Source organism: Lissotriton helveticus, chromosome 10 (genome assembly GCF_964261635.1).
Source record: "Lissotriton helveticus chromosome 10, aLisHel1.1, whole genome shotgun sequence".
NCBI classification, from domain to species: Eukaryota; Metazoa; Chordata; class Amphibia; order Caudata; family Salamandridae; genus Lissotriton; species Lissotriton helveticus.
This window is the reverse complement of record NC_136071.1, coordinates 571,935,822-572,007,910: the sequence shown is the minus strand read 5'-3', so window position 1 is coordinate 572,007,910 and position 72,089 is coordinate 571,935,822.

Sequence of the window (72,089 nt, the reverse complement as noted above, 5' to 3'; positions counted from 1 at the left end):
CCGCGCCCACGGGGGTCACAGGTGTCGCTGCTGCGGGTGGGGTAGGGCGCGGGGTCGAGCCTGGCACCGACAGGGGTCGCCCAGTTTTCCCCGCAGGTCCGCGCCAGCTCCGATGGTGCCCGCCGCAGGCCGCACACCAGGGCCCAGCAGCCCGCCAAAAGCCTCGGTCTTGCGCAGTGAGGCCTCCCAGCCGGGTCACAGGCAGGCCGGCGTCAGCGCCCCCAGCGTCCTCGGAGTGGGGTCTCGTTGCCGATGTCCACCAAATTCAAGCAGCAGGTGGAGAATGGGTGCGGGTGGGTCCGCCAGCAGTTTCGGGCCAAAAGGATAACTATTAACGGAGAAAGGACCCGGGGTAGGGGAACTTAAGCTGGAGCTCTACCCGGGTGCGTCCGTCTCCATTGCGTGCTAAGCCACGCCCCTTCATGTTTGCACTAATGGTGTTGAAAAGAAGAAAAAAATAAAGTACCTCTAAGAAAATTGATCGCGGACTCCCTCTGTGCCGTGGAGACTCTGGTTCCTCTGTTTTGGGACCGTGTTGGGTTCTGTTGATAATATTGGTGCAGCGGCTGATCTGCACACCACGAGCACTCCACCATCCGTGCCGTTGACTCAGCCCCTCTCTTGAGTGACGGAGTACCTGGACCAACGCCTCTGCCACAGTAAAGAAGGAAGACAGTCACAACGTGGGACAAAGCGGAAGCTGTAAGCTACTGCGGTGAGAGCTGGGCGGTGAGTTTGGGGGACTGGGGGAGGCATTGCCAGACTGCCAACCATGCTGCCGGTGCGGCGGGGAAGGTGTGTCCCACAGCTGATGCCGTCCTTTCCGAAAAGCTGTCTCAGCCAGTAGCCACTCCGGGAGCTCTTTGCGGTTTGAAGACAAAACAGCTTCCTCTTACACAATATAAAAACATAGCAGTAGCTCAAAATAGTGACATTTTTGGTGGACCGGTATACTCCCAAACAAACAAATATACTAAGGGGAGGGAATTTGTTTAAGAGGCTGACATTTATTCCTGAAAGAAAGGAAATAAAGCATTAATAAAAACACACCGAGTCCAAACTAAAAATAGAAGAAACTAACCCCAGTAACTGAAGAACACGTAAATAGATATGGCTGAAAGAAGTTCTAACGGGGCACAGAGAGCCAATGAACTACTTGACAATAATATGGTGACTAAGGATCCACAGTTCTCTGGGAGCATGCATTCAGAAAGAAGGGGAAAAACGATCCAGAGTCTTATTAAAGAATTACAACAAGCCAAAATTGTAGAGATTAATAAATAGTGGGAGAAGACTACGCTAGAAAAATATATTGAATTCAAGAGGGTGAAAGGGGCCTGCGAATTTTAATCATGCCCACATTGAACGACCTGGATCTGGATCTGATTAAGCAGTGGCAAATGGACACAAACAAATGCTCATTGAAACTTATAAGAACATTAATTATACATGCAGAACGGAAACTTGAAGGAATATTGGAAAGAATTAAAGATCTGGCTGGAGAACTGGAGAAGTTCCCAAACAATGATGAGAAAAAAGAACTGTTGAAGATGATGGAAAAGAAGATCCTCAAACATGAGACCGATGTGGAGAAGAGGAAGGCCAGTAAATTCAATTGTGATCGTATTGACTATGCTAATGGTCGGATATGTACTTTCGCGAGGAAATATGATTCGCTGAGGAATAGAGCAGCAATGGACAGATGCATCAGTTATGATACTCAGGGCACATATGACAGCTCTGACTTAAGCTCTGCAGATGAAGACACCAACATCTCTAAATTGGATTTTTGTGGGGAAATGAGATTGGCCCAAATGGAGACGCGACAGCGAGGACGAGCCAGAGGAACGATGTGGGGGAGGGGAAGAGGGCAAAACCCACCCCAACCAGACAAAGCAAGAGAATGAGCAAGGCCCAAAAGAGGAGAAGACCAGAAAAAGCAAAAATAAAAAAGATCTGGTAATAAACATCTCCAGGATGATTTTAAATGCTGACCATATAAGCCTCCTGAACAAGGGACTGACCTTTTGTCCTAACTCCACCATGGACATTCCAAACTTTCGCATCGACTTACACAAATTCTGTCGCAAAGCCAAATTAAAGAAATATTTTGAGGAAAAACCAGCCAAAATAGGAGGCACAAATCTAGCACCTATGGAAATCTCCCCACTGAACCAAAATGATTTACCAACTTTAAGAGCCCTGTCAAATCTGGGGTCAACTACTTCAGACGCTGACTCATCCTCTACTGCAACACTCGAAAATGATATAGCGGTTTGTCAGAGAGAAGGCATTATTACACATGAAGGTGGAGAAAGTGGACTAAGATCCAAGTCGAAATTTTGCCCACAATTACCTCCAGGCAATAAAATTGACCTGTTCCAGGATATTGTCGTGGAAGAGATAAATCAATTATCCATGAAAGAAAGAAACAATAAAAGGTCATGGAACTTGACACTAAAAGAAAAAAAGGCGTTGAAAGATTTAGGGAAAATCAGGAAGTCGATATAAAAGCCGCCGACAAGGCAAGAATATTGTTATTCAAAATCGTGAACAATATATCTCTGAGTCATACAGGCAATTGAGTAAACAAGAAGACTATCAAAGACTGGACATGAATCCAATGGAGCAATGGACTAAAGAATACCATGCACAATTGTTAACCTGGAAAGAAAGGGGATTAATAGACTTTGAAGAGTACATGTTTCTTAAGGTGGAAAATCCAGTAACAGCAACCATATATTTTCTGCCTAAAGTGCACAAGTCACTTATTAATCCCCCGGGCAGGCCCATAGTGAGTTCTATGGGTTCTCTACTGGAGAAGACCTCACACTACATAGATGTGTTTTTAATGGAATTTGTGACGGCTTTTTTAAATAGAACACGAGACATCAATTGGAATACCCATCATACTATGGTTACAATAGATGTAACCTTGTTAAATAAATCAGTTCTCCATAAAGATGGCCTAACAGCGGTCAGAAGGTTCTTGAAGACAAGATCATTGAGTTTCTTAGACACTCTGAAATGATTATGGAAATGCTGAATCGCTGAGTAACGCACAATGTTTTTCTTTTCAATGGGGAGATATTTCTCCAAAGACAAGGCACAGCAATGGGGACATCATTCGCCCCAACCTATGTAAATATATTTATGGCGGTATGGGAGGAAGACATACTACAGAGCAGGCACAAGTCGAATATCAAGGCCTGGATGAGATATATCGATGATTTATTCATTATATGGGAAGGAGATTCGTCAGGTCTTGATGAATTCATTCAAAGTTTGGACCAAAATGATTATAATCTATCATTTACATCCATGTGCAGCAAAACACAAGTGACATATTTGGATGTGAAAGTATTTGTACAAAAACAGAAGCTCTGTACAAAGATTCATAGGAAACCAACCGCCACCAACAGCATCATCCACGTGAATAGTGGACATCCTCAACACCTGAAGTGGAGCATTTCACATGGAGAGATGCTCCGCGTAAAGAGGAATTTGTCTGAAGTCACCAATATCTAGCAACACCTTGATGAAACCAGCACTAGATTCCTGGTGAGGAATTATCCATTGGGTGTTATTGAAAGTGCCAAGGTTAAAGTAACAGGAAGAATGAGATCTGAACTACTGGAAAAACATGAGCGATCAGAAGAAGATGTGGCTCGCTTAATCCTAGACTTCAATGGGGAAAATAAGAGCCTAAGAAACATCATAAAAAAGCATTGGAGCATTTTAATGCTTGATGAATTATTGAAGAGGACACTACCAACAACTCCAAAGATCAGGTACCGAAAGACAGCCTCATTGGGCGATCTTTTGACACATAGTCACCTGGAAGCATAGGAAAAGGAAAAAGGAAAAATAACTTGGCTAACAACACCCGGCTTTTGGAAATGTTCCAAATGTAAGGCCTGTGAACATGGATATAACACACAATCGTATCAACTGCAAAATGGAAAGAGGGAGAGAATCACTGAACATATCACATGCGAATCTAAGTATGTGGTATACGTTTTAGAATGTCCATGTAAAAAACTCTATGTAGGGAGTACCGTTAATAAATTAAAACTACGCATATTACAGCATCTGAGGGCGATAAAAACCAAAGATCTTTCATACCCAATGGCAAAGCACTTCTCAGAAAAACATTCAGGAAACAATCAAGAACTAAAATATTTTAGCGTTAAAATGGTAAAACAAAATGAAAGAGGAGGGGACAGAACCCTGGACCTAAGAAGAGCAGAATCAAGGTTCATTTTAGCACTTGGAACAGAGAATCCATTTGGGCATAAACTGTATGCTGAGTTGCAAGTTCACCTGTAAGAACATGAGATCAATCTACAGTGCAACTTTTTGATCATGAAATAATGAAGGAAGAATATTATGTTAATGGACCCTTGGAGAATCAAGGGACAACGTATTATCCAGTAAAGAGATTTATTATAATAAGAATACAAATAAAGGATTGTGAGATGGTGCATTTGGGAGGCAGATGGAACCTGAGGGTTTCAGGAAGAAGCAATAAAAGAGACAGAAAAAGAAATGGGACACATATAGCACATGTGGTAGTACGGAACAGCTATGAATTCAGTGAGAGTAACTGAAGCACCTTTTTTAGACCCCAAAAGGATATGAAATCAGTGGACAAGATGGCGGCCGCTTAGGAGGCCGACAGCAGTACTAGCTGTCTGTGGTGAGGTGTTTGTTTGGTATGAGACCCATTTAAAGGTGAAATAACCACTCAACTTCTCTCTGGATCCCCCCGCTCCCGATGCGATACTCGGGCAAACAAATCTGAACAAATTGGCCCGGAGCTGAACTACAAATAATCAGGTGGTTTGTTGAGGAATACCTGGCGTGGCTGCAACGGCGGATTTTCCGAGGCTGTCTGTTGATGGCTTCCAAAGTGCTGACGAATCCCGCAGTAACTAAGGCCGCAGCAGCGGCGGGCGCTCGTAAGGCTTGAGGTGAGACCCTGATGGACCCGGGTGCACCGGAAAGTTCTCCTGGCCTCCCGCAACAGATCCTCTCGCCGGACCCACAGGCACTCAGGAGAGGAAGAGGCGGGGTAACCGCCAAGAACCGCCCAGCTGGTCCTTCAGTAGCGGTGCTTCTTTTGCGGACAAAGGAACCGCTTGTCGTGACAGAGCCCAGAGCAGTGATTATAAGCGCCGAGAGCAGTACCGGGAAAAGCGAGGTTCTAGGCCGCAACAAGGAGGTGAGTCCTGCAGATACCCGCGAAGATTCCCAGGGTGCCCTAGAGGGAGGGAGCGCAGAGGGCAGTTACCCGACTTGTGCGCTGATACATGATAGCGCGTTAGAACCCCCCCACGCCGGTCAGATGACATGCGTGAAAAAGGAGTAAAGGGAAATGAAATCGACATTGTTGTTCTCTCGGAGGAAAGTAATCCAGCTGTAGTAGGCAATGTTTCAGTAGCCCCCACTGAGCACTTGGATACCATAGAGGTAACAGAGAAAGGTAAAACTGGCAATAAGGGCAACATTGGCAGCAAAGGGAGAGGGATTAATAATAATCAAACAGGCGAATCAGTATTGGTTCAAGAAGAGGAGAATCAAAGAAGAAGGCAGCCCATGATCTCTGTCCCGGAAGCTAATAAAGTGATTGTATCAAATGACCTGTCATTGGACAAAAATAGGGGTGAAGTAGATAAAGAGCCCTGTGACTGTTTCTTTTCAGTTTCAGAGGGAGCGGAGTGGTCGGATGACGTCCTGAGCATGTCACCGGGAGCCAGTAGCTTAGAATCGGATCCCGAAGATAATAATTAAGATGGCCCCTCAACAGCCAAAAGACTTCAGTGCAAAGTGGTACGCAGACCAGGGGGAGGAAAGACTTGAAATGGGATTATACATCGGCCACTCCGCTTTCAGGTTCACTATTAAGCAAATCACCGATGGTAGTTGATGGGACCCCCCCACCCCCCACGCTGGATATAATACACCAAGCTATCCTTGCGCACAGGGAGGAAACACGTCAAGATAGCCGAAAAGCCCAGGCAGGGATGAGAAAAATGCAGGGTGTTGTCAGGAAGCTCTCTAAAGCTTGCTCAAATATGGGAGAGAGAGTGACGAATCTTGAAGAGAGAATCGTGGCAACTGAAACTAGAAGCATTTGAAAATAGACAAAGGAGGAATAACCTCAGGTTGCTCAGGGTCCAGGAGGGTCTGGAGGGGTCAGACACCAGGAGTTATATAATTGATCTCTTTATGCCGGCTTTTCCTGAACTGTCGGAGTGAAACTGGGCAGTAGAAATTCAAAGAGCGCAACGCACCCAGTTTAAACTACGAGCACCAGTAAAAGAGGGTGATAGACCACGGGCTATATTAGTATTTTTTGGGAATTTCCTCCTGCGGCAAACAATCTCAGATAAAGCAAGGCCAGACGCCAAAAGATCAAGCGGAGGGGTCTAATTTTTTGTACGGCCCGATTTCTGCCACTCAATGGTAGTAAGGCGCTGGAGGCTGAGGTAGCTTATAAAACCTTTCCAGGACAAAAGTATCCAGGCCTACCTTATAAATCCAGCACAACTTAAGGTTATCAACCAGGGGGATATGATTCTTCTCATTGGAGATAAAAGCAAAAGAGTACCTGTACTCTCTGGACAAATAAAGATGCTATTGCTTCTCCTACCTCGCCGCCAAGACCTGAAACGCTCTCCCTACAAGCCTACGACAGACCCAGGACCTGCCAACCTTCAGAAGACTTCTCAAGACCTGGCTCTTCGATCAGTAGCGGCCTTCCCCCCCTTCAGCGCCTTCAGACCCTCACGGGTATGTAGCGCGCTTTACAAATACATTGATTGATTGATTGATTGATTGATTGATTGATTTCTAACAGTGGGGAACAAGAGTTGGAATGTACTTACTGTTGGATTTAAAAGGTTTCAGGAGCAGAGGGTGAGGGGTGGGGGAAGTCAGGGATGGAGCTTTGGATGGGAAAAGGGTGGGTAGTGGTAGTTGGGTGGTTCAAGATTTTTGATGTGTTATGGTAGTTACAAGGGTTTATTATAACCTAGCATTTGTTGTGTTTGAAAGGACCCACAGGCCACTAGTGCCACGCACATCACATGCACAAACTAAGGTCTGAGCGTTACAATGAGGTCGAGGGGCGAGTTGAGCTAGAGGAGGGTGGGGTGGGTGAGGTTCACAGGGGGTTCTGGGTCGAGGGGGAAGGGGGAGTGGTGGGTTCCACTTCACAAGGAAGGTAGGAAAAACAAAAAAGGAAAATGCCTGGTGCTATAATGTTTCTGTATGGCTTAAAGCGTCTTGTGTAAAGCAGTGGTATTGGCTGAGACGAAGGGCATTGGAAAATTCAGTAGAGAATAATGGGGACGCTTAAGATCTGTTCAGTCAATATTGAGGGCTTGATTAATTGGAGCAAGAGACAGAGGCTGGGGCAATTTGTTAGATCAAATCAGATAGATATGATTTACCAACAGGAGACTCATTTACCCTGGGTGAAAAAACACCTGTTAAGTATTAAAGGTTTTGATTTGCTGGCTTGTTCCTCACAGACATCTATGGTAAGAGGGGTGGCAATACTGGCTAAATCCAGCTTGGGAGGAGCTAGACATAATTTGGCAGACACCTTAGGTAGGTGGGTACTCGTGGAACTGGAGGTGGGATTTACACTTTGCACAATCTATGGTTCCAACCAGGATGAACCCGAGGTTTTTGATCAATTGGAGGTGGAACTATCGAACTGGCCATGCCCCCTCTTAGTGTCTGGGGACTTCAATATTTCTGCAGACCTTACAGATTTCGGTAATAGTGCAAAGTATGCTGGCCATAAGCCTAAGGTATTTAGAGCACTGAGCTCATTAATTAAATCACAGGGTATGATGGATGTCTGGGGGGATAAAGAACCTAATAATCCAGGGTTCACGTATGTTTCATGTCCTTTTAAGAAATACACTAAGCTGGACTTATCTCTTATCTCTTCTACTGAGACGCAGAGAGTCGGCATTAAAAAACTACCAAAAGTGATCTCCGACCACAGTCCACTAATTTTACAATATGAAGTAGATACGCTAAATAGGCCCCGTACTAGATGGACTTTTGAGAGGAGATTGCTAATGGATCCCAATTTTGTAGAACATTTAAGGAACTGGGCCCAAAATATTTTTTATATAAATCTCTATAGTGCATCCCGAAACATTGTGTGGGACTCATTTAAAGTGATCAGCTTCTACGCCAGGCTGGAGAAAGAGGCTCGGGAGGAGAATGAGAGGTTAGTGGGCCACCTGGCAGTGGCAGAAGAGCTCCATATGAGGGATATAGTACAGGGAAGTGAGGCCGATGGAATTCAGCAGAAGATTTTAGTTATCAAAGCGGAATTATACAAGAGGATAGCTTAGAAAAATGCCGATGAGTACCAGATGCACAGTGGTAAGATGTATGAGACAGGAGAGCAGGCGGGTAAACTCCTAGCACTAAGGCTTAGGCAGGGATGCAGTAGGAATATAATAACAAATATACAAGAAGGAAACCAGGAGTATTCAGAGCCAGATGATATCCATAAGGTTTTTAAGAATTTTTACCAAAAATTATATATGGAGGAGAATAGGGCAGCCTTTACTAGTTTGACGTTTGAAGATCCAGGCCCTCCACTGGCCGAGCAGGATAGAGCTGTGTTGGATAATGATTTGGTATTAGGGGAAGTGGTGGAAGCACTGCAGAATTTATCAGCAGGGAACTCCGCGGGCCAGATAGTATCCCGCTTGAATTATACAAATGCTTACAGTATGTGATAGCTCCCCTGCTGTTGGATCTATTCAACGGTATAATCTGCTCTGGGGAAATCCCAGATTCCTGGAAAGAAACAAATATTATTGTATTTCATAAAAAAGGTAAGCCTAAGGAAAATGCTGGCTCGTATCGTCCAATATCCCTCATAAATACCGACACCAAGATCTATGTGAAGGTTTTGGCTAAAAGGCTGGGAGGGGTCATTGGTGGTCTGGTTTCCCTGTGGCAGCATGGGTTTAACCCAGGTCGAGGGACAACAGACCATATTAGGCGGGCCATCACGCTGTTTGATGTACAGGCTTTCACGGGGGGACAGATGGCCATTATCCTTCCGGACGCAGAAAAGGCCTTTGATCGCGTCACGTGGAAGTATTTGTGGGGGATATTGGAACAAAGGGGCTTTGGCCCTAAAATAATGAGTGCTATTAAGGCTATGTATGCTGATCCTAAGGCCAGAATCCATCTGATGGGAGGTAGCTCAGAAAAAGTTTATATTTCACAGGGGACACGACAGGGGTGCACCTGCTCACCAATCCTGTTTGCCCTGTATATTGATCCGCTGGTACGGAGGATACTAGGGTGTGAGGATATTAAGCTGGTAGTTTGTAAATTGTTTGAAACCAAGTTGTTGGCCTACGCCAATGACCTGGACATAATCACCATAGAACCAGATACGGCTCTTACAGCCCTTACAGTGATAGATACGGCATTTGGGCACTGCTCGGGGTACCTCCTCAATGAAAGTAAGACCCAGATAATATGTACCAACAATATTACAAGGCAGGATGGAAGTTATATGGATTCAACTGTCTATCTTGGGGTCAGGATAAGCCCTGTCATGGATCATTGAGGAGAATCATTGAGGAGAATTTTACCCGCTTGTTACCTAAATTGCGGCAGAGTTAAAAAGAATAGACGCCATACATTTGTCTATAATAGGGAGAGCCAACGTGCTCAAGATGCCTATGCTCCCTAAAATACTGTATCTCTTCCGCTCTATCCCGCTTATGTTGGGGGAGGGTGTGATAAAATCTTTAGAGGCAGTATTAGTGAATTTTATTTGATAGTATGGGAAAACTAGACGATCTATGAAATATTTGTCTCTGGCACAAGATAAGGTAGGGCTGGCAGTCCCTAATATTAGATGTTATCATTTGGCCTGTCTATTTAGTCAGATGGCGATATTATTAGACTCTGCCACAAATTTGTCTGACACCCTTTTTGGGAATTTAAATCCCCCATCCATCTTTGAATTGCTTTTAGGCAGAGAAGCCTTAGGGTTCCTGCTGCGCAAGACTGATAGACGTTATTATAATAAAATGCAATATAAGCAGTGCTTAATTTGTAAAATATGAAGTCCAGGTGCTCAAAGGTTTTTGGGAGGCCACACCCACTTTTCCCGGCTCCACCCACTTCCTCCACTGGCTCCTCCCACATCCTCAACTGGTACTGCTGAAAGTCAGATATAAAGCCTGATCTGAATGTCAGAAAAGGAGCCTTCCTCCAAGTAAGTTTTTGATAGTTGATTCCCTTGCCCTTTAAATTTTTGAAAAATAGTAAATCAAAAGGGCATTAGCTAAAATGACTAATGCATTGAATAGAGACGTAAAATATTCCAGTGCTCTATGTGCCAATTTGTGGAAACAACAATACTGGGTTAGGCCATTTTTAAGAGAGTCTAATTGTGTGTCATGAGTTCAAAGCTGCAACTTTTACATATCACGGAAGTCAGAGGATTTTGAAAAATCCAAACATCACACCTAAGAACAAGAACAACCCATCTATGGCCAAAAGGCATGTCCACAATGCAAGGATCACAATGGACGGACCACCAGACACAATTTATTTAACAAGTACTTTACAGAAAATATCGTGGTCTGTGATGTTTGTTGAGTTGGCTGAATAAAGCAGAGACACGCAAACAAAGACACACACAAGGACAACTATACATATGCATGCACATGCGCATATACAGATATATTGTTATTAAAAATGTTAACTGAAAGTATAGAGAAACACCAATGAGAACTGGACACTCTGCAGCCAGCCAGCACTTGACTGTAGCTCCTGCAACACTACACAACATTCAGAATGACATAAGCAGATGTAAAACAAAATAGATAACAAAAGATAATGCAAATTTTCTTTTAACTATTCTATGTAGTATGATAGATGTGATGGAAATATTTCGTAATGGAATAGGTCAGAAGTTCATAATGTAAAAAATTGAATCCTACTGATAATTTAAGTTTTACTTGTCTTTCATTTTAAAGTGTGTGCGCTATTATTTTATATGCAGTTTAAAGTGAACTGTGCCTGTACCTTACATTTTGGCACTGCGAACACCGATGCTGACCAGACATGACAGCCAGAATGGGTTGACCCAGGCGATAGCTGTAACTATTTTCAAACTGGGGCCATACTGCGTGATCACAGGGGTGCAGACTGAGGAAGGTCTGCTCTTAGGCTTAGACGGACGGTGTTCAGACACATGGCTTTGCCCAGGATCACGACCACTTACAGGCCCCAAAGACCACAAAGCATAGGGTTGCTCTGTGTCACCTTCTCTGGGAGTGTTATTGTCAGGCACCTCAGCACACAGCAGAACATGTCCCAACGTTACCTAGGATCACAGTTCTACCTGATGATGAGGACCCCCATGTAAACAGGGATATTTGAGGGCATCAAATGTGTCTTACAAATGAGAATTGGCTTGTCACTTATGATTTTCGAGCGTGTGCAGTGTGGTGCTGCTGCCCCAGCGCCAAATCCGGCGAGATACCAGCCACAGCTTGAGTATAATCAGCCCAATATGGTCACTGTTACAGTGGAGCTACAAGCTTTGAGGCCCCAGGTTCAGTTGCTTCAACTTTAGTTTGCTCAGTATCAGACGTGCTAAAAATAATTGGAGAAGAATTGGAGATGAGCTTGTGACACCAACACTTACTAGTACTCTGTGGCAGGCAGCGCCATCAGCAGAAGGGGCCAGCCCGCTGCAATGATTTTCTGCAGCCCCTATGCTCCTGGCAGCGGCGGTGGTGGGTGCATGACTCGCTCCTGCCCCGTCATTCACATGGCTGGCTGCTAGACTGTAGTGCAGCACCGCTCCGGTCACCGTGTGTCCACAGTCACGGCATTGTTCTCGCAAAATTAAGCCGCGCGGCTGGCCCTCTCAATGCGGAATGTGAGGCAGGCGGCAACTAACATCACTCTGTGCCATCCGCCCCGGCCCGCACTAATATGGCCTTGCGGCTCGTCTATTAAACTTGTTCAAGTCAAGTCCTGACGTCAGTGAATGCTGCGGCGTGCGAGAATATACCTTGGCGCCCCTGGTGAGTGCCTAGCTGTGTCAGCCAGCATCGTGCTGAGAGGGCGGCCCACCCCCCCATATTAATTGCAACTGTGTCCCTTGTCAAACTTAAGCTGTGGCGCAACAGGAAATTACAGCTCCAGCCTGGAGCCAGCATTGCTTCATTGTAGCTCCAGAGCACTGCCGTGCTTTCACTCAGCCCACTAGCTGATAGCAGTCATTACAATATATACGATTTACCATTTATGAACTAGAGCAGCTGCTGGCACTGCCTGCAGCACGTCTCTCGGAGCAGCAGGAGCCGTGCACAGGCGCCCCCGGTGGCCAGTGATGCAGTCTTGATGTTGATGCATGTGAGTTGGCAGTGGGAGTATAGACCCGGCCCTGGTAAATAAGTACAGGTGCTAAGCACCGGAAAGCACCGGCACAAATTAAGCACTGAATATAAGGTGTTAGATGGCGTCTGGGGAGTCTGGAAAGTAATACAGAAAACAATGGCAATCCCGAAAATTAATTATTACACACCCCTCTGGAACTCCAGTATCCTTCCACAATTTAGCAATGATAGGCTGGGGAGACTGTGGGAGCAGCAAGGAGTCAGAAGAATAGGGGATAACCTGGTGAGTTTTGATGATATTCAACGGAAATTTGAAGTCCCAGTCAATCAAGGCTTTAAGTTTCTTCAAATGTATCGAACTTTGACGGGTATCAAACCACGGATCCCTCCAGGTGGCAGAATCAATATGTTTGAGTATTTACTAGGAGGGGGAATTAAAATTAAAATGGTTTACAGGTCACTAATGTGAAAGATAGAAGATGACCTGGATAAGGTTGAGGCCTCCTGGATGACGAAATTAGGGGATTCAGATGTCGACTTAAATTAAGCACTGCAATTGGCTGTGAAATTGTTCTGCTCCACAAATTTGAGAGCCCAACACTACAAAACTTTGTTTAATTTATATTTTACACCAGCCAAGCTATTTGATAGGGGTAAAAGGGACGACGATAAATGCCCAAGGTGTTGCGAAGAGCCTGGTAATCTGGTGTATGTGTTTTTTCATTGTGAAAAGCTATGTGGAATTTGTACTGAGATGGAGAAGTTTGGGGAGGGGCTGTTAGGTGTTAAGATCAATCTATCCCCTACCCTAATGATAATAGGAACTGATTGTAACTTGGGTCTTAATAAGGAGGATGAAGCCTTTGTTTTTATATGTGTGGCGGTTCTCCGGATATTGCTAGCGGCAGGATGGAAGGATACTACAGCACCCTCCTTCCAGATGTGGCTAGCTAGACTCTTGGGGATTCATAACATCAAATCATCACTATATAACCGGAGAGGCAGGAGGATGAGGGAGTTGGGGCTGAAGATCTGGGCTCCCCTCAAGGGTTGGAGGGATTCTCGCCTATAAACTAGCCAAATGCTAATTATATTTTGGAGGGTAATTAACTCAAGAGGCCTGTTGCTTCTAGGAGGTCTGAAGGCTGGAGGTATTTTATCTTCTGCTCCCTGAACATGATATTTATGTTGTAATGCTGTGTATATACAGGAACTTCTCTGTAATTTTAATACTGAAAGTCAGATTTTAGCATATATTTTGTTTGATTCTATACTGTTTAAATATTTATATAATGACTTTTAAACTGAATCAATTATAAAATATATGGATTATTGATTGTACCAGGTATTTAAATAAAAATATTTAAATAAAAAAGGGATATGAAATCAGCAGCGATAGAACTAATACAATCTACTTACCAAGGTCACTGGAGAGAGATGCCTGGAAAATGACTTTTGCACAATATATTTGCACAAATACACTAGTCACTTTATCTCTTTAATCTGAAATCCACCTCAGAAGAATTAACACTCTTGGAGAAAAATGTTAGGAAATATATTTCCACTACAACGTTTCAGCTTCCGCCTTCCTCCTTCCTCAGGTAGTACAAGATGGTTTGCTCAGTGGCTGCACAGATGACGCATCGTAATTTTCAAAAAGCATCATGAGTGAAGATTCCATTTGGAATGTGGAATCAATGCAGTCCTGAGAGCTCTTGAAATATGCAGTAATAAGGTTGTATTGTCAGTAAAGTTCAGTTCATCTGGATGCAGTGATTTTAAACGGTACATCCAGAAGTTTTCTCTGGAGTCCCGTAGTTCTTCCTTTGAGACATGTTCCACGGGGAAAATCTTAAAATCTGATAGTAAATAATCCACAAAGGTAAAATGATTGACTACAGGCTGGTCAATTTTCTTATTAATGAGTGCCAATTTGTGGTTCCTGAATTGTGCACGGAGGTCATTCACTGTTTGGCCTGCATATTGTTTTTTACAGCTTTGCCGTTGGCACTGAATCACAAAAATAATGCATGTTGAGCAACATGTAAGATGCTGTCTTACTGATGATGTTTGCAAAAGGTATTCACATGTGATGCACCTTTTAGAGTCACAGCAATGAACCTCTGCATTTGTTACAACTTGCATGAGTTCAGCTCTCACAATAAGAGATCGTAAAATTGGAGCTCTGCGGTAAGCAATGACTGGCGGTTTTGGAAAAACCTTTTGCAATTTTTCACAAGTGGACAGTAAGGGAAATGTTTTTTGCATTTTTATTTTGGTAGTTGGGAGCTGATGGAACAATGTACAGCTTATATCTACAACATTCATCCTACCATCAAATTTACCAGCAGCAATACTAAACAGAAGCATCATATCCATTTTCTGGATTTGCTACTCACCATTCATGAACAAAAAACTTGCAACTGATCTGTACCACAAGCCTACAGATGCTCATTTATATCTAAACTGGACTTCATGTGACCCACACCACACTAAACTGAGTATCATCTACAGCCAGGCACTCAAAATAAGACGCATCTGCAGCAATAAGGAAACCTGTAAAGACCATCTACAGGAGCTTGCTACATTATTTAAAAGGCGAGGCTATCCTCTGCATATCATACATCAACAGATTGACAAGTCTTTGCAGTTACCCAGAGAAGCACTTATTTGGAATACCAACTGCAGAAACAAAAGTGACAGAACTTCATTTGTGGTTGACTATCATCCATCAGCTCGCAACTCATCATTGCTGAGCAAGGCTGGGAGCAGCCGAAACGCGTCCGATGGCAGTTTGACGAGTAAACACCTTAAATTGCACATGGCGTTGTCTTCCTTGTTCAAAGGGCTGTTCTAAATAAATTGGATTCTACTGCAAGAATCCCCCTGACGACGCGCCCTTCGTTCTGGTGACAGCGTGCAAGTGCAGAAATGTACTGGTAAATATATGTATATTTTTTTTATATATATATATATATATATAAAATAATAGAGTGATCCCCAGCGAAATGGATGCAAATTTTAAAACCAAGTGGAATGAAGGCACATCTCATTTGTTTGCCTGCCTTGCTTTCACGCCATTGATGGAGTGTTCACAGGGGATACCTCTGCAGTACCCCTAGAAACGTTCGTGTCCACTTTTCCCTCCGTGGTACAGAGGGCTGGCTCTGTCGCAACAGCGGGCTGCAATCCACGACCGGGCGGCCGTTTTTAATCCAACAAACTGCAGAGACCCATTTGGATGCAGCCACACACGAACTCCATTCCAAACTCCTTTATTTCAACAGCCTGCCAGCAGGGTTACAAAGGTGACGCTCTTCAAGTAATCAGCTGCCAAATGCATTTCGAGAGTCACAACTCTCTTCGTCAGTGGCAAGTTCATCATATGCTGGCGCACTCACTCTTTCTTTATATTGAGTCCCCGCCCACTGGGCGTTAGCAGTCAGAGGCGTTTATGGGATCCGTAGTCTTTGTATCAAATAGAGTGATCCCCAGCGAAATGGATGCAAATTTTAAAACCAAGTGGAATGAAGGCACATCTCATTTGTTTGCCTGCCTTGCTTTCACGCCATTGATGGAGTGTTCACAGGGGATACCTCTGCAGTACCCCTAGAAACGTTCGTGTCCACTTTTCCCTCCGTGGTACAGAGGGCTGGCTCTGTCGCAACAGCGGGCTGCAATCCACGACCGGGCGGCCGTTTTTAATCCAACAAACTGCAGAGACCCATTTGGATGCAGCCACACACGAACTCCATTCCGAACTCCTTTATTTCAACAGCCTGCCAGCAGGGTTACAAAGGTGACGCTCTTCAAGTAATCAGCTGCCAAATGCATTTCGAGAGTCACAACTCTCTTCGTCAGTGGCAAGTTCATCATATGCTGGCGCACTCACTCTTTCTTTATATTGAGTCCCCGCCCACTGGGCGTTAGCAGTCAGAGGCGTTTATGGGATCCGTAGTCTTTGTATCAAATAGAGTGATCCCCAGCGAAATGGATGCAAATTTTAAAACCAAGTGGAATGAAGGCACATCTCATTTGTTTGCCTGCCTTGCTTTCACGCCATTGATGGAGTGTTCACAGGGGATACCTCTGCAGTAACCCTAGAAACATTCGTGTCCACTTTTCCCTCCGTGGTACAGAGGGCTGGCTCTGTCGCAACAGCGGGCTGCAATCCACGACCGGGCGGCCGTTTTTAATCCAACAAACTGCAGAGACCCATTTGGATGCAGCCACACACGAACTCCATTCCAAACTCCTTTATTTCAACAGCCTGCCAGCAGGGTTACAAAGGTGACGCTCTTCAAGTAATCAGCTGCCAAATGCATTTCGAGAGTCACAACTCTCTTCGTCAGTGGCAAGTTCATCATATGCTGGCGCACTCACTCTTTCTTTATATTGAGTCCCCGCCCACTGAATTTAACCCAGATCTCTTGACTGTGGGGAATGTTTGATTCATTCAGCATTCCGTCCATCATTTGTTGCTGTCGCACTATTTATATCAGAACATCACATAGCAGAGTGCACAAGTTTGGTATATAAAAATAGCAGGTTTTTCTCAACAATTTGAGAGAAAAAGTAAAGCTTCTCTACTCAATAAATTACATACCTATATATTTCTGTCATCATAGTGATGTGATAGAGTACTCAGGTATTGCTTTGCACAGATGAAATAGACAGAACAGTTTTGTTGTAAAATGCAGATATTTCTGAACAGAATTTCTGAGAAAAATATGGGACATTAAACATTGTTCAAAAATATAAAATGAGTGATTAATTTACTTACAAACACAAGAAGTCACACTGTGATTTTAAACATTGTTTGTTGCTATATTCCATTCTTATCATATCAGCACTACTCCTAGCAAACACCCAACCTCTATTATAATGCCAATCTCCTATCATGCACAACCTTTGCCCAATACCTAACCCTTTAAGGACAGCTGACCTATTGTGGACCATCAACTACACACAGGTGCATAAGTATCAGGTGCAAACGGTCTTCGCTCTTATGCACAACTTCTCTTGGAGAACCCCATCCCTCCAGACATGGATCCTCCCTTAGGTGGCCAAGCACCTAAAATGTACAACCTTCACACTGTAGCAAACCTATTTTGGGATAGCTGACCTCTTGTGGACAATAGGTTAGAGAGGTTGGGCAGTCTCTGCTGGGCATGATCTTCGCCCTGTTTACAACCTTTCATGGAATCTGTGGTGCTGCTGGTCGAATGTGGAGAAGTTTGATGTTATATAGATTGTTGAGTGTGAGCACGAGCTAGATGCCACGAGCAATCAGCTGGCGGTAGTTGCTGCTTGTGCCTCTGGCTCTCCCGGTCAGGACGGCTCTCTGTACTCCCATAATAAATACTTTATTTTAAACCTCACCCCTCTGTCGAACCATCTTTACTTCAATGGTGACAGAAGACAGGTTTGGACTTCGGACACATTGGGGGAGCGTGCGCTCGTCATTGTAGCAGCACCGTCAGTACGTTTTTTTTCTCAATCCGCTTTGAGGCACAGATGTGTGGGGAGGTACAGAGAGCGTCTTTCAGTTAAGAAATTGCCTATACTCTGCTTTTGGTGGCCGAACTGCAGAGTTGTTCAAATGTACCCAGCTCCATACTTAGCGGCTGAACCTCTGAACTGTGAACTGTTCTGTGACGCACCTTTCACGGTACTGGAGTCTAATGGGGGATCTCCACTGGAGAGATCTTCTTGCCTAGTACACTTTCCATTCACTCCCTGTCTCGCTTGGCTGCCGGCACATTTTCCCCGATTGCAGGGTGTGCCAGAGTGCTGTTATACTAACTGCTGCAGCACTTCTGACTCCGTGATTACCAAGTGGGTCAAAGTGCTGTTTTTCATTTGTGAAACCTTGGCTCAATCGTTTCTTACCTGAAGACGTTTTCCTGTCTCCCGGCAATGTGAGTCCATCCTGCTTCGTGCATCCTGCCCAGAGTGTGTTCCAAGCTTTTTTTGTATTCTCTGCCACCATGGATCAGCCTTGTGTCATGCAGCCCTTTTGAGCAACAAAAGCATTTCCTGTGCACAGGGGGTTGGATCACAGTTTTTTTTTGACAAAGGACAAAACTATCAGCCCAGCTCATTTCTTTGGAAAAAAGGAAAAAGAAAAGAATATTCTGTTTTTTGAAAGTGATTACACTGTTCTTTTAATCTTTCTATTCTGCATTTATCTATGCATTTTCTGTTTTTTTCTTTCTTCTTTTTCCATTACTTCTTTTTTTCTTTTCTCTTTCTTCCTGGTTCTCTTTTTCTTTGTTGTTAACCAAAGTTGCTTTACAGGTACTTGGCCAATATGCAGAGTGTAACAGCTCCTGCTCCTTTTCATTACAAGAACCAGGAGATCCTCCAGTAGGATGGAAATTGTAGCTTAGGTCTTTTAAAGCTTATTTAGGGTGCCATTGATAGACAAAGATTTGGACCTGAAAGAAAGAATAATTTTATGTACTATCATTAAGGGGTTGAGGTCAAAATATCTTTCATCACCTGCCACTGTATGATCCACCAGGAGGTGAAGATCCCGATGAGTTTGAAGTAGCAGTTTCTCAGCTAGATACATACTTTACCAAAACTAAAAACATTGTTGTGCACTGGTACAAATTCTTTACTAAAGTGCAATAACCCACAGAAAGTATAGACACTTTCATTACTGCATTGAAAGTACTGGCTGCCAAATGTGAATTTGAGAACTTTACTTTGCAATTAATAAGAGATCACCTTATAGCTAGATGCCATTGCAAAATAATTCAAGAACGGTTGTTAACCTGTAAAGATCCATCATTAGACAAAGCAGTGGATATTGCAAAGAGTATCAAAAGTTCTCTAGGGGATGCAAAACAATTGGAAACTGATTTATCTAACACTACAGTTTCAGGTATTGTATCTAATAAAACTCCAGTTAACAAAAGTGAGGATAGCAGGAAACAAAACATGATCAGTGGAGGGAGAAATGTTGTACAGAACAGAGCTTATAGCCAGAAGATTTGTTGTTACGATGTGGCTCACCTTTGCATGTGTTGTCCTTTAAGAATTGTCCAGCTGTTAGTCAACAATGCGGACAGTGTGGAAAAATGGTCCATTTTGCAAGAGTCTGTAGAGGTGCCAAAAGAAAGAACATCCGATGTGTGTTGAAATAATCTGAAGATCTTGATAATGAAGACATTATCAATCAAGAATATGTTGTAGTAGTGAGAGACAATGAGAAGAAAATTCATCACTTATTGTTGATCCTGATGTTATTGTCATAATTGACGGGATTCAAATTCAACTCAACAAGTATCACCATTGTGTCGCAAGAAAAGTATTTTAGGTTTTGGAAAAAAATGTGCCCCAGATGTACTTACTGTAGCATTTGAAGGTAGCAAAATTGAGTTGCTAAGGTATTTCTGGGCCACTATCATTTTTTTTTGGGAGAGGTTATTAAAGGCAAAGTCCATGTGGCAAAGAAGGGGATCAATGTTCTTGGTTTGATACACCAGGCTGAATTTGGCTTTACAATAGTGGGATTTTGTAAACCTCTACATTTGTACCATTTATCATTCAATACAAACTGTAACAGCCCTGCACAACACTTAGAGGTAAATGAAACACTGGCAATGTATATGTCTCATCTCTGCTGAAGAAACAGCTGTCAGGACTTAGTAGACAGGCTGTCTAGCAATGTGTAAGTGCCTTCAAATGTTATGCTGAAACGACAAGCAACACATGAACATGTCCTGGTGCAGATTCATGGAATATATGTATGGAGTGCATAAGAGATTGTTTCATTGTATCAACATCAAAATCAATAAAACAGATTTGAACTGCATTTGGCTTAACAATAAAACCTGGTTTGGATAAACCTGTTTTCATAGATAAAACGGATATCAGTTCATTGACCAGCATCGACATAGCAAATAAGTGGGATGTGACGGGGCAGGTGCGGACGATGTTCGGGACTGGTGGTCTGCTGTCCCCTTGTCACCAGTTTGTCTCTCCTCTCAGCAGCAGGGCTCCCCGTACCTACGGAAAGAGTGGAAAACTGAAGCGGACGAATGCCTTTGGGATTGCATTGCCGAAGGACGCGGCTCCTTTAAGTCTTTCTCCCAACACGACGAGACTCCTCCCCTCTACCACGTCACCGAAGCAGCCGGCCCAAAAGAACCCGGAACCTGGAACAGAGCGAACAGCGTTTCCCTGGAGGACGGAGGTGGTGGCGAAGAGAGAAGGTGTGTGCAGTCGCAGTCGGACGAAGTAGGAGAGGACGCGGAGACGAGCCCAGGCGATTACAACAAGCCAGGAGGCCAACGGTCCCACGAGTCACCCCGCCACGCTCCCGCAGGAAGAGCGTGGCTAACACAGGTACGGGGCAAGGTAGCGGGTTGGGTGGGCTGGCGTGTCTAACCTACGGACTAGAAAAGCTCTTTGTAAATACCTGTATAGTCTCCATACCTCCTCCCAGCACGAGCACTAGAGCACACCACTGATAGTGTAAAATACACAAGAGCACGTGGTTTCCCTCACTCCTGGTCCCGTAATACGAGCCCCGGACACACAACTTAATCCTGATTTTGTTCTTTTCTTTCATTTCTCCCGGAGCGGACCTGTTTCCCTTTCTCACTCTGGAGTCCCTTGGCAGTCGGAAGACGGACCCGGCAGAGTTCACAAGAGAGAGACTTACAAGCAGGAGGAGGAGAGCATTTATGAAATTAAAGCCCTCTTTGAAATCACTTATCAAAGTCTCTGACTCCGTTCCTCGCACTCCAGTAGCCCCTTCACATGGGAGCATAAGTGTGAAAAAGTATTTCAAGACAAACTGGACAAGGTAACTGATTTCCAGCATACCATTAAAGTGAAAGAAAATGCCAGTCCAGTTAAGCACAAGCTGTGCAATGTTCCACTTAGTATTAGAGCTGATTTGTCTAAACACTTAAAAGGTCTTTGTGATCAAGGTGTCATCGCCTGTGGCTCTCACCTATTCTTGCAAAGAAAAGGTTTGGGGAATTGAAGAATGTGTGTTGATATAAGAAGCATTAAAGATGCCATCTGGGTTGACAATTTTCCCCTACCAAGAATTGAGCATCTGGCCGGAAGACCCGGGCTCGTATCGCCCCATTTCCCTGTTGAACTTTTTCCGAAGTTGTTGGGGAAGTTGTTGGCTGATCGCCTTCGCACTTGCATCCTGGATCTTGTCCACCCGGACCCGTCTGGCTTCATGCCGCATTGCTCCCTTGCTCACTTTGCCACTGGATTCAAGCAAGCCGGGCTGAAGATGGCTGTAATGCCAGAAGCCGGTCCTCGGAAGCGTGTTTCCGGTCCAGGGAAGGCATGGCTTGGCAGTTCGGGCTGGACTGTTCCCATGAGGCACAGGGTCAGACTGATTTGCATATATTCATGTCTGAACTGGGGTGGCAGAGTGGGCTAAAGAACGGTGATGGATTCAACCCAGATCTTTTGACTGGGTGTGAGTGTTTGATTGGTTCAGATGCTCCGTCCATCACCACCCCCTTTTGTACCGCTTTTGGCCGCCATAAGTGTGGCAGGGTATGCTCAGACGTGAGTCCCTTGCTCACTTTGCCACTGGATTCAAGCAAGCCGGGCTGAAAACGGCTGTAATGCCAGAAACCGGTCCTCGGAAGCTTGTTTCCGGTCCAGGGAAGGCATGGCTTGGCAGTTCGGGCTGGACTGTTCCCATGAGGCACAGGGTCAGACTGATTTGCATATATTCATGTCTGAACTGGGGTGGCAGAGTGGGCTAAAGAACGGTGATGGATTCAACCCAGATCTTTTGACTGGGTGTGAGTGTTTGATTGGTTCAGATGCTCCGTCCATCACCACCCCCTTTTGTACCGCTTTTGGCCGCCATAAGTGTGGCAGGGTATGCTCAGACGTGAGTCCCTTGCTCGCTTTGCCACTGGAGTCAAGCAAGCCGGGCTAAAGACGGCTGTAATGCCAGAAACCGGTCCTCGGAAGCTTGTTTCCGGTCCAGGGAAGGCATGGCTTGGCAGTTCGGGCTGGACTGTTCCCATGAGGCACAGGGTCAGACTGATTTGCATATATTCATGTCTGAACTGGGGTGGCAGAGTGGGCTAAAGAACGGTGATGGATTCAACCCAGATCTTTTGACTGGGTGTGAGTGTTTGATTGGTTCAGATGCTCCGTCCATCACCACCCCCTTTTGTACCGCTTTTGGCCGCCATAAGTGTGGCAGGGTATGCTCAGGCGTGAGTCCCTTGCTCACTTTGCCACTGTATTCAAGCAAGCCGGGCTGAAGACGGCTGTAATGCCAGACACCGGTCCTCGGAAGCTTGTTTTCGGTCCAGGGAAGGCATGGCTTGGCAGTTCAGGCTGGACTGTTCCCATGAGGCACAGGGTCAGACTGATTTGCATATATTCATGTCTGAACTGGGGTGGCAGAGTGGGCTAAAGAACGGTGATGGATTCAACCCAGATCTTTTGACTGAGTGTGAGTGTTTGATTGGTTCAGATGCTCCGTCCATCACCACCCCCTTTCGTACCGCTTTTGGCCGCCATAAGTGTGGCAGGGTATGCTCAGACGTGAGTCCCTTGCTCACTTTGCCACTGGATTCAAGCAAGTCGGGCTGAAGACGGCTGTAATGCCAGAAACCGGTCCTCGGAAGCTTGTTTCCGGTCCAGGGAAGGCATGGCTTGGCAGTTCGGGCTGGACTGTTCCCATGAGGCACAGGGTCAGACTGATTTGCATATATTCATGTCTGAAATGGGGTGGCAGAGTGGGCTAAAGAACGGTGATGGATTCAACCCAGATCTTTTGACTGGGTGTGAGTGTTTGATTGGTTCAGATGCTCCGTCTATCACCACCCCCTTTTGTACCGCATTGTTCCACCCGGCATTACATACGTCGCGTGCACAACGCCGTGGCTGAGGCCCACCGACTTGGACGTGCCGCAGCGGTCCTATTGGCCGATATCGACAAGTCCTTCGACTCCTTGGGCTGGTCTTACCTTTTTAAGTTACTAGAGGCTGTTAATCTAGGTCCACGCTTTCGAGCTTATGTTAAACTCCTCTACACCGAGCTGACGGCCCCAGTGAGGGTGGCTGGGTATCGTTAGGACCCTTTTCATATCCGGAGGGGGACAAGGCAGGGATGCCCTCTGTCCACGCTTCTTTTTGCTTGCCCATCGAGCCATTGGCGGCATGGGTACGCCTGGGTTTGGTCCCCAGAATACACATATAAAATCGCACTTTACGCGGACGATGCGTTATTCTTCAGTTCTGACCTTGGGGTCACGGGTCTGAGGGCATTAGAGATACTACGGGCGTTTGGTGAGACGACGGGGCTCCGCGCTAATCTGTCTAAATCAACGCTTTTTTCGATATGTGGGGAGCAGGGGTTTCAGGACTGGGCTTCACAGCTAGTCATGGTAAAGTACGGGTTTAAATACCTTGGTGTCTATATCACCAGGGATCCCACCTCGGCATGGTTGCTTAACATGGCCCCTCTGCTACCTGTGGTCCGAGAGGAGACAACAGTATGGTCTTATCTTCCCCTGTCTCTTTACGGCAGGTCCGCGATTTTTAAAATGGTATCTTTGCCGCGCTTATTATACAAATTGCAAAACTACCCTTATCCCATCCCTCCGTCCTGGTTTCGTCAAGTAAATGCTCTCCTAAACAGCTTCCTGTGGGACGGTGGGGCGGTCCGGGTGGCTCTGGTGACCTGCATCCAATCTACTTACTGTGTGGGTATTGCGACCGCTGATGTACAATCTTACTACTAGGCGTCCCAACTTCTGGTCATCAATGAATGGTGGTATAATCCGCAGGACAATCCGGCTTATGCGGTAGAACGGCTCTTCCTAGAGGTTTATCCACTGCTAGATCTCCTATATAGTGCCTCTGCCCTGGATGCCCTCCCCCGGCCTGTTGTACTGTGATCCAGATTTGGAGAAGTGTTACGAAGTCTATGGGTTGGTGGGGTATGCTGACATGTGAGACGCCCCTTGGGCGAGGCACGTGCCTCCGATTGGTCGCGGCGCTACCTGGGTTCCGCCGGTGGGAACAATTGGGATCTCGACACTGGGTGACGTGATGCGTGGTCCCACACTCAAATCCTTTCAAAGGCTGCAGGAGGAGTCCGACCTACACAAATCCCAATTCCATAAGTATCTCCAGCTTCGGCCCGCCCCCTCTCCCCTGATCAAAGACCTTACGACTTTGCCAGAATACCATCCCCTGGAGGGTAGACTGTTGATGGGGGATCTGGGGGACCACAAATTCCGTCAGCTTTATCAAACGTTGACCACACATACCAAGCCGAACCTGCATCGTACGCGGGCAGCATGGGAAGCCGACATACCAACCCTTTCTGATGATGATTGGACCGAGGCTCTTGCTAGTCCCAGGGGCTCACCAGTGTCATCTAGATATAGACTGATACAGTTCAAATACCTGCATCGGGTGTACTATACCCGCTTCCGCCTCTGAAAGATGGGAGCTATTTCGTCACTCGCATGCCTCAGATGCCTGTCAGATGACAGATCCTTTTTGCAAACGGTCTGGGGTTGCACAGTGTTACGTCATTTTTGGTCGGGGGTACTGTCCTGCCTGGGGCGGGTACTTGGGTGGGAACTCCCAGAAGATCCACGCCTGACCCTCCTTCACAGTACTGATGATATTGGAGGAAACATCTATAAGAGACACCTTGATTTCCTGGGGCTCACACTGGCTAAGCGCGACATAGCCCAGCAATGGAAGTCTTCTTCTACCCCTGGGGTGGCGGACTGGAAATCCGCATTAGATAAGTGCATGTCTGCCGAGGTGGCGGTGTTTCAGGCCAGGCGTTGCCCGCAGAACCATGGTAAAATCTGGGCTGCATGGGCCAAGTATCGGGGTATTGATCTTTCCATATTTCACACGTCCACGAATCAAGATCTCATAGTCAGACTCACCATCACATGACTCTCCACTCCTACTCGTGGATTAGCCGGCGCGGAAATGTGATCATATGTATTTATGCCTGTTTAGTCTTTCAAGCGGGTTGGGCGGTGCAGGGAGGGGGGGAGGTGAGTGACAGGGGCTGTTGGGTTGGGTGTTTTATAGATTCTCGAAGGATACCCTCGGCAACAACTAGCGTACTTATGATCATTGCGATGTATGAATATGACTTGTTGGGGGCTCCCCCCTTTGGGGGGAAAAATCCAATAAAATTTGTTGTAAAAAAAAAAGAATTGAGGATCTGATTGCCAAAGTTGGGTCTTCCTGTTGGTACACAAGTAGAATCTTAAAGCTGCATATCATCAAGTGGAGTTGGATCCTCAATCCTGCCATCTTGCGGCTTTTGTAACTCCTGATGGTGTTTTTCAATTTTGCCTTCTACCCTTTGGTTTAGCTTCGGCAGCCGCCATTTTTCAGCGACTCCTGACTGAAATGTTAGTAGTATTTCAAGATGACACTAATTTTTTTGAAAGAAGTAGAACATGACATTGTTATTGATGAGGTGTTCAGCATTCTAGAAAAAAGAGGTGTAATCTTACAAAATAATAATAATAATAATAAAGGGGTTTATAAAGCGCCTGGTGACGCCATCCCGGCGTATCCCCGCGCTGTGGAGAGAGAGTCAAGAGAGCAGAAACAGCCATCCCTAGAGGGCAAACAAATGTGTTTTTAAAAGCTTCCTGAACATAGTTTCAGTTTTGGCTAGTCTGATCTCAGTAGGAAGGATGTTCCATTGGGTGGCAGCCAACACCCGAAAGGAGCGACCTCCCATCCTGGCCCTTCTTACACGAGGAACTGTAAGGAGACCCATACCCATTGAGCGAAGTGCTCTTTGGGGCAGATAGGGGATAGCTAGATCCTTCAAATATTCCGGCGCTTTTGCAGAAAGTATCCTATGACAGAAAAGGAGAGCTTTAAAGAGGATCCTTTTCTTTATAGGAAGCCAGTGAAGGGCAACCAAAGTAGGCTTGGATGCCGTTCTTTTGGGGAGTCTGAGGACTAATCGGGCCGCCGTATTTTGCAGCACTTGCAATCTTCTTAAGTTCTTCTCCGTAGTTCCTAATAGCAACACATTAGCGTAGTCAACGCGGGACGTGACCAACGCTTGGGTCATAATGCGTCTGGCCTCAAGTGGCAGTAGGTCCAGAGTGCGGTTTAGGGTCTTCATAACCCCAAAGCATTTCCCCACGAGTTTGTCAACATGACTCTCAAAAGAGAGTTTAGGATCAACCCAGACCCCCAAGTTCTTAGCCTCACTGCACGGGATGGGCAGAGAGCCAAGACAAGGCGGCCACCATTCCTGAGTCCAGCTCGCCCCATCTCCCCCTATCACTAAAACCTCCGTTTTAGCACCATTGAGCTTCAGGCAGTGTTGATTCATCCAGCCAGCAAGCTCCTGCATGCAGGTTTTAAAATTGGCCGCTGCTAACGTGGGTGACTGTGACAGGGAGATGAGCAGCTGCGTGTCATCGGCATAAGATACTATATCTATGCCGTATGACTGAACTACAGCTGCCAATGGAGCCATGTACAGGTTGAACAGGGTGGGACTCAGGGCCGAGCCCTGAGGCACCCCCTGTTCTAAGGCTACGCTGTTGGAGAGGAACATACCTCTCTGAACCTGAAAACTGCGGTCCGAGAGGAAGTCTTTAAGCCATCCCAATGCTGCCTTAGTAACCCCAGCACTGCTCAGACACTGTAGCAAGGTGGAATGTGCCACAGTGTCAAACGCAGCGCTGAGGTCTAGCATAATGAGTGCCATTATATTACCCTCATCAGCTCCAATCCGCAGAGTTTCGGTCGCTCTCAGCAGGGCAGTCTCAGTGGAATAGTTCTTTCGAAAGCCGGACTGAGAGCTATGAAACATATTGTTCGACTCTAAGTGATCCATAAGTTGAGTGTTTACAAGTTTTTCCGTCACTTTCGCCAAGTAAGGTAAAAGGGAGATTGGACGGAGATTTTCCAGTATATCCTGGCTTATATTAGATTTCTTTTTTATCGGCAGAACTATCGCTTTCTTCCAGTCTCCCGGGAGGGCGGCCGAGGAGAAGGACAGTTGGATAATGTGTCTGAACAGAGGCTCTAACACTTCTAGGCTGGCATTGAGAATTTTGGGAGGGGCCGGATCACGGGGGGAGCCTGATTTGACACTTTTGCATACAGTAACCAGTGTTTCCGCAGAGGGAACCTGAAAACTGGGCAGATCTGAAACTAACAGACCCACCTCCCTACTATTGCTAAGATCAGGGTCAGCAGTCAGATTACCCGTAAAATTGGCATAGATGTCCGAAATTTTACCTGCGAAATACTTAGCAATGTTGTTGCAGGTTTCCACTGAATCATCAGAGGGCACATTGTTATTTGAAAGTACAGATATCTCTTTAAAGATTTTAAAGAGTTCCTTAGAAGAGTTTTCTGCCTCAGCAATACGATTTTTATAGTGTGCGGCTTTGGAAACCCTTATTGCCTTATAGTACTCTTTTTGCATTTTTTTATAGTGTGTTTTAATCACCGGGCAAAAGCTGACACGCCATTCGCGTTCCAACTTCTTGCAGGCGGATTTGGCTAGTTGGAGTTCAGGAGTATACCAAGGGGTAGTTTTCCTCACATTCTTAGTGCTTCTCTCACTACGCATGGGGGCCGTTTTATCAAGTGCACCTAGAATGCGGTTATGTAGCTCATAATAGGCCATTTCACAGTCACATCCACCTAATGGTCCTCCTACTGTAAGTAGTTCACTAAAGGTAGACTGTGAGAAGCCTTTCCATTTCCGCCGCTGATACCTCTGCTCAGAGTCTCTCTTCGACTCCGCCTCTGGTATCTGAATCAGGAGCGGAATCACAAAGTGATCGGACCAGGGAACGGGATCGGAGTGAGAGGTTGTACCCCAGAGCGGTTTCCAAAAATAGGGTCTAAGAGGTGCCCTAGTCTGTGCGTAGGGTCCTGATTGATAAGATCAAGTTGTAGGGAGCGGAGATTGGAACTAATATCCTTCGCTTCCATATCCAGCGGGTCATTGAAATGAGCATTCATGTCACCAAGCACAAAAAAATCGCTTTTTCCTAATAGCTTGGTGAGCAGTGACCTCCGTCAGGCTGGAAATGAAATCAAACATCCTGCCAGGTGGTCTATATACCAGGATGCCTGAGAGAGAGGTTTGAGGTCCTATGTTAATGGTAAAGGCACCAGCTTCAGAGTGGTCGATGGTAAGGGGCACTAAGGAACATTGTAGGGGTATTCTGGTGGCGATAGCAATCCCCCCTCCCCTGCCTTCCTTTCTGTCCAGTCTGGCCAAGGAATATCCAGGGGGCATAGACTCTACAATATCAGGATCAGACGAGCCCCCTAGCCACGTCTCAGTAAAAAACATAATATCATACTCCTCGTCCTCAAGTAGATGGTAAATTTGTGTGCTATGTTTGCTGAGCAAGCGGCAGTTTACCAACCCCGCCTTAATCTGCCTATTAACAGGAGCCTTCCTAGCGGGAATGGAGGGCTTAAATGAGCACCACGGGCAGTCACGTAAGAATAGCGCTTCCAAAGTGTGCATACAGTTTGGGAAGACCTCGGGGCGGAGAGCTAACAGCTCCCTTCTATCATACCGTAGCATAGGAGGTGAAGTGCGACCAGAGTCCTTAGCCCCGCGCCCCGTCCTGTCGCGGATGGGCGCAGACGGGCTGGACTTTGGCTCGACTTCGGCTCGCTTCCGGCGCGCCCGCTGCACGCGTCCGCTGCGCGGTCGCGGTCCTCTACACATTTATGGGAGAGGTAGGGGCGACTAGAGCGCAGATCTTACAGCCCTGAGCCCGGAAGTGTTGGGCTCCTCCTCCACCCTCCGCAACAAACGCCCAAGATGGACGCGGCGGACCGGGGCGGGAGTTAAACAGTCACAGTACCCACAAACAGCTAATATCAGCCAACAGGTGAGGCACAGTTTTTAAAATAACACAGCAATACACTCAAAGTTTAAAATTAGCTTCAGTCGCCAAGATTAAAAAGACGCTATTAAATTCAGCGCTACAGTGCAAGCTATGTACACAGAGCGTCAGCGGAATAGGGTCAGCCACTGCCACCGGCTGAACTCAACTCCACAGCGCGAGTGCACTAAAGGGGATCTTTTATGCAAGTCAGGTACAGCGCGACTAGAGCGCAGATCTTACAGCCCTGAGCCCGGAAGTGTTGGGCTCCTCCTCCACCCTCCGCAACAAACGCCCAAGATGGACGCGGCGGACCGGGGCGGGAGTTAAACAGTCACAGTACCCACAAACAGCTAATATCAGCCAACAGGTGAGGCACAGTTTTAAAAATAACACAGCAATACACTCAAAGTTTAAAATTAGCTTCAGTCGCCAAGATTAAAAAGACGCTATTAAATTCAGCGCTACAGTGCAAGCTATGTACACAGAGCGTCAGCGGAATAGGGTCAGCCACTGCCACCGGCTGAACTCAACTCCACAGCGCGAGTGCACTAAAGGGGATCTTTTATGCAAGTCAGGTACAGCGCGACTAGAGCGCAGATCTTACAGCCCTGAGCCCGGAAGTGTTGGGCTCCTCCTCCACCCTCCGCAACAAACGCCCAAGATGGACGCGGCGGACCGGGGCGGGAGTTAAACAGTCACAGTACCCACAAACAGCTAATATCAGCCAACAGGTGAGGCACAGTTTTTAAAATACCACAGCAATACACTCAAAGTTTAAAATTAGCTTCAGTCGCCAAGATTAAAAAGACGCTATTAAATTCAGCGCTACAGTGCAAGCTATGTACACAGAGCGTCAGCGGAATAGGGTCAGCCACTGCCACCGGCTGAACTCAACTCCACAAAAGAACAAGTGTACCTTCAAAGTAAAAGAAATAGAGTAATTAGGTCATATTATCTCTGAACATTGCATTAAACCAAGACCGGGTTTAGTCAAAGGTATTGTTGCAGCCCCAGCGCCACAAAATAGAGAACACCTTATGTAATTTCTAGGTTTGTGCGAATTGTATGCCAAGTTTATGAAAGACTTTGCGAACACAACTGAATGCTTCAGGGCGTTATTGAATAAGGGAGCAACATTTTTGTGGCCAAAGGAATGTGAAAGAGGTTTTCAGGCAATTAAAGATCACATTGAAAAAAGCCCCAGCTTTGTAACCCTTTGTGGAAGGGAAACAAACTGTTGTTAATGTTGATGCATGCAAATATGGTCTGGGGCAGTACTTTCACAATGTGAAGTAGATAAAGAGCACACAGTAGGATTTGCGTCGAGAATGCTACGTCCTGTAGTACGAAAGTATTCTGTTATAGAGAAAGAACTATTAGCATGAGTATGGAGTGTAGAGAAATGTAAACAATATTTGTGGGGCAGGTCTTTTGTTTTGAAGACGGATCACCAACCTTTACTCGATATTTTGTCTGGCAGAAAAGTGAAACGCACCACTGATCGTTTGGAAAGATTGTCAGCTAAGCTTTAGGAATATACCTTTACAGTAGAATATATTCCAGGTGGAATTAACTGTAGGGAAGATTGTCTGTCCAGATTACCAATTGTAGATACAGAGGAACAAGATTGGCAAATAGAAATTGAGGAATGTTTTGTGGCCTGCATTAATCAAAGCAGCCTGTCTCTTGCTGAAAATGATTGGATAGCTGCGGTGAACAACGATGTTACCCTGAAAGAAGTTAAGTCCTTGATTAGAAAGGTTTGGCCCAAAGAGAAGAATCTTTCACCAGACTTAGAAATGTATTGGAAAATGTGTGATGAATTATCAGTTGAGGGTAGCAAAGTAGTAAGAGGAGATAAACTAGTACCACCTGAATGTTTTCGGCAAAAGATAATTTCTGAAGCTCAACTGGGTCATTTAGGATCTACCATTACAAAAAAGATCAGAACTGATTTTTTTTTTTAAGAACCTTTATTCGTTTCAGCATAGAAATACAACCATAGGCCTACAACCAATCCGGCCGGCCGCTACGCAAATCAGGAGAAAAGGCAATAGAACATACAAGATACAGCGGTCCGGGGGTCGAAGGCCGATTAACATCCAGGATATGTCATGCATTTAAATCACCACGCAATAATAAGGATCGGAGACGGTTCATTTTGCAATAACAAAAAATAAAATAGAATCAATGTCGCACAGTCATACACACCCCCAGCACAGCTAATTAATAACAAAAAAGTACGCCAGCGATATATATAGATTGAGAATGACGGGGAAGGGGCATCAGGGTAAGGAGAGACGCAATAAGCACTAAGCAATCATGGCGAACTAGTCCCACCCCTCAAGGCAAAACACACTATGGGAGACATGAAAGATGACGACATCGAAAAAGAAAAGGGCAAAAGGCCATAGAGACAAAAAAAGGAGAACAAAACAACACACCCATCCCCCAACCCCCAACCCTGCACCCCTGCAGAAGGCTACGGCCTACCCCCCCCCAGCAGCGTGCCTGTCGCCCTAAATAAGAGACCCGAAATACAGAGAAGAAAAAGAGAAAAAGATAGAGAAAAAATGCGGGAGGGGGGCCCTCAATCTAGTGTCCCGGCCCCACCTACCTCCGCATGCAAAAAACGCCGAAACAGCAGCAGTTGAAAAAGACAAATAACAGCAGTCATGTATAACGCAATCAAGTACAGCTCCACGAAGCGCCCCTTAAATCACCATAAGCCATCCATGAGTCTCTCCATGTCCCAAACAAAGTCACCCCTGGCCTCTCCTGTCGATAGTACCAACGTTGAACCAGTCCTCAGACAGGATACAAAGTAATACAAAAGGTCCGATTGCACCGGGAGGACCTGGCAGTGCCGTCGTTTCATAGGATACAAGCCACCGGAGTCTCGCCAATGATGTATGGCGGGAGACGGACCGCGACAATATCAACATCGCCAACAGTCTCAAGTCAGGATACAGTCCCGCCATCCTTGAAAAGGGAATCACACGAAGCGGGAAGCGCTGAAACCACGCCGGGCCGTCCAAACCATGGACCGACGCTGTTCCCCCATTTGCAGTTTAGAGATAGGCCCCAAGGAGACAATCACATATGTAACCGGTGTATCCACAGCCAGCACATGAACCAAAGCCATCCTCATCTCCACGAGAGCAGAGACATCCGGGGAACACGTCAATGTATCAAAGGCAGACACAGCGGCGCCTCCATGAGAGCGATCCGTGCCGTCACTAAATGGCGGAACAACAATGGCGGCCATCCTTTTCCCCAAGTCTCAGGCCTCCCAGATCAGGGTAGTCTGCAGAGTTGTTAATGCAGCCAGGACATCTCTGAGAGTGGGTGTTTTCTCATGTTGCCAAACCCCGGGATTCTCTCGTGCACTGGCTTATCTGCCCGGGTGAGCGGCACGCAGGAGGGCATCATCCGCCATCTCAGCCGTACCGGTTTCTCTCCCCCCCACCTCCCCGCGGGATCGGGCCCAACACCCGGACAGTGCAGGATTCACAGCGGGATCCCAATAGTCGGGGAAGGCGACAGAAAGGAGAGGCACCGAAAGGCTAAACCAGCCCCCGTAGCTCCTCGGGAGCCACCCATGGGCTCCCGGGGTGGGCCATGGACCTGACCGGGTATCTCACCGAAGGGGAGCTGGGCATCACAAGTTTCTCTCTGGCCCAGCCATATCACACCTTCCGCCGGGCAACCCACTATGGGGAGTGGGTTGATCTCATCTCTTTCGGCTCGCGGATCCCAGGTTCTCTCCGACCGGCTTCCCAGCGGAACAGAGGCCGTTGGCGGTTCGTTTCCGGCCGGACTCTCTCCTCACTCGAGATCCCGGTCTCAACACCTCAAAGGCCGCTAAACAGTCGGGGACAGTTCTTTAGGTCTACTGCACGCAGGAGCCTCAGAAGCAGACGGTAAGTGAATGCTTCCCTTCACCTGCTCAAATTAGCAGACGCTGCTCAGGAGAAGCACCAGTATATACGTGCGGGGCGGGAGGGTGCACGGAGCCGAGCGTTTATGCAACCATCCCGATCGCCATCTTGGCTCCTCCCCCCCAGAACTGATTTTTGGTGGCCAAAAATGGACACTCAGATTGATGAGTCAGTATGACAGTGTGTGCGATGCAATGCCAGTGATAAAACTTTGGGTTTGGAGTGGGTGGTTGAGTCTCCTGTTTTTCCACCTAAAAGGGCTTGGCAAAGATTAGGGAGAGACTTCCTAGGACCGTTCCATATGCTACCTTCTAAAATGAGATATTTCCTGGTTCTAGTAAACCATCTGTCTAGGTGGGTTGAAGTTGAGCTGATCAGCATCCCTACTTCAAAGAGTGTCATTAATTGCTTAAACAAAATTTTCCTTAGAGAAGGTTATCCAGAGGAGATTTTAACAGACAATAGGGTGCAGTTTGTCTTGCAAGAAATGAACCTGTTTTTACTCACGTGAGGCATTAACCATAATAGAACTTCCCTCTACCACCCGCAAAGTAATGGCAAGGTGGAGCAATTTAACAGAGTAGTTGTGGAATGTGTACAAGCAGTCTCCAGGACCAAAGCATACCTTTTCCATGCTTTAAAAGACTTGGGGCCAGATGTAGGTAAATACCATTTACCTATTCTTAAATACCGAATTATACCGATTCGGTATTTAAGAATAGGTAAATAGTATGTAGGTAATTTTTCGGTAAATTTTACCAAATCTGTAAAATTCGGTATTTACAGAATCGGTATTTATCGATTCAGTAATTGCCATTCATTCCTATGGGCCTGGAGGCCCATAGGAACGGATGTCAATTACCGAATCAGTAAATACCGTTTCGGTAAAAGGGGGAAAACATTGAAGGATGACAGGGTGTCAGTTTGACACCCTGTTGCACCCCTCAATTGTGTATGGGTGCACATGTTGCAGACATACATGCCCTAAGGGCATGTATGTCTGCAACATGGCACTGAAGCAATTTGCATAAAATTGCCTTTTGTTTTTTTTCGTTATTTACCACCAACTTGTAGTTGGTGGTAAATAACGAATTCAACATGGGATTAGCACTCATTTAAGTGTTCCCTATATTAGGAATTCGGTAATTTACCAAATCAGTATTTAAGAAATCGGTAATTTACCGATTCCTTAAATTACCGATTCGGTAAATGACCAAATCCTTATTTTCGGCCCCTACATCAGAAAAGCCTATTACCGGTCGGTAACTGCCGAAATTCGTTAATTTCTGCCATTACCGACCGGTAATAGCCTTCCTACATCTGGCCCTTGCTTTGGTCATACCACACTACACCACATGTTGCTACAAATATCAGCCCATTTGAACTTATGAGGGGAAGAAGGGCTTCTACACAGGTGTATCCATTTTGGATGGTTAAGGCAGTAATATGAAACAGGTATGGGAGTTAGCAAACAGGAAGTCAACTGATGTTAGTATACAGAATGATGAATCCACAGCTAGTAGACAGGTACATAGAAGAATATTAGGGATTGGATCAGAGTCAAAACCCCGATCTTGGTGAGAAAAGGTCTTTCTAAATTTATGGAGCCTCAACAGGTTATTGAAGTACATAGGAATGCTGTGAAATTGTCTAATGGTAACTGGTAGAGTACGTCTCGTGTAGCAATGGATCCCTGCATACATCACAAGATGATTGATACGTCTTGGGGTGATTACCAGTACAATAATGCCTCCACAAGTGTTCGTGGTGCAGAGAGAAAAGCACTAGCGTTCATGTTAGATCCAGCACATTATGTGATTACATGTAATTGATCTTTCAAAGTTTCTTTGATATTAGGGTGGCATGTTTAAAGATTTAAAGTTTTGTATTCATGTCCTTCACTGTGTATTTTTCTCTCGCGTTTCTTTCTATTGTTTTCCCCATTCAATGGGAGTATGTATATCTGAAACTATTTTGTCAAAAGGGAGGAGCTGTGGTGCTGCTGGTAGAATGTGGAGAAGTTTGGTGTCATATAGATTGTTGGGTGTGAGCCCGAGCTAGAAGCCACGAGTGATCCGCTGGCAGCAGTTGCAGCTTGTACCTCTGACTCTACCGGTCAGGGCGGCTCTATGTACTCCCATAATAAATACTTTAATGCAAACCTCACCCCTTTGTCGAACCATCGTTACTTCAGAATGCTTACTCCCTTCAGGCACCATTGACTCATTAGGAGGCCAAGCATGTTATGAGAGCTTATCAACATTAGTAGTACAGTGGCTATACAAAATTGAGTCTGAATGTATCTCACTGAATACTTCCCAGTATGATAAGTGTATAAAACCACTGAATATCACCAATTATAGTTATCTCAAGTATAAATCATGCCCTAAGGTACCTATAACTCGCACCCTTACTATGCACACACTTGTCATCAATTATGTATTTTCAAATGTTGAAGAGATCTTATCAATGGTGTCATGGAACATCTCATGAGTGATGTCATATGTGGGGTTATTAGCAGTGCTAGACGAAGACGTGCATAATAGCTACCTTTGGGCATGAGCTAGAGTTAACACCTTGGCTGCTATTGTTATTCCTCCCCTGTACTGGACCTCAATGTAAATGGGTGTGGTCATGACGAGCTCAGCTCGTCATGAGCACACTAGAGGTATACCTCATGAAGAGCTGAGCTCGTCACGATCACCAAAGGGGTTAAAGTAATATTTTATTACCATAAATAAAGCCAGCCCCCTACCTCCAGCCAGGCCTTGCATTCAACCTTTGTGGGCAGCCAAGCCTATGCCATGCACAGCAGGGGATTGGCTTTATGTAGGGTAATAAAATATTACTTTCTGTTCCATTAACCCTAGAAATTCACTGAAAAAAGTAAAAGCATAGGGTTGGCCATAGGGCCTGTTTTGTGGACAGGCCCTGTGTCTAATCCATTGGTGCAGCTCTCCTCCCCAAGCCACTTCAGGCCTTGGTCACCCCATCCCTTGGGGACTCTGATATTTTATTCAGGGAAGGGGGTGCACAGCCCCCTCCATGAGTTACTAAGGTCCAAGGGAATTCCATCCCCAGGACCTTATTTTTAATAAGGGTAGATAGGCATGCAGCCCCCTCCCTGAGCCAATGAAGGTCTGGTGCTCCTTATTCCTGAGCCTTTATTTCAAATAAGGGGAGTGGGGCCTTCAGTAACCCCGCTGCCCCTGCCGACTTGCCGCAGGCTCCCATCCTGGGTCCCACATGGGCCGTCAATGCTCCTGCCTAGTAGCAGCTGTTTTGTGTGCTTCTACTGGGTTGGAGCACTCAGAATTTGTCTGCCCGCAGGTAAACAAAAGTCTGTTCCCACCCGGCAGGAGAATTTTTAAAGCTCCCCTGAGGTCTGTAAGTGGAGGGGAGCATGCAGCCCTCCTACACAAGCCAATAATGACCCCAGGGGGTGGGACAAATATTTTAATGTGAGGAGGTACACGGTTCCCATCCTCGAGCCAATAGTGGACCTAGGGACCTCATCCCCCAGGGCCAAAACATGTATTTTAAGGGGAGGGGCACGTAGCCACTCTTCCTGAGCCATTATGGGCCCCTGTGACACCATCCTTCGGGCCTCAGGTGCTTCTGGGTATATACTGGGGGCTGTGAGGGAGCTTCAGTAACCCCGCTTCACCAGCCGACTTGTCGGAGGCTCCCATCCTGGGTGCTGCAGGAGCCGCCAATGTTCCTGCCAGGCAGGAGCCTCAGTTTTGTTTGCTTCTACCGGGTTGAAGCAATCAGAGTTTGCCTGCCCGCAGGGAAACAAAATTCTGTTCCCACCCGGCGGGAGCATTTTTAAAAGTCCTACTGGGTAGGAGCAGACATGCCTTCCATGCCAGCATTCCTGATATGTATGTATATATATATGTATTGTGCCAGTGTTGTCAAGAATTATGCCATGTCAGTTGCAGTAATGTTAACAACTGTGTCATAGAACATGTCATGAGTGATGTAATATGTAGGCAATTAGCAGCGGCTGGCGAGGGCGCGAGTTAAAGGCATCAAGAGCATTAAGGGCATTAGAGCAGGCGGCAAATGTCCCCTGTAATTGGTGGGTTGGATACCACTCTGCCTGACTCGTCATCGGTGCACATGTAATAAAAACGCAGCAGAATACACTGAAGGTTTTGAAACCAAATCAAATACACCATTTTTAAAGTTGACCAGTCGTAAACGCTTACACCGAGGGATGGTTGAAAAAGAAGCATCCCTGTCTGCTTGATATTGGAGTTACCATTATAAATTTCACGTTTCTTATTACTGACCTACCTGTGGACGTCCCGGGCACTAAAATGGCATGGTCTATCGATCTAGGTGCAAGGCTTTAAATGATCTTTCAGCTGCGATAGTTAATCTTGATAACAGACCAGGAATATGACCCAATTTATCATCATAAACGTGTGCGTCTGAGGAGCCGGATAACATCTGCAGTATCTGCAAAAAAGGTAAAGTTAATTTAGAAGGATGTACTCCTTGTGTGGCCAGCAGGCTGAGACTGCTGAGTTGCAGTTCCTATGAAATCGAAGATCTGTGCTGCTGGGCAGGCTTCCACACACCTCGCATGCTGTACATTTAGCCGCCTGCCTCTAACCAAAAGGGACACAAGAGGGGTGAATTTTTCAATGTTCCCATCTTTGGAGTATGGGTTATTTTTAGATGATCCATTTAGCTCTGTTCCTAAATATTGCCATAGAACTCATTTACTGTTTCCATACTGATTTTGTGTGCTGAACTTAAAGTCTATGTGGTATTTCCTTTACCTCTTTTGAAGCAGAACCTTGGAGTTTTTTAAGGTACAGGAAGGCCTACGTTAGCGACGTCACCGAGGAGGGTTGCTCCTTATTTAAGTACCGGCGCGGTTTGAGTGGTAGCTTGAAAAAGCTTTCCTCTGGCACGTGGAAACACTTTGCCATCTTACCTCCCTCCAGATGGCAGGAATAGTTTCTGTTACTGCGGAGCATAGAATTACACCATGTGATAGCACTGGTTTTGTCTTTTTTTATTGTCCATGATCCCAGGTAAATTTAGTTCCCTAATCTACGCAGAACAGAATTCATTAGGCCGTCCCCTCTTCTCTTTTTATTTGAGTCCAGTTGTTTACGGAGTGCCTAATGTGTTAAAAAATAAGCACAAGTACCAAAGTTTTTTCGAAGGAGTGTGCCCCAAGCCTGAAAATGCTGTGGTTGAGGGACAGCAACCCTGACTTATCTTATTTCCAACTCTTGCACACCGTTTCCCAATTTCTTCACTAAACGTCCCACTTCTCAATTAAAACCGGGGTCTCAATTGGCTACTGCTTCTCAACCCCTTTACCATTAAAATATTTGCACATATGTCTAAAAGCTTGGTCCAGCTTGATATTTCCTATTCTTGGTGAGCTAGCTCAAAATAGCCAGTAATTGGTGCAGAGATATTAGATTTCACACTTTGGTTTTGTATTTTTCATCTGAGCTTCATTTTTTCAATTTTTCATGTTCTCTGCTGTTCCTCGTTGGGCCTCCTCAATGGCCAAACTCTTCACTTGAATTCCTCTCCTTTCAAAAAGTCTTCAATCTTGAACAGTAAACTAACTTTGCAACGTCTGCATTTAAGATGAGACACGGCATAAAAATAAGAATGCTCTGTCACCTTCTGAGGCCCAGACTGGAGCCCAATTTAATAATGCTTACTCACTAAGGCTCTGTAGAGCTATACCCACAATAACATCCGTCTTTGTTATCCTGTGCTCAGAGATTGGGTGGTAGTTTTTAACTATGTCCAATGTTTCTCAGTGACTGTCGTTCGGGGGCGTAGTAAACCCCCAGCATAAGTGGGAGTGCAACCAGGACACATGGTCTGGTAAACTCACTTCCTTTAAAACATTAATCATTTATGGTCCTCATGTGTCTGTAGGTTTGCAGACAAATGCTCATAAATAACCATCTTATGCAATATTATGTCAAAGGGCAGTGCCCTGGAGCTGACATGACAGTAAAGAAAACAAAAAAGAGAAATGATAAAAATAGAGAGTGGAAAATGGGAAGAGAAAGTGAGAGATATAAAATAAATGCAAAAGTAAGAATGGAAGAAAAAGGAGGAGTAGATGCAAAGGGGAAATACATAAAGGGATGAAGGGTGAAAGAAAGGAAGAACACATGAAAAGAGAGAAAAAAAAGGTGAAAGGTAGGGTAGAAGCATGAAACAAAAGTAAGAAGGGTGAATGAATTGATAGCAGGGTGAAAGGATGGAGAGAATACAAAGGTAAAAAGATATATGGTGCGAAAGGAAGAATAGAGGAAAGGTGAAAGGATAGATACATGGATATATTGGTAGGTGAAAGATTGAATATATATGTGAAAGGATGGATGGATTGATGAAAATATAGCTGGATGTGTGAGTGAAAGAAAAGATGAAAGGAAGAACAGATTGATGGATGGATAGATGGAAGGGTGAGAGCATGAATAGATGGCTGGAAGGAGGAAGAAAGTGTGAATGAAACTATTCTAAAGACGAGTGGGTTTGCTGACTTTGTATGCTCTGTTTCACCAGAGGTGTTTCAAAGTGGTGGTTATTTAAGTTTTCAGACGAATCCCTTGCCTGTAGTCGCCAGGCGGAAATGTTACACATGCAACGAGGGTGCTACAGTATATCTGCTTGCCCTCCCATGTTTATCAGCAGTTCGGAATTGAAGGAACAATATGCAAGTGATTTGACATATGTTTCATTGTCAAATTTTTAGAATCTTTGTTTTGGATGAGTTGAGTTTCTTTTAAATCATTAGGGGCCAGATGTAGGTAAATATATTTTACCGACTCATAAATACCGAATTTTACCGATTCGGTATTTATGAATCGGTAAAATATAAGGAGGGAGATGTAGGTAAATCCAGATGTGTATTTACCGAATCTGTAAAAGTCGGTATTTACCGATTCGGTAAATACCGACCGGTAATGCCCATTCATTCCTATGGGCTTTGAAGCCCATAGGAATGAATGGGCATTACCGATTCGGTATTTACCGAATCGGTAAATACCGAATTTCACAAGGGTGCAGGGGGTGTCACTTTGACACCCTCTAGCACCCCCAAAACAGGTTCGGGTGCCATGTGGCAGGCATACCTGCCCTAAGGGCAGGTCTGCCTGTCATATGGCACAGGTGTGCATGCACACATGTGCATGCACACCAGAATCGGTATTTTACCATCAAATTGAATTTGATGGTAAAATACCGATTCGGTAAGGCTTGTGGGACTCAGAAGAGTCCCACCTACATATCAAATTTACCGAATCGGTAAAAATACCGATTCTGTATTTTACAGAATCGGTAAATTTACCGATCGGTAAATTTACCGATTCTGTAAAAATATGCCCCCTACATCTCAAATTCCATTTACCGGTCGGTAACGGCCGACCGGTAAATGCCTACCTACATCTGGCCCTTATTGTTCTCAATAATGTATGCATTCCATTGGACTATACTTCTATTTTTCATTCCATACGTTTTAGCATGGAACCAAGCTTTTCCTGCACTCACTCGTGCATCCAACTGCTACTTCATCAATACTTTTTTTAACACTGCCTTTTGCTTCTGTTTCACATTGTTCATACCCTGTATATACAATTCCTTGTCAAAGATCAAATTCCCATGAGACAACCTTCTTAAGCTTATTCTGGTTTTCACTTCTAGTTTAAGTAGTTTATCCACTCTATATTTTCCTCCATGTTTCAAGATCTGGTTAATTCCATAACACCTCAATTATTTGTAATTACCGGAATTAACTTTTTCATAAAGTTTTGACAAGGCATATGCTTCTGGATTTCAAACTCTATACAATGCACACCAATGTTATGTCTCCAGCACAAGCGCTCTGACTCCTGAAACATCACCAACTTGGCTAACTCCTAATTGGAATAATTAACTGCCCAGTAAAGCCATAATGTACGGAGGAGGAAATACACCAATGGCATGGAAGTTAAATGTCAGCTGTGGAATGTAGCATGTATAAGGCCAGCCACCAGGCTGACCAGTAAAACATGGCTTCAGCCTGACTAAATCTGCTGGCAGACCTATCAAAATAACCCTTTTGACAGAAGGGAAACCTACTTTCAAATATTACGTAGGTCAAGGTCTTGAAACCTACAAGGCAGTGTGTACAGTATTTAAAAGTGAAACATGTAAGAATTCTAGTTGGCATGATCTTATAGTGTCTGGTCCACAAAAACAATTTTCAGTGTATAGGTACTGTGGCTTTTTCTAAAAGAAAAATGAAAGTAGACTTAAGTGTAATTTTGTAACTTTGGATTAGAAACAGATATGGACTGTATTCAACCATTGTTTTTTATATTTATTAAAAACCCAGTTCAGTAGCAAAGCTGGATGTTTTCTTTTAGAAAGGTTGAGGAAAAATTACTTTCATAAAGTTATATTTTTCCTGACTGAGGATCCAGTAGGTAAATTAGAGTCATCCTGACAGAACATTTTTGCCATGTTGGATTTTCCTTGGAATGGTGCACTGTGGTATAGTTTACATTGTGCAAAACAGTGGGAGAGTTTTTTTATTTTTTTTTATTTTGTGCGTTTTATATATACCGCAGACTTTACCCGAAGGTGTCAGAGCGCTTCACAATAGGAACAGTAATGATACATGAGAACAAATTACACAAAAGCAAACGTTAAGTTACATGAGGCAAAAGTGACAATTGTGAGCAAACAAAATACAAGAGGTAGCAAACGGTACATTACAGGGGGAAAAAGTGGCATGTGGGCAAGTTACAAAAGCGTACCCCCTGGGGCCTTTGCATCCATAGGGTTTGAAGTGTCCTGGAATACCCCCAACCACTGGTTGGGGAAGTGTACAAAAGTGGTACCTCATCCACAGCTCCTCAGAATACATCTGGGAAAGTGGATGGAAAGAATAGGAAGAAACCTACTGTTTGCGACCTGCCTTGAGACCAGAAGGTCTGGACCTGCTCCCACCTTTACCCAGGACTGGGAAGGGGACCCTAAGGGTCAGTTAGCTGTCCTCCTCTGAGATTTCAGATACATCATAAGCTGCAAGAGGTCTTTTTTTGAAGAGACATGTTTACCGGTGACAAATGGACCCTGACTGGACAGTGTTGGTGATATCTGCTGGAACGGGTCCTAGACTGTAAGGGCTGTCCATGAGGTTCTAGGCCCCTTAGAAGTGACCAAGAGGAACTGCTCCAAAAAGAAGAAAAAGATAGGACTAAGAAATTGTTCAGTGTACTGGGACTTACTGCCCAAGACTATCAGCCCATGGTATGAACTTGATCGACAAAAAAATCAGGTTGCTCACAATTTGAGCTTTTTGCTGCCCAAAAGTAGGTATCAGCGGATCCTCATTGCTAAGGTACCTGGCTTAAGTGTGATCTGCTAGGCTACAGTTTCTAAGCATGTCCCACTGGAGATTTTCAAGCTCCCAAAAAGACACTAAGTGCCAATGAAGAAATCTTGATTGAGCGAAAGCACAAAAAGTATGTGGCAGATGAGAGGACTTCAGCGGCCATGAAATTTGGACCATTTGTCACCAAAACCAATGGGTGTCAGTCTTTGTGAGGACTTCGTTGGATACAGCCTTCAAACCTACCTCACTAGAGGAGTGCAATTTCCAGAAAAAAAGTCTATAGGCCCAATTTGAATTAGGTTGAAATTGTACTTTGCCGTAAACAGGATTGAGTACCTTGTCTGTGAAAACTTTGGGCTGGTTAGTTTATTATGAGTTGGGCAGAGCATTAGGTTTCCAAAGGTGGTGCCCCCAATTGCTCAACCACCAAAAAAGTACAACTGACAGAATAAGGTCCGTCACTGTTAGAACATTAGATCACCTACCATATTTAGAGCAGATAGTCTGGTGTTCTTTTTTCTGTTTTTGGCTCTGAGGGAAAACCTGGTGCTCCTAAAGAGGAACCAATACTAATGACCCCATACCCTTGGAGAAAACTCCCAGGGTCATTAGTAATTTGTTTTTCAAAAACAAGCTGTTCCTTTGGGAGTTAATTTTTGAAAAGCAAAAACGTTTGGTGAGCAGCTGCCTGAAACATTGCAATCAATCACCAAACTTTCAGTGCCTTGCAGGAGCCACAGTGGTGGTGATTCCTTAAATGCACAGAGATCACCACTGGACCTGCGGTGATCTCTGAATATGGTGGATCTCTGCTCCTCAGGGTGGCAAAGGTAATGTCCTCAACCACCCTCAGTGACAGAGTAAACACTTCCAGTGTCTAACTCATGCCATTAAGTCAGAAAGTAATTTATTTGACCAAGCTCTTGTATTATGCTTTGCGAACCATGGGTGCATCACAGTTGACCTCAGCTTGTGCCTAGGTCTACTGCACCCATAGATGCATAGACACCATGGACCTGGTGTACTAAAGGGTTTTACCTATTCTGTATCTATCAGAAAATACAATTGATACATAATGCCCTTTGTTCCTTTTTGGCATCTTCTAACCTAAAAACATTATTAATTCATATCTCTGATAGCAGGGTGAAAGCATGGAGCATATACAAAGGTAAAATGATATATGGAAGTGTGAAAGGAAGAATAGAGGAAAGGTGAAAGGATTGATTGAAAAGTGAAACAAACGATAAGTGAAAGTCTGACTGACTAGAAGAATCGACAGATATGTGAAAAGATGGAAATAGGAAGAGTAACAGATCATGAGCTTGTTCCTTCTCTTTGGTTACCACTTCAGTTCCCACCTGATGGAACACAGAAGTCACCACGTCAGAAAGGTTCCTACAGTACTCCAATATGACACTATCATTAATGCTCATAAGTTTACCAACTGGTACAAATGCTTGTCTCATGACCCTGCCCATGAGTATCTTGTGGGGGCTTAAACCTGTCTTTTTATCTGGAGTACTTCTTAAGGACATCAAAACAAGTGGAAGTGCATCAGGCCACTTCATTCCTGTAGCTAAACACATTTTGGCTATTCTATTTTTGATAGTGCCATTCACTTGCTCAACAACACCTGATGCCTCTGGTCTGTAAGCACAGTGCAGCTTTTGCTTTATGTTCAGTGCTTTACAAATCAATTTTAGCAATCTGTTTTCAAAATGTGTTCCACGATCAGTCTCGACCGTCACCGGAAATCCATATCTAGGTATGAATTCTCTCAAAAGCAATTTTGCCACAGTAACTGAATCATTGTGACGTGTTGGGAACGCTTCCACCCATCTTGAAAACAGAGAGATTATCACCAGAACGTATCTTAATTTGTTATGGGGTGGCATGTCAATGAAATCCATTTGCAATCTTGTAAAAGGATCACCCTCCCGTCCTATGGTTCCCAAGCTCACAACTGTTTTCTTGTTTGGGTTGATCTGCTGACAGATAGGCATCTCTGACAAAAAGATTCTGCAATTAATCTGAACTTTGGATTGTACCATGTTTGCCTAAACAATCTAATCATTGAATCTCTTCCAATATGACCTGGACCATGATACTTTCGAGCCATGTCAGCAATCATGCAATCTGGCATAACTGGTCTGTCATCTTTGTAAACCCAAATCTCATCTTCTTCTCGCTGTCTGCAACCTGCTTTTAACCATGTTTCTTTTTCCTCATCATCTGCCTCATCTTGTAAATCTTTTACTCCTTGCCATGTCTAACTACAGATGTTAGCATAAGTGAGTTCAAAACATATTCATTGTCTTTTTCCCGATTGATTGACATATTGTACTTTGCGCAGAATTTTGCGATTTCATCAGCATATGCATTTCCTTTTGTCATGTAATCGTCACCCTTTTTATGCGCTGTACATTTCACGACAGCAATTTTCTCTGGTAGCTGTATGCCATCGATCAACCTTTTGATCAATTTTACGTTTCTGATAGGAGTTCCCGCAGAAGTTAAATAACCTCTTTGAGACCAGAGCTGGCCATAGTCATGGACTACACCATATCCATACTGACTATCAGTCACTATGGTAACCTTTAACTCTTTTGCTCTTTCACATGCACAAATCAAAGCAATCAATTCCGCTACTTGAGCTGAACGAAATTCCTTTGAGACAAGAGGCTTCAACTACATCTGCAACTGTGCAGACAGAATATGCTGCACTCGGGACACCTTCATCTGTTCTTAAGCATGAACCATCAACAAAATAAAAAAAAATTGATTCAGGTAATGGGACATCTTTAATGTCCTGCCTAGGTTTAGTACAATATTCTAAAACATCCAAGCATTCATGATCAATATCATTTTAATTTCTGATTTCTGTTACAGTACCATCAGGCAATAATGTGGAAGGATTTAAATTCACACATCTTGCAATCGAAACGTTATCTGATCCCAGAATAACTTTTTTATATTTAGTTAACCTGTTACTTGTCAAATGTTGTGTTTTGCTTCTGGTAAGAAGAATTTCAACTGAATGGGGTACATATACTTTTAAGGAAATCCCATTATTATTCCCTCACTTTGTTCAAGGCTTACACTTGTTGCAGCTACTGCTTTTAAGCAGCCTGGTAATGCTTTTGCAACAGGATCTAAAACTGCTGAGAAATAAGCTATTGGCTTTCTCAGTCTTCCATGTCTTTCAATCAGAACTGACAATGCACATCCTTCCCTCTCACTGCAATACAGCTCAAATTACTTCTCGTAGTCTGGCATACCTAAAGCAGGTGCTTCACATAAATTTCTTTTTAACTGTTCAAAAGCTTCTAACTCTGTTTTTGTTAGGGTAATCAGGTCTTTTATGTCTGCTTTTGTCAGTCTCTGCAGTGGTTTTGCAATTACTGAAAATCCACTAATCCATTGGCGACAATAACCTACCATTCCTAGAAACATTCTGACCTGTCTCTGTGTTTTTGGAGGTTGCATTCCCTGAATCATTTTAATTCTCTCAATTGTCACTTGCCTGATTCCTTTTGCAATTCTGTGACCAAGATATTTCACTTCTTGTTTGCAAAACTGTAATTTTGCAGGAAACACTTTATGTCCCTCATCTGCCAGATGATTTAAGAGAGTAATAGTATCTGTTACACAGTTATCTCGTGTTTTTGCAGCCACAAGGAGATCATAAATATACTGCACTAACGTTGATTTTCCAGGTAAATCTAGATTTTCCAAGGATTTCTTTAGCAACTGATTAAAAATAGATGGACTTTCTGTATACCCTTGAGGGATATGACACCATGCTAGGATACGGTCCTGGAACCTGAACGCAAACATTTGTTGGCTTTCTGGATGCAATGGAACAGTAAAGAATGCGTTACAAAGATCTATAACTGTATACCATTCTGCATCATGTGGAATCTGATAAAGAATTACCGCTGGGTTTGGTACAACTGGGCAACATGGAACAACTATTTGATTAACCTTCCTCAGGTTTTGAACAATCCTGAAAGTTCCGTTTGGCTTTTTAATTCCCATAATCGGTGAATTACATGGACTACTCTCAATTTCTTTTAGAACACCTTGTTTTATGAATTTTTCAATTACAGGTATAACACCTTCAATAGTTTCTTCTTTCATTTTATACTGAGGAATGTTTGGATAATCTACTCCTTGCTTCACTGTTATTTTTACTGGGTCTACATTTTTCATCAAACCCATTTCGCCACCAGTTAAATCCCAAATTTTAGCATTGACTGTCTCTTTTAATTCATCAGGTAGATTATTTTTATCAAATGTAGGAAATAATTTACTTTCCTCTGCTTCAACCATTAACATCGTTAATCTATAAAGCCCATCTTCTTCTTGAGTTTGGAGCTCAATACCATCCGGTGAGCAATATATTTTACAATTCATCTTACAAAGTATGTCTCTTCCTAACAAGTTTACAGGACTGCTGTTACCAACTACAAATCTATGCTTGTCTTTAAATTTGCCAATTTCAACTTTAACTGGTTCTGGTAAATCTGTTTTAATTTGTTGATTAGCTACACAAACTACTTGAATTTTCTCACCCGAGAGAGGCAGGTTTTCTATTTCCACTGATCTAACAGTAGAATGGGTAGCACCAGTGTCCACTAGAAAAGTGATTTCTACATCATTTACAAATGGACCAGACTGATCTACCTCAAGAGTGGCTTCAAGCACACACTCTTCCTCCTCTCTCAGGCACCGTCATAAGTAATCCTCAGAATCACTCCCTACATTTTCATTCAACAAATACTGTTGAGAAACATTTGACACATTCACTCTTGGTGATCTGTTTACCTGTTCACCTCCGCAGAATCCTGTTTCTGTATTGTACCTCTGCACATTTACACAGTTTGGAAGTGGTGGTTGTGGAATCTGACTCTGCTGATTCACTACCTGTCGCTGTAGCTGTTGCTGCAGATTTATCTCATTCTGCATCTGTGGATTTAATGATGCATTTTTAAAATTTCTGGGCGGATTCTTACATTCGCGCTTCCAGTGTCCAATTTCGCCGCAATTAAAACATTGGAGTTTCTGCTTTAACTCTTCAATATTTCCCATCAATTTTGGTTTCTTAAAATTACCTTTAAATTTCCCTTGACTCTGATTAACATTTTTGTTTTCTAAAGTTGCTATTTGTTGTTCTGCCACTTTTACCTGTGCCCACATAGCTTTTTCTTTTAACTTCTTCTATTTTGCATCTATTTCATTACTGCAATATTTTGCTTTTCTCAAAATGTCATCAACAGAACGTGATTGCCAGCCAACTATTCCAGACCTTATCATTTCACCAATTTCAGGTCTTAAGCCATAAATAAATCTGTAAATGAAGAGGTTCATATCTTTCTCACTCAATTTTTCATAACCACTGTATTGTTTAAATACTAGCAGTAATCTTTCATAGAATGAATGTACTGATTCTTTTGGCTCTTGATTTGTTCTGTCTATTTTAACCCAATCAACTTCTTTTGGGGGAATCTTATTTTTCAACCATACAATTACCTTATCGTACAGATTCATAACATCTGCTGAAGGAGCTCCTGTTACTCTATCTCGGGTAGGTTCTTCTTTGGGCCAATCTATAGAAATTTTACATTCTGTCCAAAGATCTGATGGGACAACTATGTCAAAGAATCCATCAAGATCAATCCACAGAACTTTTGAAACTTTAACGAATCTATCTACCTGTCGATACCATTCCACTGGTTTTTCTCTCAGCCGAGGAAAATCATTTGTAAACAGTAATATGTCCTGTCTTGACCAAGGAACATGCACATATCCACCTCCAGCAATTTCTCTCATTGGAAACTCATTTGCTACTTCTCCTCTTTCTCGTCTGTCTTCCTCTCTTTTCTTTGTCAATTTTACTCTCCATTTACTTAATTCACCTAATCTTTTCAGAAACACAATTAATTCTTTTATATGAATAATTCTTCCTGTGGTATTCATGTTCTCAATGTCTTTTTCAGAGAAATCCACTCTATAATGTTTCTGCACATTTTTCTGTCTTCTTAAATCTATGTCTAATTCAGCAGCCATTTCTTCTAATTGATCATACTTGGTTTTCGTTTTCTATTGTATGCTTTTGCAAATGAACAATAATTCATCATCCTGATATAACTTCAAACTGTCAGGTCCAATTGTGCCAATAATCAATTCCTCCAAATCTGCTTTCAGTTTTGCAACATCAAGTAATTTAAATTCTGAGCTTTGTGGGGTATGCGTTAAATCTATTTTATTTATGCTCTTTTCCGGAGTTCCAGAATCAGATTCTGTACCAGATGGAGTTTTATTCGAAAAACTTTGATTAAAAGTTAAGTCAGGCATCATTGCTTTCTCTCGGTGAATTTCTGATAAATCTGAATAAAATATTTCAGCCACTTTCTGAATTTCTGCATTTAATGGAACAGTTAAAGCTGAATGTCTAGCTTCCCTATGATCAAATACTGGAAGAACAGGTCCATTCGTTACTGGTACCGTTACTGCTTCCATACTTTTAGTTAACCGCTGTATTAATTCATCTTTTGATCGGAAATATTCTGAAGTATTTGGCATTTTCTCACATCTTTCTGTTCTCATTACATTTCTTGGGGTATCATTTCTCTGAACTGGAGTATTAGCGTAATTTCTGTTTTCACCAGATAAACTAGAATTAGATCTTGTTTCTATTTTTTCAGGAGTTTTTACACTATTTGGATTTAATCTGGGTGATGTCTCATCAATAATGTCTCTAGGAGGAGCACTTGGGGAGGTTCCTGGAGGAACTCTCGAGGAAGACCATGAACAAACTGGTTGATAACGAGGAGGCGGTTTCGGTTTTGTAATATAAATCTCTTCTAAACTGCATCTTCTAAATCACTTTCTTCAACATTATATATTTTTCTTTTGGGCATTCTTGTGATCAGTTGCCTCACCAAATCTCGCTGGATACAGACCATCACATGCATTACGTCTCCATCGACGCATTCTATCCTCATGAGTTTCCCTATTTATATCCAGTCTAGTACCTCTTGTTATACCTCTATTCTCTCGTTCCAATTCAAACATCTCATCCTCCCATTCAGCTAAAGCCCCAAATTGTGTAGGTCTAGGCTTTGGTTCAAGAGTCATCATTTCTTCTCTTAAGTTTTTCATAACCTTAATGTTAAATGATCCATCTTCCGGCCATGCTAATACACCATCATTTTTGGTATACTCCATCCAATTCTCAATCCAGAGACAAGTGTGATAACCATATTCACCTAACATATAAGCTGCAGGTGTTTTGTACTTATGAAGTAATCTTCCACCTCGCGTTTCAATCTTCTTGTCAGGTTTCAATTTATTTTTCAATTTCTGAAACCAAGAAAGCTTCTTTTTCTCTTTTATGTAATAATAATCCATGTTTTAACCAATCTGCTTACTTCGGAGTGGATCGTAATTATTTTCAACAAGGAAATAGTTATTCCGCAAATCCAACCAATCCGTGCGCGAAACTCACTAACAAGCCAATCAGGTTGAGCTACGTCACTACTTTGTTCAACCAATAGAATTACTGCTTTTCAGGATAAGCCAATCAGCTGCAAGCCTGCTTAGTCACATGAGCCAATCAGTGCGCGAATACTGTGACGTATGCTAGCCAATCACAGCGCGACACTAGTGACATATACTGCCGCTGCAGCTTCTCTGTCCTTGCTCCGCTGTGACACTAACCCCTCCTTTACAAAATATTTTCACAGCGCCATTTTTAACAAAACTTTTCAATAGAATTCAGTTAGTAACTCCAGAAAAACAAACCATTTGTCTGTTTTGCTAAAATAAAGTGATAGCTTTTCCAATCATTCAGATATTCTTTTGCGTGAAATAGACTACGCTATTCTCACAGAATATTTAAATTCGTTGATAAAGTATGGCTACTCTACCCTTCTAGCAGGTAATAACAAACTCGTCTCTCTCTGAATGTACATATAATAACAATTCAAAGTTTCACTCGATCGTATATTACAAAATCATTTACACACATTCAAACAGAAAGAATCCCTAACCATACATACATGAATCTTGGTAGGACTTTAACCCACACTAGAAAACCCCTTACGCCAGTAAGATAGATGACGCTTCCTTACCCTTCACTCGAGCTTGGATAAATTCTACTACTTTTTTCACAGTGAGGTTTAAAACAGGCTCCAAGTCCCTATACTCGAAAGCTACAATTTCATAGATAATCCTCACTATACATTTTACCTTATACACCTAGAATCCCTAATCTTGTGCTGTACGACCACAACACTAGTGATATATGACAATACCACTATTTTGAAACAGAACAAATGCACTGTGCAACTTCACCTGTTATACTACTCTTGCCGGCACAACTAGGAATTTTCACACTGCTGGAAAAAACCTTTCGACTACATATAACAACTGAACAGACTCATCATATGTTAAACACCAATCCTATGTAATTACCATGTAGCATGACAGTTACCATAGCAACCGTAACTCTGCTACCAAGGAAATGATCCAGCGCCCCTAAGGAAAAACTGTCTCACCAACGCTACCCAACTCCACAATACTCACCATTAATCATAAATCACTCATAAGGCCCATAAACCAACGAGACAATTTTTGGGCAACTGAATCATGTGACCTAATTAAACAGAACTATTCAAAAAACTATTTACACATTTATACACAACTGCAGTTTATCATTTCTTACCATGGTTATAATCATGTATCATTTTAATTAAGTCACTTAGGTAAATGGATCAGCTGATGATATAGACCAAGAATAAACAAGACCAGCTTGTCGTTTCAAAATCTAATTTTATTAACTTTATTATTCAAAGAAAGAGCATTTTCAATTAGAAGTCTTTATTTTATTAGCAATAATGAAAGCAGCGTTTATTAAGGGGAAATCATATTAGACTGACGCTTCAAAGGCAAATCAGTTAGCATGAATTAAAGAAAATAACAGCTTCCATTCCCTAAATTCTATTTCCCTGTCTAAAACTCACTTCACCTAAAAAGAATAATCATTAAAGTCTGCTATCCTTACGTGCGCCAAAGAGTCCAACAGCACGACACGCCCTTCAGGAATCGGAAAGCGAGAAGCGCCCTCCTGCCCATGAGGCCAAGTTTTATACCTTTCTAACTAGCTAATCTTCTCTAAAATGTACACATTTCTTTGCCATCCAGTGTCCTCATTGGCTGACTTTTGTCAGCTCATATTGTGTCATCACCTTTCTCCAAGCCTAGATCGGGCTTTTCTTAGAGTCCATTGTCTCTTATTTTCAAGTCACGCAGCTTCCTTAAAAATGTTACTTTCACTTGAGCTACAGTACATGACTTCCTTGCTTGGCAAACTTGCCGCTTCCTGTCCTTGAATCTTTCTCTTCCAAGAGCACGTTTAAGACAGTTTATTTGAATTTGCAAAAACTTGTCGACGTGGTAAAAGTTTCCACTTCCATGCAAAGCTCTTTCTGACAGGATTCGAAAACGCCATCTTTTCAATGTACCTTTAGGCCTCACTCGAAAACTATTATTTAAACAAACACAAGACATCAATTAATTAGAGAATTGAGACCCATTCTGTTACCCACCCCCTTTGCTAAATATTAACCCATTAACTTATGTTACCTAGCTGTGCACACAAAGCAGCATTTTTATCTACCTTCTTCTTATAGGCCGCAGGGATTCTCCACGAGCTTTTGCCACAGAAAAGACGTAAAGACATAACATAAGCACACATAATATGCACATGCCATTAGTTAAACAGCCGCATTTAAAACTGACAAAGACAATAGACAAGATTAGATTATTATTTTCCACGCACTTGAATTTGCAACATAGAGCACATAGGTTAGTCCCTCATGTTTCTTGTGAATATACATTTTTAAAACTATGTTGGTTAATACTTTTTGTCACAAACTAATTAATATGGTTACAGTTTTATGGAAGATTAATTTTGCGAGTTTGAACAAAATATTATTCTGCAACTCGCTCCATCAGCATGAATAGATGGCTGGAAGGAGAAAGAAAGTGTGAATGGAACTCTTCTAAAGACGAGTGGGTTTGCTGACTTTGTATGCTCTGTTTCACCAGAGGTGTTTCAAAGTGGTGGTTATTTAACTTTTCAGACTAATCCCTTGCCTGTAGTTGCCAGGCAGAAATGTTACACATTCAACGAGGGTGCTACAGTATATCTGCTTGCCCTCCCATGTTTATCAGCAGTTCGGAATTGAAGGAACATTATGCAAGTGACTTGACATATGTTTCATTGTCACATTTTTAGAATCTCTGTTTTGGATTAGTTGAGTTTCTTTTAAATCATTTATTGTTCTCAATAATGTATGCATTCCATTGGACTATACTTCTATTTTTCATTCCATACGTTTTAGCATGGAACAAGCTTTTCCTGCACTCACTCGTGCATCCAACTGCTACTTCATCAATACTTTTTTTAACACTGCCTTTTGCTTCTGTTTCACATTGTTAATACCCTGTATATACAATTCCTTGTCAAAGTACAAATTCCCATGAGACAACCTTCTTAAGCTTATTCTGTTTTTCACTTCTAGTATAAGTAGTTTATCCACTCTATATTTTCTTCCATGTTTCAGGATCTGGTTAATTCCATAACATCTCAATTATTTGTAATTACCGGAATTAACTTTTTCATAAAGTTTTGACAAGGAATATGTTTGGTCTTTAATATTTGTTGTCTTTACTTGTTCCTTGAATCTTTTTTTTATACCTCTTGAACTGGCAACATACTTCAATTTGAAAGAACATTCCAGGGTGTAAAGTACATACTTGCTATTTCAGGTTATCCTCAGCACTTATACTTAATAATTAATAAGTAACTCCATGTTTCAGCACATAAGCTGTAGACAGCCTAGCCCAAAGTGTTAGTGCATGCGTTCCAGACTACACAACTCAGAAAGATAAAGAGGTGTAAGAAACTGGCTGTTTTTACGTGATCACTGCTATCTTTCGGGGGCTGATGCTTCTGGATTTTAAACTCTATACAATGCACACCAATGTTAACTCTCCAGCACAAGCGCTCTGACTCCTGAAACATCACCAACTTGGCTAACTCCTAATTGGAATAATTAACTGCCCAGTAAAGCCATAATGTACGGAGGAGGAAATACACCAATGGCATGGAAGTTAAATGTCAGCTGTGGAATGTAGCATGTTTAAGGCCATCCACCAGGCTGACCAGTAAAACATGTCTTCAGCCTGACTAAATCTGCTGGCAGACCTATCAAAATAACCCTTTTGACAGAAGGGAAACCTACTTTTAAATATTACGTAGGTCAAGGTCTTGAAACCTAAAAGGCAGTGTGTACAGTATTTAAAAGTGAAACATGTAAGAATTCTAGTTGGCATGTTCTTACAGTGTCTGGACCACAAAAACAATTTTCAGTGTATAGGTACTGTGGCTTTTTCTAAAAGAAAAATGAAAGTAGACAAGTGTCATTTTGTAACTTTGGATTTGAAACAGATATGGACTGTATTCAACTACTGTTTTTGATATTTATTAAAAACCCAGTTCAGTGGCAAAGCTGGATGTTTTTTTAGAAAGGTTGAGGAAAAATTACTTTCATAAAGTTATATTTTTCCTGACTGAGGATCCAGTAGGTAAATTAGAGTCATCATGACAACAGGTGCAGTGCTTAGTCCTTACTGAAGTGTGAAAACTGCTCCCTGATCAGAGACTATGGCTTGGGCCTTTAGGGAGGAAGTCCTGGGTATGAGGTATGTTATTTATCCTCCCAGTATTGTCAGTTTGTGACAGTTCGGGAATGTCATTAACTTGAAAAAAACACATTGAAACTTCTCCATTCATAGGTCAGTGTAAAGTGAGACCTTTTGATCGTATGGCACCCAGTAGCCCTCTTGGTATCAACCCAATGGAAAGAGGAGCTGGCCCGGTACCAGTTTGGTGTTGTTAAGAGGCGGGGGCGGTCTGCTCAGTTCCCAAGAAACACACCTAGTTGGTCCACCAGACCCTTCCTGAGTAGAACATTTTTGCCATGTTGGATTTCCCTTGAATGGTGCACAGTGGTACAGTTTACATTGTGGAAAACAGTGGGAGAGTTTTATTTTATTTTTTATTATTTATTTTGTGCGTTTTTATATATACGGCAGACTTTACCCGAAGGTGTCAGAGCCCTTCACAATAGGAACAGTAATGATACATGAGAACAAATTACACAAAAGCAAACGTTAAGTTATATGAGGCAAAAGTGACAATTGTGAGCAAACAAAATACAAGAGGTAGCAAACGGGACATTACAGGAGGAAAAAGTGGCATGTGTGTACTTTACAAAAGCATACCCCCTGGGACCTCTGCGTCCATAGGGTTTGAAATGTCCATGAGTACCCCCAACCACTGTTTGGGGAAGTGTACAAAAGTGGTACCTCATCCACAGCTCCTCAGAATACATCTGGGCCTGTGGATGGATGGAAAGAATAGGAAGAAACCTACTGTTTGCAACCTGCCTTGAGACCAGAAGGTCTGGACCTGCTCCCACCTTTACCCAGGACTGGGAAGTGGACACTAAGGGTCAGTTAGCTGTCCTCCTCTGAGATTTCAGATACATCATAAGCTGCAAGAGGTCTTTTCTTGAAGTGACATGTTGACTGGTGACAAATGGACCCTGACTGGACAGTGTTGGTGATATCTGCTGGAAAGGGTCCTAGACTGTAAGGGCTGTCCATGAGGTTCTAGGCCCCTTAGATGTGACCAAGAGGAACTGCTCCAAAAAGAAGAAAAAGATAGGACTAAGAAAGTGTTCAGTGGCATGGGACTTACTGCCCAAGACTATCAGCCCAAGGTATGAACTCGATTGATAAAAAAATCAGGTTGCTCACAATCTGAGCTTTTTGCTGCCCAAAAGTAGGCATCAGCAGATCCTCATTGCTAAGGTATCTGGCTTAAGTGTGATCTGCTAGGCTACAGCTTCTAAGCATGTCCCACTGGAGATTTTCAAGCTCCCAAAAAGACACTAAGTGCCAATGAAGAAATCTTGTTTGGGTGAAAGCACAAAAAGTATGTGGCAGATGAGAGGACTTCAGCGGCCATGAAATTTGAATTTTCCTGCTTGGACCATTTTTCACCAAAACCAATGGGTGTCAGTCTTTGTGAGGACTTTGTTGGACACAACCTTCAACCCTAGCTCACTAGAGGAGTTCGATTTCCAGAAAAAAAGTCTATAGGCCCAATTTAAATTAGGTTGAAATTGTACTTTGCCATAAAGAGATTGGAGTACCTTGTCTGTGATACCTTTGGGCTGGTTAGTTTATTATGAGTTGAGCAGAGCATTACGTTTCCAAAGGTGGTGCCCCCAATGGCTCAACCACCAAATACTTACAACTGACAGAATAAGGGCCGTCACTGTTAGAACATTAGATCACCTACCATATTTAGAGCGGATAGTCTGGTGTTCTTTCTTCTGTTTTGGGCTCTGAGGGAAAACCTGGTGCTCCTAAAGAGGAACCAATACTAATGACCCCATACCCTTGGAGAAAACTCCCAGGGTCATTAGTAATTTGTTTTTCAAAAACAAGCTGCTCCTTTGGGAGTTAATGTTTGAAAAGCAAAAAAGTTTGGCGAGCAGCTGCCTGAAACATTGCAATAAATCACCAAACTTTCAGTGCCTTGCAGGAGCCACAGTAGTGGTGATTCCTTAAATGCACAGAGATCACCACTGGACCTGCGGTGATCTCTAAATATGGTGGTTCTCTGCTCCTCAGGGTGGCAAAGGTGATGTCCTCTACCACCCTCAGTGACAGAGTAAACACTTCCAGTGTCTAACTCATAAAAGACCTTTATTGTACAAAATTACTCATACACAGCGTGTAGCTTACAACCCCTGAGGGCCAGCCGCGTGGATCAATCACCATATAGAACATTGTCAAGCGAACACAGCAGTATGGCCGACAACCCTGGGGTCCAGTGGCGTAATGTTGTAGTAGCACGTACATTCATTAAATCACATATCTCAATAAGTAAACAGGCCTGTAAGGTTTTGACTATTCATAGAACAACAGTAATGTTTTGTCATCTTCCTCATATGGATAACAGCCCGCTCCTATAAGTGAGTATTGTAAGTGAGTGTGTCAATAAGTTTTTCCCCCATGGGGACGTGGGGCATTGTGGCTTGAAAGCAGTCCTATGTGGTATCGCGAGTGTGTTAGCGAACATGCGTCTATGCAGCTCACTATATCTAGAATGGGAGGCTCGTGTTGGCGGCAGCGTCCGGCAGGGAGCGCCATGGCTATGGCTGTTCCTTTTAGTGGCCCTGTATATGTAGCGTCTCTCAGTAGCGGTGGTGCGAGCACGATAGCCGGTAGTGTGAAAACACAGCCCGGATCTATCCGGCCGTCCTCAATTGGTGTGTGCAGCAGTCATACCCCGTAGGTCGTGTTCTTATGTTGTCGTGTTACACTGGCTCTGAGAAGGAGGGGGCTTGACATGTCGGCCAGGATATGGTGTCTAAGGTCACTTGCGCAACGCGTACAATGTCTTCGTGAACAAAATCCAAAGGGCTTAGTCAGCGAACAGGACCAGCGTATCAATAAACATGTAAACCATAACATGGGGGTATGTGCAAAGAGGGACAACGTGTGGGTAAGTGTATCTGTGCGTTTGAAGGAAAGGGAGGCAGTGTTGCAGCGTCAGTGTAGGTCCGGTGGTCGGGCAATGGGCTGTATCATGTAAGTAACACGTTTGCGTAGGGGGGTTCCATCGCAGGGGCGCATCGATGACGTTCTCAAAGATTCCAGTGTCTAACTCATGCCATTAAGTCAGAAAGTAATTTCTTTGACCAAGCTCTTGTATTATGCTTTGCCAACCATGGGTGCATCACGGTTGACCTCAGCTTGTGCCTAAGTCTACTGCACCCATAGATGCATAGACACCATGGGCCTGGTGCACTAAAGGGTTTTGCCTATTCTGTATCTATGGGAAAATACAATTGATACATTAGGTCCTTTGTTCCTTTTTGGCAACTTCTAACCTAAAAACATTATTAATTCATATCTCAGGTGCTCCATATTGTATTTTCACAATTTTTTGTAACTTTTCTTCTTAATATTTTCCTCATTTCTAGCAGTTGCATGTGGGATTTTTATTGTGTTGTGTTTTGACTTTTGAATTATTATTGAGACTTAACACAATTTCCTCTGCCCAGTGCCATAGCAACAGGGTTTGATTCGAAGTTTATTTTATTGGGCTTATGTGATGAGCCTGATAACATTTTGGTCTTACCTCTTGGCAAGGACTCCCAACCTCCCAACTGATAACCAGTTTTCTTTCATGTAACTCCATGTTTCCGAACAGTGCTGCCTTAATTAGTGCAAGCTCAGTAGTTAGCACAAATTGTTGAAAACATGAGCGTAGCTTCATTCTTTGCTTCTACATGGATACCGAAAAACACCATGATGCAGTCCCTGGTCTTGACTTTCCAATGATCTTTCCAAAGTATTTTGCATTGTTGCTTCCCAAAGATACTCTTTCTGTGTTACACTGGTAAATGCAACTTTCTCATCTCCTTGGGAACCTTAACTCTCCTTAATCATATTGAGCAACTTTTTTCAATATTAACTTTAATCGGACAAATAGATTTCTTAAATTCGTCAAACGGGGTAGAGGTCTTAAGCAATCCACAAACAACCTTTACCTGCGGTTAATGGTCGGAACTTTTTACTACAGAGACACTATCACTGACTTTAATATGCATATTGTTGAATGACTCCAGTTTAAATTAGTGTAAGCATTTATTTTTCAGAATCTGCGATTTAAACTATTTTTGGTCACAGAACCTAGTTGGCTGTCGCTAGAAAACAGGATGCGTACCTAATTCAGATGCAATTATATGTTTACATTATAGCTTACATCGAAAGTTGAATCAATAAAGAAAAATACAAAAAGCAAGAATTGCAATTGCCCAGACACTTAATGAGAAGTGGCAGATCGTCATGTACCCAGTAAAATGTTAATTCAGCGACAAAATATCTGTGGACATGCACAAGCCAGCACCGGTTCATTTTTAGAAAGTAATTCATTTTGTATGAATAAACATCAGGCATATCTGATAGGTAAATGTATTAATGGACATTTTGAAGTTCCAACAAGCACAGTGTTCAGAGAAAATGCGCCTGATTGTGTACATTCCTTCCCCTCAATAATCCTTTAATTCATTAACGTTTATCGGCGTTTTTAATGTAACCATCCATTGAGATCCAACGTTTAACCAACAACCTTGCAGTTTGCAAAGCCAAAAGTGTTCTGACATGTCTAGCCGTGTCAGACGGGCATTTTAGAAAGTGGGGGTTGGAAACATGCACCGCATGTGAATAGACCTATAACTCCCAGAAGAAGCAACAAGCATTGGTCAAGCCCATGTGATGTCTCTTGCCTTTGCCAATGTTTTTTTTTGCTAAGTTGTACAGCAGGGTTGAAAGCACAAAAAAATAGGGCTGTGAGGCACTCAATGCTGGCTGCGTCTTTTTTTCTTTTACTTTCAACCATGCTGCACAACAGCCGCACAGCTCTACAATAATGATGAAGAAAATATTCACAAAGACAATAGACCTTGCATTAATGAGAGACGTGTTGCCTTTGTCAGTGCTTTACTTTGTTATGTAGCAAGGGAGGGGCAATGCGGCGGGCAACAGGAGGTAGAGTGACTATCATAGGGCTAAAACATTGAACAATGGGAGGGAGGGAGGCAACATACGGACAACGAGAGAGCGGGGGCAACACCTTAGACAACAGGAGAGTGGGACAACATGGTAGACAATGGAAGGAATGGTGGATTCTCGGCAACACAGCATATTACTGGAGGAAGGGTGGGTCAGAGATTTTAGGGCCTAGGGTTGGGGTAGTGGTAATCTTTACAGCGCATATCCCTTTACCAATCATGCCTTCACCATGAAATGGGGTGGTAAAGGCAGGCGTGGTAAAGGCATGCATGGTAAAGAAATGCATGGTTTAGCCGCATTTGGGGTTAGAACGGCGTTGTAGAGGTACATGTGGTTCAACCATGCGTGCCTCTGTCATACAACCTTCAGCCATGCCAGATGCAAACCTGGCACTTGCTACTGACTACGACATGACTCCAAAAAAGATGTGGTGTACCAAGAAGAGAGAGTGTAGTGTAGTTCCTATATTCCCAATAGGCTCTGCGCATTGGAATAACATAAACAATAGTTTAGACGTAGGACTGAGGTCATCTAGGTCTCTACTGAATATGTTAGACTTAATTAGGTATGCCAACTAGCTCAGAGGTCACTAGAAACTTTCTCGAGTGAACAGGAAGGAGTTAACTTTCCTGAATAGACAAGAAGGGATTAGTTTCTGACAACCGCATAAACATGACAACTTTGCTCCCCCCAGAATAAGGAGTATATCTCCAGAGTCGCGGAAACAATAGATAACTATTTTACTCAGTCAATCGTGCATGCTTAGTTTCACCAGGAGTGCAGAGAAATAGAGAGACGGGGGTTTCCAATAAAAGTTGTTATTTATTGAGCAGTCCTCTTTCTCGTGCAAGAGAAGCGAATTGCCACAATTGCAATACTTGTCATGAAGTAAAGTGCGTACAGTAAAAGGAGTATTATGAAATAATACTGTAAAAGGGTGGTACAGTTTCTAAGCCATACCGTGTTTAAAATAGGTAAAATAGATACATACATAAAATCATTGACTAAACGTACTCAACTGGTGCTTCTAAGATACGCCTACCCCGGTGTACCTAACCTAAGCCTAGTACGTGGGAAGGAGTAAGTGAGCTGCAGTTTTAAATTAAGTTAGTTTTTGCCAAGAATCTGAATCAAGAATTCTCTAAGGATCTAATCAGCTCCGTACCTTGGTTATAGAATGAAGGAGGTCTTGTATCTCGTTCTCAGGACTCGATCTCCCAGAAACCCGCAAGGGTGACTGGAAACACTGGGGCTGGATTTCTCGGCAGGAGAAAAGACAGCGTCTCTCTCAGTGCGTCAATGGGAGGGTCGGCTTCCTTCGGCTCTCATTACAGCTGGGCTTTGGGTAAGTAGATAGCCGATCTGCTCCAAACCACTGTGTGTTTGCTTAAGGCAAACGCTGGTATATTTATACCTGGAAGGTGCCGAGTTTGACGTACGGTTGGACATAAGACGTCACTAAGAACTTACAGTTCTTTCAGGACTCCAGGAGTTCTTGGACAAATCAAATCAAAAGCAGGGGGGATTTCCCGGGCTGCTGGAGGCTTGGTTTGTTTAAAGAACGCGTTGTACTTTCTAGGAGTCCATAGGAGTAGCCTTGCCGTATTTGGACTGCATTGGCTATGACTAAATATGGATATGATTCTTATGCCTTTATAAGGATATGATTTGTTATAACCACAGAAGGGCATGAATCGGGAATATTTCAATAGGGTCCTAGATACGTTCACAACACCCACTCCACGTATTAATGTCCATCATTACTAAATACTAAGCAATACTAAACATATAACGATGCATGTGTTTTCCAACCCACCCCAAAATACATAACTTGCATTTGAAATGGTATATGGTGTATACACGAAAAAATGAGTATTTGTACTGTACGTTTTTCAAGCAGTAGTATCATTCAGATAATGCATACATAAATATTGGCTGAATGAATTGCGAAAATTACATTTATGAAATGGCTCTTAATACAGAAGAGAAGGTCGAGACCATTTCATCACATATTTATACAAGACTGTACATGTGCTAGACGCTGAATCATAATATTGTCTCTAGAGTTTCAAAATAGAAATCTTGTTCTCTAAGAATAGTTCTACTTTAAGCAGAGTACCATGTGCCAAAAAAAAAGGTAAATATTTTGGAAATGGAAAAATAATTTTGCTTTCAGGGGAAAAAAATAGTTCCAATTGTTTTCATGTAGTGTTGTTTATCAAAAACTGAAGGACGAATTCAGAGTTCAGGAAACGCTGTGTGCTTGTTATTTCAAAAGTTATTCTAGTTGTTAGGAGAGAACATCAAATCAGACAGGCTGGCGAAATATTGGTCTACAACAGTAGGTGAAAGTTCGACTAAGTTCGAAAAAGCTGAAATAGTGCATATGTGACAATCATTGCCATCATCGATGTCTGGATCAGCAATGCTCACAGAAGGTTGTACCTGTGTGCCGCTTTCATCACGTACCTCACCGCCACCTAATCGTAATGGTGAGGTCTCAACGAATGCCGTCATCAGAATAGGTAGCCGCTGGGGACAACACGTTGCATGAGCCGTTACCGAACCAAGCAAAGTATCGATATCCATAGGTACTGCTGATGGTAGTGTAAGACAGACGTCCAACACGCATTCTTCTCCGCATAGCAGGCATCGTAGAACAGGTAAGATGCAATCTTGCCAGATTGGTCTGAATGAAAGAAACTAGGTAGTATTCAGATCTCTTAGCTTCGCCAAGCCGAGGACCTTAGTAATACTTTCTCGGTATCTCATCGCTAGGATCGTTTCTTCCATTGTTGCCTGGGTTTTGTCTGTGATTTGACTTGCCATATCGGAGCAGAAGGAACAAAAATTAAATTCCTGCTACGAGTCCCAAAAGAAGAGGCAGGCCGCCGAACACAGAGTGCACGAAATTCAGGAAGATGTTCAGGACTGCTTCAAAGGGTGCTAATAGTCCCGAGAAAATTGTCTTAAATACATGTGCGATGCCACTGGTATCAGACATGTTTAAGATTTGACCTAACATTTCTACGAAATGCACGGGGCAATTTGTCGATAATAGTGTATGCATCTCTGCCGCTGTCCTTGCAACTTGCAGATCATACGTCTCTTTAGACGAGGTTAAAGGCACAGTTGTCTGTAAAAGAATAGACTTCATTCTGCTTAAAGTATCAATTCGAATGGAAGAGATATTCAGAGAAGGCCATATTGCTACCTCCATGTCTGGTTTGCTGTTTGGATACAATACTTGCATACAGCAAATGACCCTGGAAGTAACGCTCACGAGATAGGCTATTCCTGGCACCATGCCACAACAGCTGTGGTCACTTATTAGAACGTAGCTGCCGTTGGAAAGCTGTCTGAAAAAAGGCTCTATCTATGTTGCAGGGGTGCCGTGCAGGTGACATGAAAGGTTGTTTGACGAACCTTCGCAGGCTCCATGCAAGTTAATACCTTGACACAGAAGTGTACCGCTTAGTGAATTTTTACAGTTGTTACCACTAAGGAATACTTCTTTTTTCCCTTCACTATACCATCTATGTGTATAAGGTAAATTCCAGGTCGACTTGATCTAACCTTTACCCAACCTTTCATACAGGCCTGCTGGTATATATTTTTGGCAATATTGAAACTGAAAAGTCGTTATCGGAATTGTGATTGTACCATGTATTATCCATTCAATGACAGGTCGTTCTGACATTGTCAATGGTAACTTTTTGAGTTTTTCAATGCTCAGTATCGTATAGTCTGCTCCTTTTTGTGCCAAAGAGATTTGTTTATCTGTAAGGTTAAAGATAGAAAATAATGACGTTTTGTTGATTAGACGCCATGGCACGTAGCCTGAACGCAGATTTTGTAACGTCCAGCCTAGCTGTACAATAGAACGTAATTGGGACTGGCCATGTTTTCAGCAGTTTCAATTTGCATAACTTTCCAAGCTTCGTTGTAAGCTGCGTATATACCGGCGTATATGAAACGTTTTTGTCGCCGTTTGCGAGGTCCCAGTATGAAATCTCGCAAGTCAGCACCTTCTTTAAGTAAAGTCAAGTGTTGCTTAATTTCAAGCAATGCGGATCTCTGTAGCCAATTGAGGCATAGTTTCCCTACACTGTATGTTGTAATTATCCCTGGATGTTGTCTCTGGGAATATCTTGGGTCTGGCCTGTTCTGTGTGAACCCCTGTCTTTTATTCAGGAATTTATCTTGACAGTTATTAGTGTCTGTGGGCCAGATCAACCATTATTTCCAATCAGGATTTGTTCTGTTTTGGTGTAAAATATGGGATACGTCTATCTCCACATCTGTAGTGCTATTACTATCAGGTATGGGCTTTGGAATAGACGGTTTGTTTAAGTCTTTTATCTTGGCTAGGCCAAGACAGGTTGTTTGTTGAATGGTGTCATTCAGGAACATTATTTGTTCTGGGATCATGCAGGCTCTAACCAATGATTCTAGACCTTGTACCTGCCAATCTTTTGTACCCCAGATGGTTTTTGTCTCAATGTTGTTTTTCCAAAATGCAAAACCAAATTTAGACATTTTTTCATAAAATGTTTCTGAATCAATCAATTTAGTATTTGTCAACATGTTTTTCATTCCTGTCTTATTTAACATTTTAACCACATTGGTGCTAAGGCAATTCCCGCTGGGAAACCCATTGTTCATGACAAGGGCAGCGCGTCATTAGCACAGCTCCAGTGTGCCTCATGACGAGCTGACCTTGTCATGAGCATGGAAGGGGTTAAAATAAAACGTTTCTGGATCTGTGTTGTTAAACCCTGAGAAGTATGGGACTTTCTCATAAAATGTTTTCGAACTGCCTTTTGGCGGTGTTGGACAATGTGCCCATTGATTATAACTAAAAACATTTCTAGGATTAGCAGATTTATGCAAATAGTGATGACCATAATGATTATAGCAATACATTTCTTCATAATTTGATGAGCCTTCTAAATAATCATGCTCTGTGAATTTTGCTGACATTTTTAAATCTGACATCATATTATTAATATCTTCAAAATCCCTATCATCAGAGAAAGTACTTGGTGTTACAAAGTAACTTAATGAAACCTTGAACTGGTGTGGATATTTCAAGAGTTCGACCGGGCCATAGATGTGGTAATCAGTAGCGTCCCATGCTACACCACCAGGTATAGGAATGGCTGTGATGTTCACTGACGATAGTTCTCTTTTTTCAATGTGAGAGGATCTGTGAGGCTTTAGGACCAAGTTGATGTTCTGACTTGCTGTGTCCATTGTACTATATTTTCCATCAATGAATTTTCCCAAAATTAAAACCAAAATGAGCCAGAGTAGGAGGAAAAGTACACCTAACACAATCCATAATTCAATCCATGGTGAAATCAAGTATGTTTCTTTGAGTTGATGAGAGAGTTCAGCCATTTTGTCTTTGAAAGTTTTAGTTGCTGGTGTTTCTTCATGTTCACTTGGATCATCAGAAGAGTAATCGAAATTGATGAAGTAGCCAGATGCAGTTCTGTCAATTGTTGGAATTGCTTCCGGATTTTCATTTATCTTTGATTCTGTATGTTCAGAGGCTACATCATTGTAGATTGGTGTTTCTTGACGAACTGTTGCAATTTGGGTTTCAAGAGGCACAAGTTCCATGACTTTGTTGCATAGTCATTGTTTATTCACTGCAGGTTCATCAAATGTGATTAGTCTTTCAGTTTGAACCTCTTGTATTGTAGCAAGGTTTGATCTTCTGCTACTTCTCGGGAGTCCACTGGGCCTACTACTTATTATTGGCCACATGATTGTGGTTTTACCAGGTCGATTGATACAACTCCGTTCTCCTTTTTACCAGCAAGGGGCGGTAGTACTACTGATCATGTTCCGCTGACAGCTAAGACGGTACTGCTTTACTGTAAGAGGGCCCAAATTTCTTCTTCACCGCGATCTTTTCTCTGACCAGATCCCCAATATTTGGAATCCAGACAGGTCTTGCTGGGACAGGTGGTTTTTCTTCAGTGGCCGCTGGCTTTATCGTAATGTTACTTAGACTTCTTCTTGTTTCATTTAATTCCTGTAAATCAGCCAAACGATCTTTGATATCAAAGGTTTTTTGTTTCACCACTGAAGTCTGACGATCAAGGTCACTGATGATCATTCTGGTACCAAACAAAAGTTCGTATGGAGTGATACCTCCTAGAGAATTTCTTGGCAGATTATTAAGACTACGTTGGACACTTGTTAGATGTTTGACCCACCCGTCACCGGAACCTAATACCCTCGCTGTTGTAGATTGCTTTATGTCACGGTTTTTTCTCTCCACTACCGCATTTCCCTCGGGATGGAATGGACTAGAGTACCGCAATGCAATGCCCATGCTGGCCATGGCCTCCTTGTAAGCTCGAGAGCTAAACGCAGGACCCTGGTCAGAATGTAGCATGCCAATTGCGTATGTGCCGATAAAGACTCGCAAATCTTTTATAACAGTTTTGGCGTCAGCCGAGCGCTGGGGCCACATCTAAATGAATCTCGTCTTAATAATTATGGGATCGCCTTTTTCCATCTGGATTTTTGAGTATAGATAGCCTAATGCTTTCTAATAGAGGTGTCCGAGCTGGTGTCTGGTCCGGTTCACAACTGCGATCTCTATTGCAGTCCTGACAATTCATTGCAAAGTTGTAAATTTGCACGTTCATCCCGGCCACCAGTATTGTGATTGTAATTCTATTAGAGATTTCAAGATCTCTTGGTGCCTCAGACCCATTCCCATGTGTGCTTCTTGAATCAAGTAAGCTCTCCGGTTCGTGTTTGGAATTACTCTATCCCCCACTCCAGGGATTCGAGCAAACGGAACGGAGTTCGCATCAATTATGTATATATTTCCGAGTGGATAATTTAGAGGTAACGCCGCATAGTTGCCTTCCATTGAGGCTTTTACTGCTAGTAGTGTTTCACCGTCTATTTGTTTTTAGAATGCTTTTTTGTGGCTACGGAAGCTGGTTTGACAGCTGCCGCTGTGGCTCTGTTAGCCAATAAATTCCCTGGAACATGAACGCCATCACGTTGATGACTCAGTGTATGTATTACGTGAGTCTTTCGTAGTTCTTTCTGCAAAAGATCTACTTGTTCCCAAAGCTTTTTATGCTTTATTGTGGCACCTGTCTCATCTTTGTAACCATTTTTGATCCAAGTCTGCATGTCATTATTGTAAGACTGGACGCAGTAATGCGAATCGCACACTATTAGTGTGGGGAATTCGCGATCGGCATTTTCAAGCGCCATCTTTAAAGATCTTATTTCAGCTCGCTGGGCTGTACAGTTTCTGATTGATTCAGTTTTATTGACCATCGGTCTAAATTTACCTAAGCGCCAGCGACCTTTAACAATCGCGCATGCTGCATTATAAACTTGTTTTTTCACAACGTAGTGTTGTGCACATCTGTCCGTGTAGATTACACAGGTGTATTGTTCGAGAGGCAGAATTTCGATTGACAGACGGTATTCATGTTCGTATTCCAGATCTTCTAGTTTTTTCATTTTTGGATCAAATGCGTGTTTCACGTCTGTTGCAGCAAGAGAATTTTCCCACTGTATCCATTTTGGATCTGAAGCTTTAGCATTTGCTTGGTCTTGTTACTGCCTCAAGGGCTGATACCGCTGTTAAAACCGATATGCTCTTGCCTTGGGCTAGGGCTCTTTCTTTTGCTACAGCAGTTTGAACAGCAGTCAGAATTTTTAAGTAGAACTGGATTTCATTTCAGCTTGTGTGTACAAGTGTGATTTAAAAGCTATTGGTACCGTTTCTCCCTCATTAGAGGTCAGGTACGTGAATCCGCATCTTCCTGGGATGACTCGGATTACAAGGTTGAGTTTGTTTGCGCGTCTTTGCAGTTTTGTTTTAATTAACATGTCTATTTGTAATGTTCTTAAAATTTCTGTATGTTTCTGTGTCCAATTAATTGGTTTGAAATCAGGGTTTATTAATTCATAGAGAGGTTTAACCCTCTCTGCATAATTTAGAATGTATGTTCTTCCGAAATTCAGGAAACCTAGAATTGATTGTAAGTTTTTCAGCGTTTTTGGAGCTTGGAGTACTGCACACTTCTCTAAGAAGTTGTCTGCTAGGCTTTTGCCTTCACTTGATAATTCGTATCCCAAAAATAGGACAGTGAGGTGGGCAATTCGTGACTTTTTAAAGTTGGTAATGGTGTTCACTCTTTTCAAGTGTGTCTCCAGGTCATCGTCTGTAAGATAGATGTCATTGACATAAGATAATGCCTCATCATCATACATTTGTAGTAATTCTGTTACCCTTGCTGAGAATAATCCTGGGCTGTTCTTGAATCCCTGTGGGAGACGACAGAATTGTTTTTATGCCCCCATTATTGAGAAAGCGGTCAAATACCTATTTTCAGGTGCAATATTTTGACAAAAGCAACCATTTGAGATATCTAATGTCGTTTTATATTTTTTGCGCATGATGTTATTCATTAGTGCTGCACTGTGTGAGTTTTGTACTGCAAATGATTTGCAGCATGAGTTTAGGTGTCTGTAGTCCAAAACTAGACGATATGAATCGTCTGGCTTGGAGATAGGAAACAAAGGATTGTTCATTTGTAAGGTGCATGTTTCAATCACCCCCTGATACTCAAGTTGATCTAAGATCTCCCTGACTTGTTTTTTAGCTTCTTGCTTAACAGGATACTGCCTTTGTGCAGTCGGTTGATATTTTAACTGAATTTTATGGTGAGGAGAATCCTCATCCCATCCTACATGATTTTTATATAATGCAGGGGCTTGGGCTACTACCCATTTTCTAGCATATGTGTATTTTTTATGAATTGGAATTTGATTTGTGAAGGCAGGCATAATAATTTCTTCGCCATGTGGGCACTCCCTGACAAACTCTGGTGGCCAGTCTTTCTCTGCTAGAAGGATATCATAGCCTTTTGATAGGTTCTCCCAAAAGAGACCTATTATTTTCCTAGTTTTGTCCCCTTCTATACGTAATGTTATTTCTTATATTTTATGAGGCACGCTAACTCTGGTGTCTGCAGATTCCACCTGAATGTATTAATTCGTGTTCACTGTCTCCAGAAGATTCATCAGGATCTTGCGAGCTATGGTCACTTCTGCTGCACTGTCTAGCATTGTCTCGGCGCATTCTCTGTTTTTCAGTTGTGTCCTCAGAATCCTCGGCATGTTTTATTTTAATACTAGCTACCTTCTTCTTTGGAAATTGTAATTTTTTACTTTGATGAGCAGGTTCCTTGTCTTTGGACTTGAGATGCTCTTCTTTGTGTTCTGACCGTCCTCTTCTTTCCGATTTCTGTGAGGAAGTCTGAAAAGATCGAGAGGGACGGTTATCATAATCTTGATATCTGTCAGGTTTTCTTAATTTATCCCTATCTCTAAGGTTGTATCTTTTCTCAGAGGGCTCCTTGTGGGGAGACTTGCCTCCTCGTTCTGGAGATCTATCTCTCCATTGAGGAGACCTTCCTCTGGACTGGAACTGTTTTTCTCTGGGAGTGGTTTGTTTGTTACCCTCCCACTTCTTTTTCAAAGTAATGAGATTATTTTTAATAAATATTTTTTCAGGATTTTCAGTTAGTTGGGGTTTTAGTGGTTTCCCACCCAAACTATCTCTACCTACTTCTTCATAGGATTTTTCTATGATTCTGGCAAGTTCAAAAGGTTGTTCCGCTATATCTGTTTCTTTCAATTTCTGGCGGATCGCCACAGATGCTGCTTCTCCTTTTATTTTGGCTAGTAATATAGCTGAGACCTGCTTAAAGTCTTTCAATAATTTCATACCTAGAGTTAAAGCAGGTTCTGGACCGTATTCATTTTGAATCTGTCTTAGTACGTCTGGTATAACCGCCATGGACGGAACACCATGTATTTTTGTGTAAATCGAAGCAAAGACTGTGCCCCAAGTGTCACAGTCCTCCACATGTGGTGCGATCCCCATTGGAAGACAGATAGTCAGAATTCTGTGTTTCTCATTAGGAGCAGTATCAGGAAATACTGCCTCTATTTGAGTGATTTTTTGAGCTAACCAGAATGGAATTTGTTCCCGTTTTGCGGGTATTTTGCAATGACTGATTGTATAGTCTGTGGTGTGATTTTATTTGTATTCCCCTGGTGAGGGGTGTTGTGGAATTCTTATTGCTGGTTGGAATGTTGAAGTCCGCATGACATATTGGACCAATGGTCTATGTATTTTAATTAGTAGTTTTAGCTGAATTAAAAGTTCTCGATCTGACATTTTTTCAATGTCGGGAAGTGGTGTGTAGCTGGCTAGAACCGGCCATGTGGCTCCTGGTCTACCTAGTGGACCGAGCCTGGTAATGTGATTTTGATGTTTTAGGGCGCCATTAAACCAGAGCAGGTGCTCTTGGTATGTTAGTGGAATTTCAACGTCCTCGAAAGGGGCGTATTCCGTTGGAGATTCCTCTATTTTGTAATAGTGGAGATCGTGTGTTATTGGATTTGCTTCAGGAAAATGTATCCATGAATAGAATACCTCTGTCTGCCGATATTCATGGGCCTCTACCACAAATATGACTGTACCACCTCTTGATGATAGTCCATTTTCTATAAGTTTAATAGTTACAGTTTTTCTTACGTTTACCGGAATGATTATAACATTCGGGTCTTTATTTTGGAGACTTGTGTCATCCGCTAGAAGTTTTTTTTTTTTTTTTTGATAAATACCTTTATTATAAGATGGTAGTTATACACAGCCATGTGCCTACAACCCTGGGGCCGGCTGCTAGAACATCATATTCACGTTATTGAAGTATTAAACATACATTTCCAGTCTTGTGTATACAAACCACTGATTCAGTTTTGCAAGTATTGAGGTCTTAAGTTTTCGGTTCAAACAGTAACATAACAGTTGTGGACTCAGAACTTACCACAGTATTAACAAATCAAATTTGAGACTTCTACATTCCCTCTAAGTCAATAATAATGTGCATTCAAGTGTTGATGGACTGGTCCCCACGGGACCCAATGCAGTATCAATTCCCACAATTAAAACCATCTCTTGGTTAACCTTCTTCGTCTGTGTTCCGTGACATCAGATAGTCCGTGAGATAGCACCAGAAATCTTTGGGCCTAGATCTGGCAGGTAACTCTTCCTCATAAGTCTGTAGTTTATCTCTGCAACTGGTCATATCTAGTAGCCACCTACTCGTTTTGGGTGTTTGTCTGCTGTGCCAGCATTGTGCAATCTGTCTCTTGGCCAGTAACAGCGCTATCGCACAAAATTTACGTATTGTAGCCCTCAGTTGTGGAATCACTCCCAGTAGGCAAACGCGAATTGTACATTCTATCTCAACTTGCAACATGGTAGACAGTGCAGTAGTTACCTCCTTCCAGTAGGATTGTACCTCTGTGCAACACCAAGCCAGATGTGTGAACCCTGCCCCCCCCACATTACATCATTTACACCTGTCGTTATCCTGAAGGCCAAACTTATACATACGCGCCGGTGTGTAATATGCTTGATGTATAAACTTGTAGTGAATAATACGTAGATTACCGTTTGGTGTGAGGATTTGTGTTAGTGCACATGATTGTTGCCATTCTTCTTCCGTTAGTGAGGTCTCTAGTACCTCATCCCATCTTTCCTTAGCCCTGGCACCAGCCCCTGGCATCTCAGCTTGTGCCGTGGTGTACAGTCTAGACACTAGGTGTGAGGTATCTTGCGAGGTGATGATCATTTGTAGTGAGTGCAGGCTTTCTGGTTCCTCTGGAAATGTCGGGAAAAAGGCTTGCATAGCGCGTTGCAACCGGTAGTGTGTAAATAGGAACAGCAGTGTTTTATTCTGAATATACCTCAAGTCTACTGCGTTCACAAATTTGCCCTCATGGAACATGTCTCCCATTTTCCCGATGCCTACCTGTTGCAATAGTGACATTCCTACTTTCTCCCCCGTGACAGAGAGCGCCTGATGATAAGGTAGAGGCATCGCTGGTGCGTATAATGGCTCTTTGTGTGCTAATCTTGCCAATTTTCCCCAAGCCTTAACGGTGGTGTCAATTGTATTGATGTCTTGATTATGCAGAGGCTGGCGAGTGTGTGAAAGCATTGACGATAGTGGTATGGGTGCAGCATCCCCTTCTTCAATGGCAGTATGCGTTAAATATGGTATTTCGTGGAACCAGTATGCCGCGTATTGTGCTTGAGCGCATAAATAATACAGCAGAAAATCTGGCACCCCGAATCCCCCTCTGTTATATGGTAGTGTGAGTGTTTGTAAGGGCACTCGTGCTTGTTTTCCCGCCCAGATCAGTTTTAAAACCAGGGACTTAATGCTGCAAAATACTGCAGCTGGTGGTTCAATAGGGATATTATTAAAGAGGTACAGCAGTTTAGGTAGGACATTCATCTTTACGATCGCAATTCGATCCGCTAATGACAATGGCAGTTGTATCCAGCGCGTTACTTTATCTTCCAATCTGGATACAGCCGTACCATAGTTCGATCTAATCACTACTTCAGGATCTCTGTGGTACAACACCCCCAGATACCGCACCGGGTCTGACTGCCACTCCAACGGGTAGTCTGTATCTTGCGAGGTCGTCGTATCCGTTAAAGGTATAATGGAGGACTTGGACCAGTTTATAGTCAAACCGGAGTGTCCTCCGAATTTTATATACTCTCGCATTATTGGGTTTAAATGGGTGTTAGGGTCGCGTATATATAGAAGCATGTCGTCCGCATATAATGATATATGCAATGGTCTGGATGGGA